This window comes from Heloderma suspectum, chromosome 1, assembly GCF_057233095.1.
Source record: "Heloderma suspectum isolate Gila_16-S chromosome 1, 16-S_ref, whole genome shotgun sequence".
NCBI classification, from domain to species: Eukaryota; Metazoa; Chordata; class Lepidosauria; order Squamata; family Helodermatidae; genus Heloderma; species Heloderma suspectum.
Window position 1 is genome coordinate 157,875,074 of NC_139458.1, and position 72,089 is coordinate 157,947,162.

At 43.3% G+C, this 72,089-nt stretch overlaps 1 protein-coding gene across 2 annotated transcripts; it reads right to left on the reverse strand.

Annotated features, from left to right (window-relative positions):
- Positions 1-17,893: 17,893 nt before the first annotated feature.
- Positions 17,894-45,867, reverse strand: INSIG2 (insulin induced gene 2). 2 transcript variants are annotated; one of them, XM_084808247.1, is made up of 6 exons: positions 45,832-45,867; positions 30,993-31,280; positions 24,013-24,137; positions 22,881-23,047; positions 21,268-21,367; positions 17,894-20,638 (listed from the first exon to the last, which is right to left on the reverse strand). In XM_084808247.1, exons 2-6 carry the CDS (start codon positions 31,258-31,260, stop codon positions 20,597-20,599), a joined length of 702 nt encoding a protein of 233 aa, XP_084664373.1. In that variant the 5' UTR covers positions 31,261-31,280; positions 45,832-45,867; the 3' UTR covers positions 17,894-20,596. The 2 variants fall into 2 exon arrangements, with proteins under 2 accessions (XP_084664373.1, XP_084664366.1); XM_084808240.1 differs by having other exon boundaries at positions 30,993-31,349.
- Positions 45,868-72,089: the final 26,222 nt, after the last annotated feature.

A 72,089-nucleotide genomic window follows, 5' to 3' on the forward strand; every position in this document is an offset into this window, starting at 1 on the left:
TCAGTTGTGATCCTGCATTTAAAACAGAAGCAGAAAGCCCCGTTTTAAATGCAGGATTTTAGTCTGGTGTAGGGATGCCGTAAGGGTACAGTCAGATACCAACCTACCTGGGAGTGAGCCCTATTGAACTTGTACGCTTCCGAAAGGCATCTGGTTGGCCACTGTATGAAAAGAATGTGGGAATAGAAAGGCCTTTCGTCTGATCCAGCAGGGCTCTCTTCTTATGTTTTTAACGTAATGGGCCTTACTTCTGAATAGACACGTATAGGGTCGCACTGTAACGGTGCTATCATGTTGATTAGCTGAAGAACTGGAAAGAGGAAGCACAGTTAAGAGAGGTAATGTTGTGCAGTGGTTAGAGTGTTGGGCTGGGACTCAAGAGATCTGGGTTCTAGTCCCCTCTCTGCCATGAAGCTCACAGGGTGACTTTGGGCCAGTCACTGACTCTCAGCATAACCTACTTCACAGGGTTGTTGTGAGGATAACACAAAGAGGAGGAGGGCCATGTAAACTGCCTTGGGTTCTTTGCAGAAAAAAGGCAGGATATAAATGTAATAATAAACAAAAATTGAGGAGTGCCAATAATGTTAAAAATGGAAATGGGACAAAGACTTGTGGACATATAGAGAGTTTACACATTTTACTGTGTAAAATGGTGGCAATTCTCCAAAGATGCCACATGTATCCCATGGAGGTTGCCAACAACACCACAGATGGGATGTGACACCTAAAGAACCTTCAAAGCAGCAATCACAGCCATCTGATATAGCATGGGAAGTTGCAAGTCTGCAAAGACAGTTCTGGCCAAGAGTATTTTTTTATTTAAGTCTTACAAGTCTCCTCAGCAACACTATTGCCTTGGCATTGAGGCTGCTGTTTTCTGTGCTCTGGACATTTCTGAGGATTTGGCTACTATCACTATATGAGACTTTAATAAGACAGTTTTTTCTCTTGCGACTTGAGCTGATCTTTGTTCCTGCAGCCTCCTGGTGATTTTCACAGATGATAAATGATGCTGTAAACGAAGTGTGCAGAAAAGAGCAACCTTCCTGTTGCAGACAAATTACTTTTTCGCTTCCATAGGCTGCATGCTTGTTATTTTTTCCCTCCAACCTCCCTTTGCAATCTGTATTGAGGGTGAAACGTTACATAATAAGTGATTAAAGATCAATGATGACTAAGAAGGTAAGTGATCAAATATTTCACCGGATAGACACATCCACATCATTTATCTCACTTTTCTTCAGGGAAGAATTTATTCCTAATTCCTCCACTATTAGTCTAAGGTAAATGCAGTCTCAGATTCAATTATGGATTTCCCCTTATCTTAGGAACACATCAGAGCTCAATTTAAGCCAAGATTTACAAATCATCGACCTCAGAACATATTTGCAGTGCTAAGACCCTTTCAAAACATTGGGACTATGTTCCTTCAAGAGTACCTTCAAGCATGTACGAAGTGCTTTTTCTGCCCAACTGAATAGCCAATGTGAATTAGTGTCCTATCCACCTATCTAGAATTAGGGGACAGAGATTTAGGATGCAAAAAAATGTCACATTTGCCTCTGCTATCTAAACTATAGATTACAATTTCTTGTTTGATGGAAGAGCTGAAATCAGATCAAAGCACAAGTACACAGTGGATACACCACCACCACCACCAAAATTATATTAGTGGCCTCCAGAATTTATATTTTTAATGCCAAGGCCCTGATTTTGAATGGCTTGTTCCTTGTTTTTAAAGCTAACTCTAGGGATAACTATCTATCAATAGATCTGTCGCTCAATCTGTAATCTTTGGTCTCACTCACCTATTGTTATAATTAACAATCTAGACTATTATGGTACATCATAACAAAGACAAACTTGAAATGTGCTGTGTAAAACATCCAAGACACCCCAATTATGAGAAAGATCTGTGTACAGGACCATTTTTACTTTCTGCCTTGAAACTTGGGATATGAAGTCTGTCTCACAGGAGCAACCAGCACAGGAGTAAGAAGGTTCAGTCAGATGCGACAGAATGGTTGATCCATAAGAGTTTCAGGTTTTATACACTTCAAGTAGCCTCAAATGTGTAGAAGGGAAAATTTACAGCAGAGAACCCAAGTCTGAAAATGGGACACACTCTGCATAAGTCAGGATAGATGTGGATGTGGAAGTTCCTCTTCCACATATATTTGACAATTGTAGGATTGGAGGACACGCCATTTATAGCAGTGGCAGCCAGGAATGTATCTATGCTTTCAGAATGAAAGCTGTGTCTACTATTATTCAATATATGTTTCACTAAAGTTGGATCTAATTGAAAAAAAATAAATGATTTAGGAAATAAATGATCACCCCAAACTTGAAACAGGCAACCAAGGGAGAAGGAAAGAGGGAATAATGTTGTGGAGGGAGCAATCCTATGGCCACTAGACAGCAGCTAGACGGCCATAGGATATCGTATTATCTGGGAACTGACCCCGGAGCCCACACTCTGAGGTCAGTTCCCAGATAACATGATATCCTATGTCTGGATAACTGACCTCTCCCCACTTCGGCGCTGCCTCCGAGGCAGTGCGGAACAGCTCCGTCCTCCGCGTTCACAAGAGGAGCGTGGAGAGGCCGAAAAGGGGCATGGCTGGAGGCGTTCCAGGGTAGGGAGGGCGGAAATGCCTGTACGACACATCCAATGTGTTGTATAGCAGCCTCCTTCCCCATTCTGCCCTCCTGCAGCTAGACAGCCACAATCGGCTGTCTAGCCAAAAATGCAGGGCAGGAGAAGTGCGGAGGGAACGATCCCCTCTGTGCTTCTCCTGCCCTGCTTTGGATATGCGGTCGCCTCCAAGTTCAGAGATGGCCACCTATCTGGATAGGTTTGCGCTCTAAATGTCTTAAGTTGAAAGCTGGGACTTAAACTTTATAGAAATTATCCCTTCAGATTGAAAAAAAACTTCCTCTTAATGTTAAATGTGCTCTTGGGGATAGTCAGTGCTGAAGGAAATCACTCTGCATATGCTAAAGTCTGGCTTTGTGATATGGTTTCATTTGTTGTGGCATAGAAAACAGGTTTCCAGGATAAGTCCTGGTTATTCAAATGAAACCCTGCACTGGAATGGCGAAAGGAAAATAATATGATTTTTTTTTGCAGAGATCAGCATCACAATTAGTAATCGCTGCAACTTCACATTTTGTGTTGTGCTCAAATTCTACATCCTGGTCAGTTTTTGGTTTATTGTCCTCCCACATTCCTCTTGGAAAGGTAATTAGCACAAAACAAAATCAATTAAATATCAGCACCAGAGCACGTGGATATAGATCGATAGTGATAGTGATGGTGATAGTTATATAGATAGAGCTATACATGGAATAACATCCTATATGTCAATGGGGCGAAAGTTGTGTAGTACCTATGCAAAAACAATGAAAATAAGCACTTTTTCAATCCGTTTACAGTTACTTTTAAGCATCTGCAGATTGTTTTTTCTGTCCCACTGAATAGCCACAGTAAGTCTCTACTCATCTGGGATTAGGACACCAATATTTAGGATCAGAATGCAAGAATGTACCATGTTTTATCCACTAGCAGGTTTAAAACACAAATCATGAAGCTAAAAAGTAAATTTGGGGATGAACTCTGTGGTCCTTGTACAACTAACAAAGTAAAATTTCAGAAAGGTGGAAGATGGAGCTCTTGTGCTTTCGATTTGGTGGGTTCAGCTTCTCCCTCTCTTTGCAGCGCTGCCTGCGACATGACAAGCTGAACCATCAAAGACCCTCTTCAATCTCCCTATGAGATAAGCCTATTTCATCACTGGGAACCACACTTCTGGCTCTGGTTTGAAATATAATCATTAATAAAAGGCTCCCTTAGGCAAGCAAAGCTAAGGAAGACTTCACAAGCTATTTCCAAGCATGAGCAGGCATTTCACAACATTATACAAAAATGCTTCTGTGTGAGGTGGCTGTGCTTTCCCTCAGGCTTGCAGGATATTACAAAACCCAGCAGGTGATCTGACTCACATGCTCTAGTTTCTATTGCACAGTTTCTCCCCTTTCCCCAGGTAGAATGTCCATGTCTGGATCTACTGAAGAGGGAGAGGGCTTTCTCATCCTGAAAGAACCATTTTAGAGTTGCAACACTTATGCATACAGGGCCAGTGTCAAGGGTTGGCATGGTGGGCACTTTCCAAAGGTACACACCCCAGTAAGGGCCCCCCTGACAAGAGCCCCCTGGACCTGCTCATGCCCTTTACCATTGCACCCTGCTTGTTCACTCTGCTCTACCTTTGGTCCAGACAGTGGTGGTGAGGAGGAGGAGCAGGAGGAAGAGAAGGAGCAGGAGAAGTAGATGCCACTGCCTATTTGCTCACTGGATCTCTGCCTGGATGAGGAGCAACAGCAGCTGGTGACCATGGTGGTAAGAAGACAGACTCACTGAAAGAGGGGGACCATTGAGTGTGTCCTACCCAAGTGCCCTCAAAAATATGGACCCAGCACTGGTTTTGGACTTCAACTCCCAGCATTCCTGACCATTGGCCATGCTGGCAGGGACTTCTGGGAGTATCATGCAATAGCAGCTGGTGGCAATGATGGTGAGAAGGTAGACTCACTGAGGGAAGGGGCCCATTAAGGGTGTCTTGCTGAAGGGCTCCCACAAACCTGGAGCCAGCACTGTATGCACAGGTCAGTATTTCTCAACAGTTTGGAATAAGCCCCCTCCTAAACTTACTCTGCCTTCTGAAACTTGCAACCCACTGGCAGCCATGTCTTTGGCACATAGAAATCCTTGCACATTGCTAAGTGTTGTATTCATCCTACTTTGTTCTGTGTGTTTATGGACTGGTGGATTGAAGCACTAATCCAGTGGTAGTGTTAGAAGAGGAGGATTAAAATAGGGTATCTCAGGGCTTTTCTACACAAGGCATCTTTCGTGCACTCATCATTCCAAACTCATGGTTGTTCATGGGTTCTTTAGATGATGACGATGTAACCCTCCAATTTCGCTTCTGTGTGTAACCAGCACTTTCGGCAAGTTCATGGTAAGAAGGAAGGGAGAGGGAATCCTCCAGAAGAAGCTCCCAGAGTTTTTCCCTCGATAAAGACCAAGTGTCGAAGCGCGTTGGGAACTCAACTGGTGCAGCGGTTCCTTTTTTGACTTTGGTAAGCAAGCTGTGGCCCTAGGCAACAGGTGGCCCTTGGCCTAATTTCAAGCAGATGAGTGGAGCTATTGGGAGAGAAGGAGGATGGGAGAGGTGGGAATGGTTCACACCTCTGGCAGGTGTAAGCTGGCTGGGGAGGGAGAGAGAGTGGGGGGAATGACTTCACCCACTTTGGGTACTGGCCCTCCCACCACTGCCTTAAACCCCACCCACTGCCCACATGTGGGCCCTGACACATTACCCCTGAGGAAATGTGGGCTTTGACAGAAAAGAAAACACAATTATCCACCCCTGAGATTGAACTTTCTCTCATTGGTTGAGGACATGATTGTCCCTTCCTGGAGCAAAAAGAGAGCAGAGGTTCCCACGCAATAACTATTTGGCAAACTAACTTATTTGCTGCAGAGCAGACTAATGGGAAGCTGTCTATGGATTGTCACTATCTTGCTGGCCAGTAAGTGCAAAATATCCACACTCTAAACATTCATCTGCTCTGTTAGGCTTTACTGGCACTGTAGTTCCTTAATTTTTATGGATAGGAGGACAATGGAACTTGATCCATATTTCTTTTCAGGACTAATGGATCTGTGATTCCCCACCCCTCGGTATATCTGCAAATGTTGCACTGATTGAGCCCAGAGATCACAGCTGATCTTAAAGGAGCTATCAATATGCCATGTAAGCTACTGGTGTGAATGTGTGAATATCTTGCAAGCATAATGCAATGATATCAGCACCATGTTTAAAGCCCTTCTGGGTATATGTCAGCACTAAAATTTAAAGCTACACAAACAAGCAGTAGCAGGCCACTTTCCAGATGCCTCACATATCTGAATATTGCCTAGAATAACTGCAACAGCTCAAATAATCTCTCTCGAATTTGGTCTAGAGGTTTTGGTAGCAGAGGCCCAGAAGAAAACAAACGAAAAGAAAAAAAAAAAGATGTTGTTCTATGTTGATAAACATTCACAGATCTATTTTTCACTGAAATAGTTCTCCCTGAGGGCCTATACATATGAAAAATTAATAATGCTTTCATGTTATTATAGAGCACCTGAAGTTTCATTATTGCATCTGACAGAATGGCAGGTGTTAACAGCTGGAAAGAACAAGAGTATGGGAAGCTGAAAGGAACCAGATGTGGCACACACTCGGGTTTTGATATTTATTTGAATAGGTCTTCTACGAATGTGTTCAATATTCATGGATCTCATATCAACTTTTGTTGGCTACCTAATGCAGGGCATCAAATTATATCCTTTCCAGCTAATTCTGTTTTTATTGTCTTTCCTCTCGTAAAAAGCACATTTATTAACCTCTTGGGAAACAGCACTTCTTAGATAGCAAACCGGATTCCAGACTGGTTTGCAAACCACCTTTAGCTATTGGTGTAATCAAGAAACCCCAACGTGTAAAAAGGGTGCAGCAGTGCCGCATGCAACGTTGTGATTCGAATACACATTTGCCCTGCATTAAGATGAGGATAACCAGTCTGGGAGGGGCAGCAGTGAAATCCTGTAGGGCTATATATATGGGGAATAGGTATACCTGTACATGTAAGCTCTAGGGTAGCTATATGACCTTCTTTACAGAGAACAATGCTCTATTTGAAGGGCTGTTGAGTCCAAGGGGCCGTCTTCACACGAGCAATTTAGTGCAAGGTCAGTTTGGATTCCTTTGCGACAGGTGACATTGTCACCAATCTGCTGCCAACCAGCCACTTCCCTCTTGAAAAGCTGCATTTCCTGAAACTCCATTTACTCCGACTTTTTTTACTGAAAGCAGCTTCCTGGTGGTTTTGCCACAGTGTGCCATGCCCCCCCCCACACACACACACATTAAATCCTGGGTGTGCCTCTATGTCCTGGCAGTGATGTGGTCATGGGGGTGGGATGCCCCATTCCCTCTTGTTTCCCCAGTGGAAGTAGTTTTTCCCATTGAGAAAATCCCCAGGGGTGCAGCAGCGACCCCTCACATTACTGCAGTAGTGGGGTCACTCAGTCACCTTAGCTAGCCTGCTTTTAATCTTTAACCTATCACCCCCCCCCCTTCTGTGCATGTTCACTCAGAAATAAGAAAGAAATCTCACTCCCCTGCAGTGAAAGGGTTAAAGCCTAACTTCAGTAGCTCGCCCTAAAGTGCTCTTTCACTTCTTCAATGCTTTCTGAAATCGCTATTGCGATGCTATGCTTTTTTGATGTTCTGAAGTTTCGTTTCTCTGTTATGTAAAGTCCCTTCCCTGCTTTACTGCTGTAAGGATATTTTGGGTTTACGGGAGTTTCTCATTGCGAGCAGGGAGAAGACAAAAGGGATAAAGGTGGGGGAGAGGTTGGAAGCAATAACTCTGGGGCAGAGTGCTGGAATGGGGCAAATTGAGGGGCTGAGCTGCTCTCAGCAGTGGGAGGGCCTTCAGATGCTGCACTCAAGGATTGGGGATTTTGGCTTCTTCGGGGAAATCTGCACACATGGGGAAATCAGTTGTTCTCCATTCATAATGTAGTAGCAGCGGGGAGCTTGAACAGGGGCAAGCCTGCCTCTCTCATTGGTTGAGCAGCCCCTGCTAGTTTGATGATGTTCAGTTCTACTCCCCCCACCCCACCTGGAAGTATGTTCCTTTCAAGCTCTGTGTGACATCTGAAAACCAGATTTTAACGGTATGGTACACTTGACTTCTCTTGCTTTGTGTGTCCCTGATGGGGCAAAGCTGATTGCATGAAAATCTGGGTAATATTCTGACATGTTTTTCATTCTATTGTCACGAAGATCCCCCCTGGTCTGGTTTGAAAATAAAGAATGATCAGAAGAGAGAGCAGGGAAGGAACTTGAAGTTTCCCATCCAAGCTAGCACCTAGACAGCAGACTGAACAGGCACCTGGTCACAGTATTTCCCCCAATGGTGAGATGTATTGTATTTCTATTGAAATTCGATAATGATTTGCATCTGTACCTATAAATTAGCCTGTGCACATCTTGTGCAAATCCATGCCTTTGCCTTCTTTTTGGGTGAAGCATTTCCTCTTTTTTGGAGGTGCATAAGTGGCCACCCTAGTAACATCCCTACCATACTTGTAAGGTAATTCTGGGATAACATGCGCATCAGCATCAAGTGATATAGTTGTCTGGTGCAAAAATGTTGGTGATGCTACGTCCACACTAGTAGATTTTCATGGCACAGTTGTTTCATGGCTCTAAGCCAGAATCAGGCTTGAGGATTTAAACAGCAGCCTGATGCAATCATACTCCTTGGATCTGCATGGTTTGAGGCTAATGGCAGTATTTGTGGCCACCAGGATGGCAGAGAAAAGAGGAACGGAAAAGACACCTATAGTAGTGTGACGGACTGATACTACATTCGCTCCTTTTGGCACTGCTACTTGTCTCCATGGGGCAGGTCGCTGAGGGGGCAGCTTTGCCGCCGGGTGTGAGCACTGGAGGGTCCCCTCAAGCCTGGCACCAGCCCTGCATTGATGAAATGCTTCAAAGCCATACAGTGGGAGTACTACAGAACCTCTTTCAGCCTGAGGGCTGGATCCCATTCCAGAAAAGCTCTTGCAGGCTACATTCCAGCAGCAGGAGAGGCCCAAGGCAAAGGGGACAGGCCAGAAACACCAGCCTATTGTAGCTTAAAAGTCTTCCTTAGGAGAGGCATTATATTGTGTTTTAGTCTTTCAAATATTTGTATTCTATTTTATATTTTTAACTGTTCTATGGCATTGTGGTTTTTTAATTGTTTATATTCCGCCCAGTAAATAATACTTATTGGGCAGATTAGAAATGTAATAAATGCATGCATGCATACATACATACATTTCAGCCTTTTAGAATGGGGAAAAACTGCACAAAAGCTGGGAAACTACCCAATGATGGGTGGTTGGGGAAAAGGTCCAAGGGAAGGGGACATGGTGTTCTGGGAAAGCCCTGGAGGGCCAAATTTGGCTCCCAGGTCTGTGGTTCCGCAGCTCTGCTGTACAGCAATCAGCACACACACACACACACCCCGCCGCCCTTCCCAGCCTGCATGTCTGAGACTACTTGAAGTTCCTTGCTGCCTTGTAGCAGCCCCCGTAAAAAGACACAGGAAAAATCGACTTGCAAGTTAGTCAGTTAGCAGCTCATTCTCAGGGCTCCTCGGCTGTGATGGTCCTAAACCTTCCTTCCTGTTTCTCTGTTTCCTTTGTCTTGCTCTACCTTGTTCCTTGCAAAGTTATCTGTCTACTTTGAGTCCTGTCTGGTCTGTTCACATGTTTTATGGACATTCTTAGGTGATCTTGCCTGAGCTTACTTTTGATGCAGTTATGTTACCCATGTCCTGGTCTTCCCCTTGACAGCACAACCCATGTAATCCACAGAGAGGAAGGTGTCATCGTGCATAACTTTGTACGTCCTTTCAGCAGACGCTGCATTGAATCATGGGAAGCTCCTGTGTGGCCATGGCCAGACTGAGAGAGAAAAAGGTGGTATATCATCTCCCCACCTCCACACACACACACACACACACACACCCTTTCCACAGCACTGAATGGGAATAAGCAGACATGGCTCATTTACTTCCACTTTTCTAGAAAGCAAACGATGCCAGCAGATGGTTTGCAATAATTCCACATGTGGGTAAATTCTGGTTGTTTGCTTTCCAAGTTCCTTCTTCTGTGCAAAATTCACAGAAGGTAGCAAAAACCATGTGTGCGTGTGTGAACCTGAACCAGAATTTATGATGAGTGAATGTGGGCATGGTATTTAGGGGGCCACATTGTAGGACACAGATCCTTTAGCAAAAGAAAGAAGTGAGACACAATATGTAGGGTTTCTGCTGTTCAGTTAATTTCCATGAGAAAGTCTTGCTCATAAAGGGAAGACATTCTCCAGGACAGATGGTGCCTGGCTCTCAATATTGCTGCTCAAGAGTGCAATTATCTTTGGTAGTGCAGCAATAAAACTGCTTCTTTATTGTAAACAGAGTAACAGAGATTCTTATTTACAAAATCAATCAGGGCTTATTAAGGTTAGAAACAGCTCCAGATTCTCAGTGTCTTAAAAATGGCAGCTCTTTCACTGACAACGCAGCTGTCCTTTATCTCTTGCAATTTGTGTGGGTCCGACTCAGACTACATTAGGTCTTCACACAATGTTGTTACAATGATCCTAACGCAAGGATGAAGCAACTGGAGTCAACCAGCTTGGGAGTCCTGTGCTTTGAGTGTGCAGGATACAATGGGGATCTTCTACACGTGGGGGGCTCCGCCAGCTATGGTGCATGCTCGGCCCGCTCTGCTGGCCCTGGTGTGTGCGTGGCCCCTTCCACTGGCAGTGACAATGCAGCGCTTCTGGAGCCAAGACCCAAACGAGAGGAAATGCTCGTTTCTGGAAGGGGCAGGTTGCACCCCTTCCAGAAATGAGCATTTCCACTCGTTTGGGGTCTTGTCCCCAGGAGCGCTGCATCGCGGCCACCAGCGGTTTGGGCTGCGCATGCACCAGGACCGGCAGGGGCTGGCCATGTGTGGAAGGCCCCCATTGTGTGTTTCATTTTTATTTCCTTCAACAGTAGAGTTGCCAACTCCTTCACAGACTCTGCTCCTATACTTTAAGAAGCAGCAGCATAACATGGAGAAATCAAGAACTTGAAGCATTTCTAATAGCTGATCTTCAGCATCAGGCTACCAATGGCAGCTTCTTTCCCAGAGCAAACAGAAGTTTGGAGATAGTGGCATTTTCAGTTATTATTCATATATATATATATATACACACACACACACACACACACACAATTAAATGATAGATACACGTAATTAAATTATATGGAATTAAATTTAACAGAAACAGAATCATAAAGTAATGTATTCCAAATAATAAATTATAATTATATTCAGTTCTACCATAGTTTATGCAATATTTTAAATTATTCCCAGTATTGTAAATGGTAATGTCGAATCCTGTATTTTCATATTCAATATGTTATAAAGGTACTCCAGGTTTCTTAGGGGAGGGAGATTTTGTGGGGATTAAGGTTAATGATCGGTTCAAGCACACCACACTCATTGGGAGCTCTCCCCTCAGTCGGGTCACACATTTTTCATACCATTTAGTTTGGCCCTGATTATGATGGGTGGCAGGGCAGAAATCTAGGTCATCCTCATTTTCTCCCCCTGCCCTTTTTTTCTTTTTTGGTTTTCAGATATTGCTATGATTAGAAATGTATAGCACCACCATACTAAAGAGTTAAAGTGCCAGGTTTCCTTAACTTTCTGATTTACCAAACAGAGTTTAGAAATAAAACAATAAATGGGATTTTAAAAGAAAAATGCTTTGGGCCAATGGGAGAAAATCATTTGTCAAGTCTGGGGAATTTTCTTCCTGAACATGTGTTGAAAATTTGTTTTCAGGTGAACATTGGCTGTGACAGAAGCAAGACTATTGTTTAACAGCAGCTGAAATGTCAAACATCAACTGGGCTTGGCATTTTGACAAGATGGTATTGAAAAGAAATCTATACTTTAGGGTTTATCATATAAAGAACAAAACTGCATGATTTTCTTAGAAGGAAGAGAATATCGTGACCTTTGGAGACTTGGTTTACATCATTTACAACCCAAACCACAAATCTATTTAGAGAGCAATCCTATGCCCCCTAAACAGGGTCTGGGAGGACATAGGATTCTTCAGTTTCTGGGATTTGAGGTCAGAATCAGGGCTCCAACCTTGGAGCCCAGAAACCGCCTTCCCTGCGCCCTCCCCTGACCCCTCATAGCCATCGCGGTTCTCTCTGCACCAGCTAAATCCCTGTGCTTGGAAACAGGGCACAGAGACAGGGAAAAGGAGGCAGTCCAGCGGGAGAGGAGGAGAACATGGAAGACACCATTGGATAAACCCATGGATTTTATTTATGTAATATTTATACCCCACCTCTTAGTACCCCCTCCAAAATGGGCTTTGTAGTGACTTATACATGAAATACTTTCAACTTGTTTCGGTTTTTTAAGTTAATGATAAGGTATCAGCATAAGATATATCATGGTTCTTTGTGGAATGTCATCACAGTTAAACCAATTTAAAACTTGTTTAAATCTCCAGTGTAGAAGTGCCAAAAAAATTACCAGATATTTTCAGTACAGACATTCTAAGCCACCTGCTGGCTAAAGGTGTGTTGATACAATTTCAGGTTTTGCATGACATGGGTAGCCAGTCATGGTGGGTAACCATGGGTTGCCCTGTTGTCCAAACCCTGTGTGTTCTCTGCAGGATGGCTTAATTTTCATGAACAAGCCACCCTGAGAACCCATGGCTTGTTATAGGATTGTTCATATCATGGTAGCTTTTTGTGTTGTCCAAATCTGGGAGAGTGATTTTATTGGCAGTTGATGGGATCGGCTACAGACAGAGCCACTTGGCAAGACCAGAAAAAAAACCATACTGCTCTTCACCATCTCGCCCATGCCACCTCCAGACTTCCTTGCCACTTGGCCAAAACAGCGCTTTGGAAGGACCATCACATGTTTGCCACCTTTTAAAAAAATCGTTGACTCAAAACTGTGCAGATGGGGTCGTAATTTTTTTTTCTTTTTGTTGGTCATTTGCAAGTGTGCTAACACACACTTTTGGCTGTCTGATATGCGTAGTCTCACCTGATCAATGTCCTTATATGTTTCAGCAGTCAAAGGGAGCAGTGAAGTGGAGTAGGTAACATACAAGGAAACTGATAAGATGAGGCTACATATAGGGTAATTTGCACACATTTGTGAAGGACTGGGAAAGAAAAACTGTAAGAGAAAGGAGGGACCGAATAGCAGAATTCAGAAGCACTGAAATTGGGCGGGTGGGGGGGGGGTCAATGGAGTAAATGCAGCAAAAAGAGGAGGACAATATATTCCCCTTGGCAATGTGATCCTCTCACTTTGAAGTGTTGAACTGACATTTCTCAGTGTCTTCCACCATTTCAGCACTTCCCCGACTCTCTAGCTAGTCCAGAAATGGGAGTTATTAACTCCCACCCACTCACCCACACACATTTTTTGCAGCTCCTTTTTGGAGCACTTACTGTTGTGGTTACTGCCCTTCAGTGGATGTGTGTAAATCTCCCCGTCAGTTTTTTGTTTTAACCCTGAGAAGGCAGTTGCATGGGATGGAGAGAATGGAGCCCCACTGGGAATGGGGGCAGGTGTTAAGTACTGTGGCATGGGCACCCCATTTGCTCAGTCCCATTCAGCCACCCTCTAAGAGGTTTTTTTAAAAACTGTCAGGAATATTTTCACAAATTTAAAGGCTGGGAAGTAAATTGGGGGGGGGGAATTTGCTCAAATTTAAGGGCTGGAAAGTATATGGTGGGGGTGGGAATTTGCACACCTTCAGTAACTGCAAAAGGAGCAGCAAAAAGGAGGAGAAAATATCTCGCCTTTCTGGACTTGTTGGAGACTTGGGGAAGTGTTGAATGGGAAAAAGACACTGAAAAATCAGTCCGCAAGTCCATGGAGTCCACATGACTCACAAAACCCAGTCTGCTGCAGAATCCACAGGTCAGATTCATAGAAATAGAAACACATTTGAATCCATTGCAGATTTTTCTGACATCCTTACCTGAATTGAGTAGGGCTTTGGACTAGATGGCCTCCAAGGTTCCTTCCAATTCTATAATTCTAGGATCAATGCTATGATTCTTTCCAATGGCTTTTGATAAGAGTTTTGTTTCTTTGCTGAGCTGGAGGCTGAGATGAGAAACAGAGGATCAGCACAGGGACTGCTTACTGCTTTCCCACCCAAGGGGTAAAAGGTATGGGACCCTCTATTTTCCCTTGTGTGGGAAAAAAACAGTTGGCGAGTGTAATTTTGAGCAGTCCAAAAGCAGGAAAAAGAGGTTAAGAGCCCTTCTGCCTCCAACTTCAGTCTCTAATGAATGCAATTAATTTTTTTTAAAGCTGGGAAGAATAATTACAGAGCTGCCTGACCACACAGAATAAGAACTAGTCCACACACCTATATAGTTCTTGAAAGCAAGCAACACTTAGGCAGAAGCTAAGATCTATTATAAGTATCCTTTTATTTTTATTTATTGTTTTACGGGATCTTTGAATATTTTTGTCTCTATGTCACTAGGTAACAGGGCAGCAGAACTGATTAGATGATTAGATTAGCCTATTTGTATATTAATATTTGTAAACTGTGGTGCTGGAGGAACATTCTGAGAGTGCCTTGGACTGCAAGAAGATCAAACCAGTCCATACTCCAGGAAATAAAGCCAGACTGCTCACTTGAGGGAAGGATATTAAAGGCAAAACAGAAGTACTTTGGCCACATAATGAGAAGACAGGATACCCTGGAGAAGATGCTGATGCTAGGGAAAGTGGAAGACAAAAGGAAGAGGGGCCGACCAAGGGCAAGATGGATGGATGATATTCTGGAGGTGACGGACTCGACCTTGGGGGAGCTGGGGGCTGACAGGAAGCTCTGGCATGGGCTGGTCCATGAAGTCACGAAGAGTTGGAAGCGACTGAACGAATAAACAACAAACAACATTTGTATATTTATGTACTTGACAGTTTCCTAAGTTTTAATTTTAAACAAGTATGTTCAGTTTAATAAAAGATATCTTTAGAAATTCTATAATCACTGTCCATACTGTGCGAGCAACAGAGCCGTAACACATCTGAATTATTACTCTTTATTTTTAGACAGCTGTCCTTAAGAATTTTTTCCCTGATAGCAGCATGAAAAATGCCACAGAAACAGAATGTGCTTCAGAGCAAAGTAACACAAAGAAATATTTCTTTGCCCAAAGATACATGCCAGTTTCTTGCATCCCGAGAGAATTTTCTCTTCCTTGACCGTAATTTATTACACACTGTCTCAGACTCTGTAGAAGTTTCATGAGGAAAACTTTTTACCATGAACAGCTACTACCCCTGAGAATTTGCAGACTTTATGGCAGCATTAGGTATCCCTGTCACCAGAATATACTGCTATAGAGGAATACATTTTAAAGATGGCAATATGCCATTCACTACCTATTTAATTCTTTTGGATTCCTAATGGTGCTAATCCCATGGCTCCATTCTACCACAGTCCCCCTTTATAGTTATGGTACTTCAGGGGAGTCAGTGGGTAAGGGTGATGTTAGGATCTCGATCTCTCTCTTTTACAGTAGTATACTTCACTCATGAAGGTTGTTCATGTAGGACAGTTAGTGGAAGAGATGTTTTTAAAAATCAAATATAACGAAGTAGGTTCTATATGCAAATTACTTTATATAGAAATGCAAAAGCCGATTTAAGCAGCATTTGAGAGAACAGCCAAGATCTTTGACTGAAATCGCATCCAAGCTGCCTGGTTAAGTAAGCGTTATTTTTCAGAGAGAATTCACTTCTAGTAAGATATTGTGCAAACACTCACCAGTATGTTATGACAGCAGATGAAGCAATAGCTTCCACTTGGCAATCTCATCGTTATTAAAAGGAACTGTAATCACATCTGCTGTGAGCCGCCTTGGGAGGGCTTTTGCCATTGAAAGGCGGCCAAGAATTTTTTAAAAATACATAAATAAAATACTACCACCAACTTGGTACCGCTACATTTTTTTAAAAGGGGGGAGTGTAAATCACAGAGCAGATCTTTTCTCCAGATTTAAGATGGCAAAAAATGTACGTCACCTCAACTTGCTTCTTTGCTAGCACAGTCATTTTACTGACCTGTTAAAGAAAAAATGGAAACAATTGCAGCTGTTGCCATGTAAGCCTTAAGATAATATGCTCTTCCAGCATATTGCCGAAAGATGGTGTGACACTTTAACTGGTATACTGCAACATGAGCTTCATGGATAACTGTTGGAGAAAGACAAAAGTGGTGTAGTACAACAGCTAAGTGTGGCCTGTGGTGCAAGAAGGCTCGGGTTCAAATGTTGTCTCAGCCATGAATTCATGAGATGGCCCTATCTTTAGGCCTTAGTCATCAGGTCTGCACCAGGCTAGCCCAAGACCTTTTAATGCTTGAGGCGAAGGACAAGAAGTCCCCCTTCCCATACAGAAGCTAACTAGACTGCCAGCATTGAATCCTATTTCAATCCTGGTGATGGGATAGCATCCTCCACCACACCTGAGGGCAGCAGGTGAATTTAGGGTATTGAGAGAGGTCACATGGTACACACAGCTCTGCTCCCCAACAGAGGGGAATAGTGGGGGGGGGGTGCTTAGAAGGAGCAACCAGGGAACTGTTGCTGCTGTGTTCTAGCAGTTGCCTCACTCTGCCTTAATGGGAAGGCCGGCCCTGCCCAAAACTGCGAGAAGGGGTGATAATACCTGTTTTACAGGAGCGAGGCAGTTTATTTGAAGTGCTTGGGCATTCAAAAAGAAATACATGAAATAGTAGATTTGGACTGAGTTGTGTTTTTCAAGATTTGGAAGAGAATTAGTGATCCCCTCACTACAGAAAGTATCTTCCAGTTTCTTTATGCACTGTGTAGCATGCCAGATACAGACCATGGAGGCAGAACAAAACGTGTTGGCAGGGTTCCCACACTTAATAGTGGGGGCAGGTAAGGGTTTGAGTGTCTTCTGACTGGCTTTCCCTTACTCCCAATGCATTTTATTAAGCCTTCAGGCATACCCCACCCAGTCTCATCTGCTGTCTGTAGCCTGGGACAGGGGCTGGACCCCCTCTCTAGGTTTGGGCACTTCCCTGAAGCCTTGACTCACTGCTCTGCTTCTTGTCACCCTGAAAACAAGAGATAAATTCCCCATGCTCTTCCCCCCACCCCCAGCTCTACCTCCTCTTCCTCCCCGACACCTGGAAATTTGCAGCTGGTCTTACCCAGCCATTTCCCAGTACTAGGCAGGCTAATAGCATCCACTTGTGCTGATGCTCACTTCAGGAAGCAGCCACTAAGGGGGTCATCATGGCAGGAGTACATTTTGAATTCTGACATGCTATTTCCACATCTGTTCCTTTATGGAAATCATTTCTTAAAAGCATTCCTACTGAGAAAGATGTTGAATTGGAATGGCAGTGGCCTTCACCGACACAAAAACATTGTCTACTCGGCCAGTGGCTGGTAGTAAGGAGATAAGCAAGCCTTCAGGTTCTACTGAACCAGCATCAGCCACAATGGAAATGTTGCTCCCATTTAGCTGGAGCAGCGAGCAAAGCCAGTTAGTAGTGTGCTTCAAACATCCACACACATGAAGTGCTTTAAGCTAACAGGACTGGTGCATACAACCAATGTGACAGCATGGTAGTAGGCTATTTCTGCCATCAGTCCTTTCTTTTAAGTAAAAGGACGTTTTCCTGAGATACTGAAGTGGTGTGGAGGAGCTGCGCTGATTAGCAGGGCCATGAGCCTTCACTATTTCCATTGTGAAAATACATTAATAGTTTTGCCAGTTATTTTCTATTCTTAAAGGCAGCAGGGCAGTTAATTCTGAACCCGAGCCTTGCTCAGAGAGGACTGTCCTATTGCCTTCAGAAGGGAAAAATGAAAAAAGAATTCCTTTTCTTAGTTTCTATTTTGGCTTTACTCTCTCCACCCCACTGCCCTATCTGTAGATGGAAGATTCAGATCTTAAGAGGCACAGCCATGACAAAATCATTTTGACTCACTGCAACTGCTGATGTATGTGTAATAATAGGTTTGTTTTCTTATAGCATTTTACAGGTGTTCCATAGCCATTATGCTGGCTCAATAGCAAACATTCTAATTTGATCTTTGAAATAGGTTTGCTATATATAATTATGAATATTGCTCCTGGAAAATGAAAGAGAAACCAGTTCAACAAGGTTATAATTATATTTAATACATATTTTGCTTTTAACAGCAATTTGAAGAAGTAAACATCATCAACCTTTACAATTCACAACTAGTGAAGAGTTTATAGTTCTTATAAAGTTGTATCTAAAATATACCTTATTCATCCTCTGTAGAACATTTTGAAGACAGTCTAATATTATAATTACACATTATACAGTAGCTGCCTCTTACCACCACTGTAATTAAGGCATTCCCATTACAAAGCTCTCCTCTCACAATTCCAGTACTGGCTGGTAGATGCATAAAATCAACACAAGTTTCTTAAATAAATAAAAACTACTTAACAGAAAACAGCAGTCCACCAGAATGACTTTGGGATGATAGGCAGACTTTGCATCATTGACTTAAAAATTGAAGAGTCACTCAGAATATTCTAAGTGGCATTTTTAAAACGGCCATGTGTTACCACTGATGCACAGCAAACACAGCTCACAATGATGCCCGGTGAGTAGATAATATACAAAGGTGTCAATCTCCATCTTGAAGTTAATATGCAAAGGCTGAAAGCTATGTCTTCATGTGTTTAAGATTTAGCATGACATTTAAACTGCCTTGGACTTCTTCAGCAAGGTCGATGAAGCCCTTCTTTACAGTTGGGTGCAAAGCTGAAGATGGTATCTTTTATAACTCTGCACACTAGTTCCTTGACAATTCATTTCAAGCCCTACCCATCAATGAGAATGCCTTGGAGGACACAAGCAACGGCCCCAAAATGGCAAGTTAGAGATCTCTAGTACAGCTCCTTTGAAAGCCACACACACCTTTATTTGTCTTGTCGTCCACAGTAGTCCTCTGATTTAATCCCTAGTTTTTTGTATGAGGGCCAAATTGCCAGATACAAGCTTCCAAAATATTGTGCTATGCATTTTATTGAGGGGAAGGACATATCAGGAGATCCACTAATACTTAAGTGATTTCTAATATCCAGTCTGATAATGTTACGACCGTGTTGGAAATGCTGCAGTGCAATGGTGTGATGTTGCAACAGCTGGTGGAAAGTTTGAGCTACCGATATTTTGCATATCATTTGCTTTTCTTTTTTTAAGTCTTATTGATTGCACATTTTCCTTCTAATAGCATTCTGTTCCAAGCTTTCATTGCATATTCTTCATGTATTCATGTGCAAGCCTTAAAAATGTAGCTTAGCTTGCCTGTTCCACTTTTTAATGAATGTAACATACACATTATTAAAACAAAATAAAAGTTTATCTAAACATATCTATTCTTTGGACCAACTTCAGCCTCTTCAAGTGACTGTAGCATATTTTCTAAAACATTTCACAGAATCTCTTATAAAAAGGAAAGATGTTTTAAAAAGAAAAGAAAAGCAGTAGCTGACTTAGGCTAAATGAACACAATGATAGATGCAATGAAACTGGCCAATTTTAGAATAGATTCAACTTATGCTTCTATTTATATCAGCAACTCCTGGGCTTCATCACCAGTAAGGTACTCCCTCCTGCTCAACCCCATGATCCCCCAACCTCAACTGTCAGCTATATAACCGCATGTTGAGGCCATCTCATAATCTGGTCTTAGTTTGTTTGACCAAGCACAATCCATTGAGATCCTCTCTTATTCACTGTGACATAGGGCAATTCTACCAGAACACTCCCTTTCATTCATTTCAGTGGAGCCTATGTAGGAGAACATCACAACAGATTGTGCCTTCTGTCATCAGAATACATGCAAATATACAAGCTTATGTGTATGGGCTAAGAGTGAAACTTGCAACAAACAGCTTGAGGCTTATTTGACCAAACTTGAAAAGTTTGGATTTCCTATTTCCTGAATGAAGCTATATCATCCACAAATGACTTATTTTTAGATAGCATTAGCATTAGCACTTCATTCAGGCTGTATCTGCATTCACAGCTGTATTTACGCTGGTGTAGAATAGAATCCTACAACAGGATTTACCTAAGAGAGGGGCACCACTCTTAACACACTGTAGGCACAGACATTGCAACTGTTGTAGCCGTTTTACCCGTCTACGCTGCAGATGGTGCAAGTTGGTTTTACATCCAATGTGCAACCAACCCATGACACAAGTGTGCCATGACTCTCCAAGCTTGCTGTACCTAATGTGCAACTGACCTGTGGATTTTTTATTTATTTTTTTATCTCGTGCAGTCGCAGTATGGGATTATATATTTCATTTAATTTAGTTCCAGGCCACTTCTGCATCACTCTGGCCTGGGAACTAATAACATGGCGACAATCTAAGAACACCAAATTCCTCAAATTGTCCAAAGTAAATAAAAAGGAATGCAGCCAGATGAGAAGGGTTAGAAAAGTAAGTTTGGTTTGGCACGGGAACATTATGCAAAGAGGAGGATGGCATCAGGCCACCCTAGCTTAGTTCAGAAAGTAAAGGCTCCTATTTATAAACCAGCATCCTGTCCAGCATATTGCATTTTAGTGCAACTACACACTGATCGCATCCAAAGATGCCAGGATTTTCAAGTGACCAACAGATGAAGCAATCACAGATTGCAGTAAACAGTGTGCCTTTTGCAGATGGAGCAGGCCATGGGTTTAGAGGTGAGAGCAGAAGAAGAAACAGGAGAGGGAGATGGCTGTTTGGCAATTTTATAATCAAGTACTCCTTGGTGTGCGCTCTTCCCCGTCTGTCATTTATCTGTGAGAAAAGTATGCTTTGCTCTTTTCAGTCCTGATGAGACTTTTCTGCAGTAACCTTGCATTCATACTACAAAATAAACAGAGAAATATGTGTATTTCAGCATGTTATGCAAACATAAACACAAAACCACAAAATCGTGAAAGAATAATGCAAATAGATGGGCTGAGCAGCTCAGTTTCCATTTTCCAGAGGTCCCACTCTCCACATTATTTCTGTAAACTGCAGGTATCCCAGTAAAACACAGTAAGCAACCTATGTGCAATCTGTACAGCTGGAGTAGGCAGAAGGCAGATCAGATTTTCTAGTAAATTTGCAGTAGATCATCAAGGGTTTCTAATTTGCAGATGTCTAAAACTATTAACAAAAAGGCGCTATCCCACTCTAAAATTAAGCTGATGAAAAGAAGAAAGCTGTGAGGGGCATGCAGGGAACAGATAAGAAATTCCCAGGCCATGGTCTAATGCCACATGCTACAGCCAGTGTGCCACAACTAAGCAAGTTCAGGTCTGGTCAGTATTTGGATGGGAGACTGCAAAGGAGTGGATCTTTGTGTATGAAAGGACACGCTATAGTATGTGCTCAGACTAGCGGCACAATTATCTGAATATGGGCCATGAAGAAAGAGTTGTGAATAACTGAGTCTGTTTTTAAGTCCACAAGTATACAACAACCATAATACTGATAAACTATCTTACCAGTGCCAACTGCCTTCCAATGTTTCCCATAGTTATTCCACCAGCAAAAAATATACAGGGTAACCAGGAACGCACGTAAAGAAAGTCAGGATATGTGTATCTAGGAAAAGAGAAGAATCTTCTTTATTTATTAGGCTTGACACAATGCATAAGAAACGTTCCATACTTTGAGGGCAACATAGGAGAAAGCCCTTTCGTGCATGCCCAACAAACAGGCCTCTGGTGCCCTCAAATGGTGCCCTCAAAAAGACATCTCCTGCAGATTGTAATATCTGATGAGGTTCACAGTAAGTCAGGCGGTCCCTTAGATTATGTGTCCTCTACATTAGAAGGACTTACTCCCATGGACTCGAGATACATGCAAAAGCCTACCTGACTTCTAAGTCACTTCAGCCAATCCTGAAGTGTTCCCACCCCAAGATAGATCAACTGGTTAAACTTTAATTCAGTCAAGTAGCCAGAGGTGTCCTTTCATTATGCAGAGTCAAACTATTGATCCCTTTGTCCTATCCCATCCTGAATCCAGCCTCAAAGCCATTCACCCTTCTGTATACTTTGTTTTGAAGTCTTCAGTCTCAGGCCTTTAATTCATTATCAACAGGTTCATTACAGATGCAAATCCTCGAAGACTCTCAGGCTACAAAGGAATGCTTCCAGGGGATTCAAATGGGAACACCGACATTGCCTGCAGTTTGAAGTGAGGCTTGCTGGCTAGACTAACTTAGGGAGGGATGTCCCGCCCTTCCAGTGATGCTTCCCTACGTCACCTCTCACCGTCACCTCTCACCTCTCACGCATTGCTAACCGGGTCGACCGTCTAAGCTCTGCTCCTGACATTTCCCTCTTATCTCTGCACCGCAGTCTAGCATCTCTTAGGTCACAGCCCCCACTCTCCTCCTCCTCCTTCTCCCAGCTTCTCACAGAGGGGGGCAAAGTGAGGGGGGGCTTCAGGCCCGGCCATCTGGGAGTTAGTAACCTGAGAAGCACGCCTACCCATATATGAACTGGCTTGGGAAAATGCATCCCCCGGTTCTGGCTGTTCCTCTTCTGAATCTGAGCTGCTAACTATCTCCCTGTGCTCAGAATCAGTCTAACACCCTGCTCTCCTCCCCAGCTCCAAGTTTGGAGCTGGAAAGGTAGTGGGGACTCACTGTTTTGTACTGATGCTGCCAAGGCACTCGAGTTCATTAGCAATTTGGCTGCCAAAACAACCACACAGCTTTCTTGCCAAGCTTATTTCCTGGAAGGGAGTGGATATAAGTGTGCAATTGCAAGAACAATCCCCATCCACAAAGCTTCAAGGCTGGGAGCAAAACTGTGGAACCTTGCTTCTGCCATATGGTTTGAACTACTGCCTTCCTCACTTTTTTCTTTTTAAACATAGCCGGAAAGCATAGAAGCATGCAACCTCAAAGGCAACAGACCAACTGATGCAACCTCTTTCCCCCATCTGCATTGCAATCTTACACATACTTAAGTCACGTTCATCCCAGCGGGATGCATACTCACTTCACCATTCTTAGGAAGAGGTCGAGCAGTTTTTATGCATCAGATACTGCTTTCAATACCATATTTAAATTAAAATAATTTTACTCTACAGAAAACACACTTACTGATAAACCCCATTGTAGACCAGAAGCTGAGTCACCAATGTGGCTAGAAATGCAATTCCTATTCCTAGGCCAAAACCACTTCGAGATCTATCGAACGTCCACCACAGCCCAATTGAAAGTGCAGCAAGTGTGAGGGACAACTGGATATTGTTGGCAAAATCCACTTTCTGTGAGCACTGTTAAGGAGCAGTTCCAGAAGATCAGCAAAACACAGAGTTTGGTTTTTTACCTAAAAGAAATGGCCAGCAAGCATCATCCAATGGTGATTTTCAGTACACTTATCAGGTCTCTGTAATTCAGGTTTAACCAATGTCCTCACCTGATCAGCAATTCACAGAACTCTCAGGACTATACCAACAGCATGACATTTCAAATGCTTTTTTTTTTTTTTTAACTGGCTATGCAATTATCCAAGGTTGATGCTTGAATTGTAAAATTGCTTCCCTAGGGACACCCACCTCACTGCAGCTTGTAATGCTTTCAGTCTATTAGTATGAATTCTTGTTTCACAGGCATTTTAATTCTTCATATTTTATTGCTTTGCTGTTGATTTATAGCCAACATGTCCCGGCCTGTGTTACATTTTTACTGTGTTTATTAAGTATTTGTCAGGACAGACAAAAGAAATTACTTCTTCACACAGCACATAGTTACAAGATGAAGTGATGGCTGCCAACTTGTAAATGGGGATTTGATAAATTCATAGAGGATAAGGCTATCAGTGGCTACTAGCCATAATGGCTATATGATACCTCCAGTATCAGAGGCTGTATGCCTGTGTACACCGACTGCTGGGGAACTCGGGCGGGAGAGTGCTATTCGTGCTTCTAATCCTGCTTCTGGGCTTCCCGTGGGCATCTGGTTGGCTGCTGTGGAATGCTGGACTAGTAGGCCTTTACTCCGATCTAGCACAGCTCTTAATTATGTTCTTATTTTAAACACACATTTTTTAAATAGCTGTATACCACCCTGAATTAACAATGGAAGGGCAACTAATACATTTTTCTGCCATATCAGGGAATGTTCCATGTGTGCAATCCCAGTGAAGTGAGTAGGGCAGCTCGGGTTTACCTTTTAACATCCTAGAAATTTCAGATAGTGCTACTAACTTCATTACTGCAGAGAAGGATACAGCACTGGCATGATTTATACCCACAAAGACTGCTACACATCGCATCACACTCGACCATTCCCTTTTAAATTTATGAGGTTCTCCCAGATGTCTATCCATGCAGGGGTACAATAACCCAATCACAGCTGTAAAACAAACAAACAAGAGACATAATTAGAGATCCACAAAATGTGCCATTCAAAATTGCGGCGGCGGGGGGGGGGGGGCACTTGATTAACATTTATTTTCTGTTTATTTGCTATTGTCAGGCTTGGAGAAATCACTTGGGGAAATCTGAAGTTCTTTAGTTTACTAAACTTTCCAGTTTAGATTCTCTTACAGTGCAGTCAAATGCATGTTGACAAGGAAGCTAATTCCACTGACTTTAATGAGACTTATTCCCCCCATCTGCAGTCTTTTGGAGCTCTTCCCCCACCTTCTTTTTTCACTATTACCATTGTCCATTTATTCCTACCCTTTTCTTCTGACTTAATCCTTATTCTACAGCTGTTTAATTAATTTCATTCATGCATGTTCTGGCCACCACTGACATATGGTGACTGCTTCCACTGCACTCAAAGGCACATGAACAGGCCTTTCTGCAGGAAGAGAAAGCAGAAGAAGGAGTGGTGGAACAAAGCTCAAACACAGACACAAGAAAATGTACAGGATGTTCACTTTCCTGGGAGTCGCCTTAGGATACTGTCATTTTTAGGCCAGGCGACAACTATTTTTGCAAGCAGCTTAAGCTGTGCACTGCAATTATAACATTGGTCCATGTGAATTGAAGTATATATTTTTCCTGCAGAAAGTTGTCCATTTCTAAAAATTCAGACTGATAATATTAATTAGCACTGTAATGATGGTTTCCAATACAGTGTCAGTCATACAGGGAGGATTCAAAGTTGTAACTTTATGTTGTATTTTATGTTCATTGCTTTGATACCTTTGTGGAAAGCAGTATATACATTTGAATAAAATAAATAAAAAATTAAAAAATAGAATGGGCAACAGTTTAGGTGTGATAAAATTAGTATGCTAACTGTTTGCAGTGCTTTCATTTCCCTCCTTGAAATTTAAGCAATGTAAGAAAGTGTATGCTATTGAATTGACATATCTTAAAATATTTACAAATATTCAAATAAAAATAATTTCCAAGAAAAACTTTGAATTTCTTTGAAAACAACATTGAAACCACATTAACTGAGCTTTATTGATTTTTTTTCCCTAATCAAATATTCATTGCAACTAATTCTGGCTATTGGGGGGAGGAGGAGGAGATATTTGTACAGTGCATCAAATTCCTATAGATGGTGATACTACTTTTTAAAATACTTTAAAAAAATAAACATTTCTACAAGTTCCCAGTCAATTTATGACACTGGAATTTCCCCCCAGAAAAATGGTGAATTCAAAATTTCTAGAACCTGCATTACTGGGCACAGGACATCTCCCTTTTTCTCTACCTCTCCATGACCTCTGAACATACAGCTATCATAGTGACATCACATAGACAACCATTTGACAGCAGTTATAAGACTGCCACTGTTAACTACTTCTAAGGGTGCATATGTAATCGAGCATCACTGGAGTTAGTAGTTCCTTATTTGGAGGAGATGGTTATTTATTTATTACAATGATATCCCACCTTTCCTCCAAACGGGCTCAAGGTGTCATACATGTTCTCCCTCATTTGTGAGGTAGGTTAGGCTGACAGTGTGTGACTAGCCCAAGGTCATCCAGTGACCTTCATGGCTGGATGGAGATTTGAACCTGGGTCTCCTCAGTCCTAACTAGACACTCTAACCATATGGCTTGCTGAACAGTTTTATTGGGATGAGAGGAGTTCCCCACAATAAAGTTTCTCATACACTTGCATTGGGCAGAAGATCCAAATTCTACCAGGTGCAAACCAAAAACACTTCAGCTCACACGCAGGGAGTGGAGTAGTATTTCCTTCTGGTAGCACCCTTCCAAACCTCATGAGTGCTGCTCTGCAGAGACCCTAGGCTGGGAGGCCATGGGAGGTTGCCATAAAAACCCTCAGCATACAAACAGAACACCACATATGGCAGTTGAGATAATGGCGATAAGCAACAGATTCCTTATAGCAGTCTATAATTCTACAGTATTCTTCTTTGGTTTTATGGTATGAATATTTTTTGCAATATTGTAAATACTTTTAAAAAACTTATATTAAGTAATTTTCATCCAGTTTACAGACCTTAAATTATCATTGTAATATACACATTGGCAGAAGAAGACAACACAGAGACATTTTAACAAAATCATAACACATTGGGCAAAGCAATCTCAAAAGAGTAAACATTTAAATATTTCTTTGTGAGCTTCTTTGATGGTCCCAATTGAGATTATAAAGTGGGATACAATCATTTTTTTTTACAATAGTAGTATTGACTCATGATAGGAAGCGTGTCCACAGCCACTGCTTCCTATTATCAAAGTTGTAATCTTACCATTCTGTGTCAGGTGATGTTCTACAAGAACACAGAAGTTATACAGCTGGTATTTGCTTACCACTGGTCATATACATGGGGCTTTAGCAAAGTAGGAATTTTCTGTACTTTCCTTATGGGTTTTGTTTAAATAATACATTAAAGAAGTGGTGTTTAATAAATAAGCTAAATACATAGCTTTTTTTTTTAAAGAGATGCACGCACAAAACAATCAAATCATGTGAATCTAGACCCCCAAGATGCTTGTGCTAGAATTGCAAATTTAGGCAAAAACTGAAGCAAAGTCAAGATAGCATACTCAAGAAGGACTGGCTACAGAAAAAAAAATTATGATGGAAAGGAAGTTTATAGGTAAAACGAGTCTATAGCTGTGACCAAAATATTCCAAAATATTCCCCATGAGAAAAGAAAAACTAACACATTCGGACAAGTTACTCAGACATTCCTTTCTAATCCAAGACCTCTGTGACATCTGTGGTGTATTAACTCCATAGAAAGGTGCAGAAAGGGAAAGAATTAGATCACAGATCATAGGGTTGGAAGGGGCCTACAAGACCATCGAGTCCAGCCCCCTGCTCACTGCAGGAAGCCTGATTCCCATGTGGTCTCCCATCCAAGTACTAACCAGGGCTGACCCTGCTTAGCTTCTGAGATCAGAAAAGGTCAGGCACAATGCAAAATTTGTTGTTGTTCAGTCGTTCAGTCGTGTCCGACTCTTCGTGACCCCATGGACCATAGCACGCCAGGCCTTCCTGTCCTGCGCTCTCTCCCGGAGTGTGCTCAAGTTCATATTCATTGCATCGGTGATGCTATCTAGCCATCTCATCCTCTGCCGTCCCCTTCTCCTTTTGCCTTCAGTCTTTCCCAGCATCAGGGTCTTTTCCAGAGAGTTTTCTCTTCGCATTAGGTGGCCAAAATATTTCAGCTTCAGCTTCAGTATCTGTGCTTCCAATGAGCAGTCAGGGTTGATTTCCTTTAGGATTGACTGATTTGACCTCCTTGCAGTCCAGGGGACTCATAAGAGTCTTCTCCAGCACCACAGTTCGAAAGCATCAATTCTTCGGCGCTCAGCCTTCCTTATAGTCCAGCTCTCACAGCCATACATTACTACTGGGAAAACCATAGCTTTGATTATGCGGACCTTTGTCGGCAAGGTGATATCTCTGCTTCTTACTATGCTGTCTAGGTTTGCCATAGCTTTCCTCCCAAGCAGCAAGCGTCTTTTAATTTCATGGCTACAGTCACCGTCTGCGGTGATCTTGGAGCCCAAGAAAGTAAAATCTGTCACTGCTTCCATTTCTTCCCCTTCTATATGCCAGGAAGTGATGGGGCCAGATGCCATGATCTTAGTTTTTTTAATGTTGAGTTTCAAACCAGCTTTTGCACTCTCCTCTTTCACCCTCAACAAGAGGCTCTTGAGATCCTCTTCACTTTCTGCCATTAGAGTGGTATCGTCTGCATATCGGAGGTTGTTGATAATTCTCCCAGCAATCTTAATTCCGACCTCTGATTCATCCAACCCGGCATTTCTCATGATGTACTCTGCATATAAGTTAAATAAGCAGGGTGACAATATGCAGCCTTGTCGTACTCCTTTCCCAATTTTGAACCACTCGGTTGTTCCATCTCTGGTTCTTACTGTTGCTTCTTGACCCTCGTACAGGTTTCTCAGGAGACAGGTAAGGTGGTCTGGTACTCCCATCACTTTCAGAATTTGCCACAGTTTGTTGTGATCCACACAATCAAAGGCTTTAGCGTAGTCAATGAAGCAGAAATAGACCTTTTTCTGGAATTCTCTTGCTTTCTCCATGATGCAGCGAATGTTGGCGATTTGATCTCTAGTTCATCTGCCTCTTCGAAACCCAGCTTGTAGTTCCGGTAGTTCTCGGTTCGCATACTGCTGAAGCCTAGCTTGTAGGATTTTGAGCATCACCTTGCTGGCATGTGAAATGAGCGCAATTGTGCGGTAGTTTGAACACTCTTTGGCGTTGCCCTTCTTTGGAATTGGAATGTAAACTGACCTTTTCCAGTCTTCAATGCAAAATACCTAGTCTTAAAGATTATCTATAGTAAAAAATGTTTGCTAGACAATAGATCGGCTTATTGACCTGTATTAGAATCTGATAAGGAAAATATTGCCTTATTATAGGTTTTACTTTCAATAGAATTATCCCTCAGGGATGTTCCCTGAGTCCACTGCCAAGATGTTCCTACTGATAAAAAGTCATATATAGCAACCTAATTAAATAAAGTATTGGCTAAAGCTGCTTTTTTGGTTGGTGGGGCAAAGAGACTGGGCAGACATTAGATAGTGATGTGGGGTTTTCAGAAAATTTTGAATTGGAAGACTTTCCTGTGCAAATTAGGGTAATTAGGTAATGCCCTAGAGAGTGACTGAATTTAGCATGTTTAATTTACTTAGTAAACAAAACTATAAAAAAGTACTCCATGTATTTTTTTGTCCCAAATACACCACAAATATTTGACCTGAAATATTTGAGGGGAAAACATTAAAGCATATTTAAAGTGATTCGAATGTTAGATTATGTAGATATTTTTATTGGAATACTTGTAAAAAAAATGTAAAGACAATAGCATGTACTTCCCTTACATTGTTTAAATTTAAGAAAAGAACAAACAATGGTACTGAAAACTATTGACACACTAATACATTTTAGCAGCTCAAAGAGTAGTGCATGATATGCTGACAACCATCCATCTATTTCAACAGAGTTCAGTTCTCTTCCACTGAGGTTTTGGGGGCACCTTCAGTTTCGCTGTCACCACTTATTAGTTTTACATTAAGACATATGTCTCTTTTCATGACATATGTCTATTCTCTCACATACTTGCTAAGGATAATCCCCTGAAAAATATTAATCACAACTTTGAAACTGCCAAGCATGCCTGATATTGTCTTTGCAACAGGCATCCATTCATTGTTCCTAATGAATTTATGAAATAGAATGTTTTTTCTATGGAAAAATTAAGCACAGGTAAAAAATCCGTTAAAATTTCTGCCCTATATCACTAATGTTAGATTGGGATTTACTAGTAGATCTCTGGGTGGTTTGTAGTAGATCATCAACAATGTCTGACTTTCAGTTGTTTAACAGCAGCAACAACAAAAACATCCCCCCCCGCCACCTTCTAAATTAGGCTGCTGAGTTGGAAGAAACTTGGTGGAAAAAACAAGATTAGATTCTTATGTAACTGGACTGTGATCTCAGTTCTGGTACTGAAAGCCAGTTCCTGGTCTGAGCATGTGCTCAAAGACACCCTTGTTCCTTAATTCTAAGAGTATGTCCCCCTACCCTTCTGAGCATTGTTTTGCATCTGGCTCCAGTTGGTGGACCTTGGGGTTCTAGTTAAAAAAACAAAGTTGAACCTGCAAACCTGATGTTTGCCTGCCCCTAAGCTACTTCACCAAGAAAGCCCACCAACTTATAGCTATTTACCTCAAACAAGAAGAGATTAATCACACCATGCTTCTCACTTATGGAAGGAATGTATCACCCCATTTAGGGATTTGCACCCCATATTTACTACATATCAGATTTAAAAAGGAAGTTGGACCACTGCATGGAAATTGAGTTCATTAATGAAGATTGCTCAGTCTAGCAGAGTCAATCCATCTGTTTTCTGGTTCTTTTCAAGCCTTGCCTAGCAAGGAATATAGCTGGCAATAATCTGTGCTTTTGATGGGACACCTTTCTGTTCAACTATGTATCTGAAAACCAGCGAGAAAGAACTTTCGCTATAGACATACAACAAAAGCACAGGCATTAAAGACCAAATCAGATGTGCCAATTCATGTGACTGGCCCCTTGCTTGTTTTTTCTTTACCAAGTTGCAGCTGCAGGATCTGGATCAAGATGGCATCACAAGCAAAGGGTGCTGGGCCTTTCTGTGACTGCTATTTGGTAAAGAACAACTAAGCATGCGAGGGCTAATCATGTGATTAATGTCATGTCTAGTTGGCCCTATGATTAATTGCGACAACTTAAACATGCCTGGAGATTTTCCCCCTTCCCCTGACAAAATCAGTGCCATAGATTTCCATGGCTCTTAAGGGTTTTTTTTTGGGGGGGGGGCTGGCATAGTGCCACTAATCCAGTCCACCGTGGGTACAAGCATGTGGAGGAATCCCCAGCCCATCTCCAGTGTGCACTTACAAGTTCAAGAACATCAGGCTCTTATGTGGAATGTGAGGTCTCTGCTCATAGTCACCTCACATGTCTGTGTCCAGCTTGGAGTCTCAGTCAAGCTCATGCTCCTTGGCTAAGAGGAGAAAGAGGACTGGGTGATGATACAGGAGGTGCACATAGACCTCACATTCCTCTCCACAACCTGGAATGATGCATGTGCACATACCTTGGAGGGTCTCTCTCTCCCTCTCTCTCACACATACACACACACACAATGAATGGGGACTCTGTGCATAGGCCCTGAAGTCCTTAATGTACTGGATCGAGCCCACAACGTTTTTCCTAATGTTCCCCCAGCCCAGATTTTCTGACATACCTGATGCTGTTCCACAGCCAAGTGGTACCCACCAAGCTGAAGAGAAGATACTTGTAATCACATCAGGTGGAAACAAGGTGACGTTTCTCTGGATCTGTAGCAAGTTTAATACTAATGCGAGGAAGACTCCAATTAAAAAGAGGACTATCCCACGGAGCAACAAGTTCAGGCCATGACTGGTGACCGAAGAAACGTATGGACCACACTTTTTTGGTATGGATGCTTGCACATCATCATCTGCCATGGTCTCATATAATTCCAGCAACATTCAACACAGAGGTTTGGAGCCTAAGGAGGAGGAGGAGCAAGAAGGTTGAAGCAATTCTATTCCTCTGTATTCAGGACATACTCCAAATCCTGTTCGAAAAAGATAAAATAATTACAGACCTCATGTTTTTTCTTTAAAAATGAAGACAAAATCAGCATGGAGGTTCTCATAACTAACTTAAGTCCCACTGCTTACAATGGGTCTGTTCTAAGTACGACTGAGTCTGGATGCAACCCTCTGTTACTATTCACAGTGGGTCATCCACTGCTCAATTCAAAATACGGCCCCTGTTTTATTTGTTTATTTATTTGTGATATTTATATACTGCTAAATATAATAAAATCCCTAAGCAGTTCACGTAGAAATATTAAAATCACATTTCAAATACAATATTAAAAACACAACAGTAAAACAATTCTAATTACAATAAAAGCAATACAGTGAGCAGTAAGATGGAGCAGCCTGATTGAATTGCAGCCCGGGGAAAGCCTGGGTGCACAAGTGTGTTTTCAGGAGGCGTTTGAAAGATGCCACGTTTTCTGCCTCCAGAACTGCCTGGGGGAGGGTTTTCCAAAGGTGCCACTACCAAAAAGGCCTGCCATTGAGGTATTGCGTGGCGACATTCCACTAATTTCAGAATGACCAGCAAGGCCTCCTGATGATCTTAAACGTCACCAGGGTATGTAAAAGGGAAGGCAGTATATTAGGTATACTGGTCCCAAGCTGTTTTATTTTTTTTTTAATGTTGTTGACTTGGAATATATTGCCAACAACCTCATAATCCATGTTCCCACTCACATTCTCACCAAGTCGTAGATCTGGGGTGCCTTCCAGATGTTTTGGAGTACAATTTCCACAATCCCTGACCATTAGCTATGCTGGCTGGAGCTTATGGGAATTGTATCCCAAAACAACTGGCTGGCACCAGGTTGCCTAGTCCTGCCTTAGATAATCCTAGAATGAAGATATAAGGATTATTGCACCACCAACTTAAGACAAGGATAAGTATATATTTATTTGCGGGCAACACACAAGCCTTTAGTTGTGATGCCAAGGATGCCCAACGTTCACTTATTTTAACACAATAAATTTCTAGTCCTGCATTTGCCTGCACACAAGTAGGACTGGAGTAGGGAAGGGACATGGGTACACATGTTAGCCCCATCCCCTACATCTTCATGAGCCAGCTACCTTATTAGAGCTTCAATGTTGGGGGGATAAGAGATATAGAACTTTCACCAGGAGTGGGGAGGAAGAATCCAAGGTCAGTCCCCTCTGAGGGTAGGCCTCTCTCTCCGTCCTCAGAGAGTGATTTCTGATATACCCCATGGCCCTTGGTATGCCCTCCCAGGGGCCAGAGAATAACAGCCTTAACACTGTAAGTTGCTAAAATAAGATTAGGTTTGAAAAGAAAGTAAATATTGTATATATTTCCATTTCCCCTGAAATTTCTTTTTTTTTTTTTCTTCCAGGATTGGGAGTGGGGAATAATTCTGGAAACTTTACATCTCTAACCACATCCAAGAATTTGTGTGCAATTTTACAATGTCTGACAAAAGGAGCCCTCACCTACAAGGGGACAAAAACAGCCAACTCAAGTAACCATTAAAAAAAATAACATAAGGCATAAGAAGACGATCTGTATTTGGCACTTGGGGCACTATGCAAAATAATAAATTACACGCGTGCACACACACACACACACACAAAGTTATGACACATCTTTAAAAAGGAATAGGAGATAATGACCTGCTTCATATGTAATGACAACCCAGCATACAGGTTGCTGTTGAATCGTGGATTGTTGCTGAATTGGGGGTGTGAACCCTGCACTATGGTTTAAAAATGGGTTGTTAACCACAAAAACCCCAGGGGCCAGTTCACACAACATGGTTGGCTCATGCCAGGTGCATGCAGACGCATTTTGAATACATAACCCGAGATCAGGGCAATAGAGGGTCGCACCAGTGGTCAAGTGGGACCAGCCATCATGGGTTCTTCGAGGGTTAAACAATGCTCACATAACCCTACTACTAACTGAGGGTTTTGCAAACGTTGTTTAAGAAGGGTTGTTTAACCCTCAAATAACCCACGAAGGCTAGGTTCACATGACACGGCACAATCTCCAACCGGGGTTTGCATATTGAAAATGGCAGCCACACACACCTGGTGCACACTGCAGCTCATCATGGTTTAAACAATCCATGATGACCTGGCTGTGTTGTGCTAACCAGGTCGGAAAGAGAACCCATGGTTTCTAGTGGGGTTGTGAACTCTGGGTTGTTAGTGATTATCAACCCATAGTTAAACCATAGTGCAGGGTTTGCATGGAATGACAACCCACAATTTAACAACAACCCTAACCCATATTCTGTGTTGTCGTAAATCCCCAAACTATGGGTAACGTGTGACACACACAAGGTGAGGTTCTAGAAGCAGTCTCAAATGTAAATAGGGGCCACGTGCTACAGAACCTTATAAAAGCCAGTAGTACAATTTAAAACTCTATTTGCAGCTTTATATCAAAGAAGCACAATATATCTGTGGTTACCTAGACAATATACATGACTGCTGAACTGTGAAGAAAACTGCAAGTTCTGGGGAACTACTACGGTAAACCTATCCTGAGAGGCAATTGCTATGGCAAGGTAAGTCTGGGCCAAATAAAAACGTAGCCTATGTAACTTGCAAGGGTGGGGATGAGGGGAATCAAGCTTAAAAACACTCATCCAAATGATCACATGATAAGCAATACGTTTAGTATGGCTATACTGTGTACCAAGTTGTCAACAAAGGCCCATTCTACCTTCCAGCTCTCCCTACACACTCCCTTGATCTGAATGGCAGAATCCCCTTCCCAGACACCTCTTTTTCCAACCTGCCAATCAAAACTCTTGTTCTACATGGATTTAGTGTCATATCTGTGTATAACAAATATTTTGACTGACAGCTTAGTCACCTGGAACAGTAAAGGGGGACAATGACCCTAAAACATTGTTCCGTACATTCTGAACCTGCCAATCGTTTGTATCTTTTGGTAGTTCTTATTCATGAGCAAGTGGAAGAGATGTAGCAGCCAGAGACTGCTTGTTTCCCTTACACCACCTCTTATTCAGCAGATGCTCAGTGTACACTGTACTGTCTGCAGCTATGGAGTACTGCTGCTTCTGCAATCAACAGAACTGCAAAATATGCACAGCAAAAAGCAAACAAGCTTGAAGTCACTACTACAAGCTGCTGCAGCCTTCTGCAGGATGTATTTATGTACTTCAGAGATGAGATTTGCTTGTGCTAAGAAGAGCTTCATATAATCTTTAACCCAGCAAGCCTCTGCACAACTTGTCTGGATTTTTTTTTAATCTCTGAACACCAGGTATGTGTTGTGGGAGCTGATAGGTGAAGTGGCATGCGTGTGCGTTGCATTCTTTCAGAACCTGCATGCTAGACAGGCATCAACTGTCAAAACAATTTCAATGGCTTCTTTGGCAGTCCAGCTTTCACTTGAAATATGAAAATCTCACTGGTAAGGTTTTGGAGAGTTTATGGTCAATTGATTGGGAAGGCTTGAGCAAAGAAAGATGGGGATGATGGAGGAAAAAGACTGGAAGAAGGAAGTACAGAAGAAAGAAAAACACAGAAGATGAGTAAGATACATAAAAGCATGTTTTTTGAAGGCTTAGGATTTCGGAATACAAGTTTAAATATTGCGTGGCCATGCTGAGGCTCACATAGCTGATTTCTGCTGCTTTTGAGGACAAAGAAAACAGGTGGTTGGAATTAAGCTTAGAAGCTTTGCAAAAACTGCCAAGAAAGTTTTGGCTGCGTACAACAAACATGATCATTCACAACAAGTCTTGTTTTCTGAAGGGCTGGGAACCATATATCAAGCACAAAAGAGGGATAGTGGTGGTGGCTATTACCTCTGCCACCTTGTTTGTCAGCTTCCTGATGGCATCTGGTTGGCCAACATTGGAAACAGGATGGTAGAAATATCTACACCTTTATTCTGATCCAGGAAGGCAGTTCTTATACTCTACAGAAGTGCTTTTAATACTCTTCTGAGCCTTACAGTGTGTGAGCGTGCACACACACACACACTGAAAGACTTCGTTTCTATTTTACCAGAGGGTACCAGCTCTGGGGCACCAGTTAGACAATTTGATTTTCAAACCTGGTGGTGGTGGCAGCATTTTTTTGCCGGGGGGGGGGGGGGAGGGAAAAACCAAATACCATGGGAGGTTTTCTATGCACATTCTATAGTTTAATGCTATGGTTCAAGAGTAATCTCCAGATGTTTTGGACTACAGCTCCCATAATCTCTGACCACTGGTCATGCTGCATTGCAGCTCAAAACATTTGGGGGGGCACCAGATTGCCTACCCCTGCTATAGTGCTACACGAATGTTCTTACTTCTGGATACTTGCAAACACTATAGTTGAGAGCAACGGACTTCAACTACAGCGTTTGCAAGTATCCAGAAGTAAGAACAGCCGTGTATTTCAAAGCAAGAGATCAAACGGTTTGTATGAGCTCCTGAGGAAGGAAGCACTCTGAAATGCATCGAGTGCAATACATTTTGTTTCTCGAGTATTAGGGCTTGTCTCCCCCTTCATCACAATGATAAAGGGTGGCAGGGGGAGAAAATAACACTTGATAAAAATAATCTCTTTTAGATATACAGTCTGAGCACAAATTATTCATGTATTTATTTCAAATTATCTGCAGTCTAGCTTTAAAGATCTAAATGCTTTAATAGTGTACGGTTGCTGAACACCAGGCCTTTGCCAAGTTGTTCTTCCTACTTCCTTCACTTCTAAACTAGAAACTGGCCTTGAGCCTGCTTGGAAGGTATACTGCGTACCTATGAAGAGATTTGTTATGTGGGCTGAGGAGGAAGAGAAAGAACCTGGAATGGCAACAGCCTTCTGAAGCTTCTCTTCAGGAATATCTATTCCCAGCAGATAGGCTGCTAATCCAAGCCTGCCTGAAAGGTGAGCTCTGAGATAAGAATCTGATGCAGCTGTATTTATTTCAGCTTCTACTCTTCTGTGAGAAAGAGAAAAGGAAAGATCCTTCGGAAGTGACGCTAACTGATGTCTGTTTGTGGCACACTATAATTAGGATCCATTTGGGAATACCATGGAAATCAGAAGCAGGCTGGATCCAAACTATGTTTGTTATGTATCACAGAAGCTCAAGAATCAAGTGTGTAGAAATCCTAACAATTACAACACATTTCTATTCAAAATGCTCATTCTTGACAGAAAGATAGGCCAAATTTTCACCGACACTGCTACATTTCTTATGAGAGCCAAAGCAGATATAACAAGACTGCAATTCACACTTCTGCCCTTTTCACGTACATAATGGGACACAAGTAGACGGGGCAGACAAGAAGGGGAAATGAATCTTTCCTCCCTTGTGCTCCTTAATTAGATGCTCCAGCCTCTTTCCTTCATGCCAGGCCCCAAAGTGACCCAGGAACAGAGGAAAGTGGCTACATCAACAGAGCTGCTATCCCACATGCTTTTACTGTTAAAGTAAGATTTTCCCACCCTTTACTTTACATATGCATAAGGCAAACCCATGAGAAGAAACATGTCTGCTGTCATTATGTCTAGCTGAAAGACAGATTTTTTTTTTTGCCCCAAACATAATGGAATTTCTTTGTACTAGATTTAAAACGAAAAATTAAAGCTTTTGAAACTTTGGCAATGGCTACAGCTTCTTTTAAACTGGACTTCCATGCTGTTGATTTGGCATATTAATATATTGCCTTCTCATAGATCAAACTTCGCTAAAATTCTTTGCAGCTCTTTCAACTGTGCACCTTGGAAAGGTATTACAGCCTTCCTAATGAGAATCTATCAACAATTTCGGAAACTGCTGACCATATCGAGATGCAATTGGTTAAAACTAGGTATGAATAAAGGGCGATTGTAGGTTCTGAATATGATGTATCATTATATTTAAGATTTACCAGATTAGAGTTACAGACATTGTATGGATATACAGAGTTAACCTTACTATAAATAAGCCATATATTTGGTAGCTACCTTGAGTTTTCCTTTTGGGGAAAGGTAGCTTAGAAATTTATTTATTACATTTCTATACTGCCCCAAAGCTCAACATCTCTGAGCTATTCACAACACCTAAAAACATAAAATACTACATGAAATACATTATAAAAGTTTAAAACTACAATATCTAAAAAGGTAAAACCAAGGTAAAACCTAGCACCAGTGCAAAGATTTAAAATACAGTGACAGATTTAAAACAACAGAACTAAAAACTAAAATGCCTGGGAAAATAAAAACCTAGTCTTCACCTAGCACCGAAAAGAGCACAATGTAGGCACCAGGCGAGCCTCTCTGGGACGCTCTTTCCACAACTGGGGTGCCACAGAAGGCCCTCTTCTTGGTAGCCACCCGCCTCACTTCCTTTGGCAGGGGCTCCTGCAGAAGGCCTGCAGAGGATGATCTTAGGGTCAGGCAGGTACATACAGAAGGAGAAGATCCTTCAAGTAACCTGGCCCCAAGCTGTTTAGGGCTTTGAATATTAATACCAGCACTTTGAAACAGACCCGGACATGGACGGGCAGCCAGTGCAGATGGAAAAGTACTAGCATAATAATTGTTGTTGTTGTTCAGTCGTGTCCAACTCTTCGTGACCCCATGGACCATAGCACGCCAGGCCTTCCTGTCCTGCGCTCTCTCATGGAGTGTGCTCAAGTTCATATTCATTGCATCGGTGATGCTATCTAGCCATCTCATCCTCTGCCGTCCCCTTCTCCTTTTGCCTTCAGTCTTTCCCAGCATCAGGGTCTTTTCCAGAGAGTTTTCTCTTTGCATTAGGTGGCCAAAATATTTGAGCTTCAGCTTCAGTATCTGTGCTTCCAATGAGCAGTCAGGGTTGATTTCCTTTAGGATGGACTGATTTGACCTCCTTGCAGTCCACTAGCATAATAATACATGATGGCTAGTCCCCATTAACAATCTTGCTGCCCTATTTTGGACCAGGTGAAGTTTCTGGGTCGCTTTCAAAGGCAGCCCCATACATAACACATTGCAGTAATCCAGAAGTTATCGGAACACTGGTAACTGTAGCTAGGCTATCTCTGTCCAGATAAGGAAGTAGTTGGTATATCAACCTGAGCTGATAAAGGTGCTCTGTGCCACCAAGTCCACCTGTGCCTCAAGTGACAGTTCTATATCCAAGAAAACCCCCAAACTATGAACCTCATAGTTTGTGGGGAGTGAAACGTCCTCCAGAACAGGTTGAACATCACTTAGCCGGGCAGACAAACCAACCACTAACAGTACCTCCGTCTTGTCTGGATTGAGTTTCAGTTTATTGGCCCTCATTCAGTCCATTACTGTGCCCAGGCACTGATTCAGAACAGCCACTGACTCACCTGGATTTGATGAAAAGGAGAGACAAAGCCGGGTGTCATCCACATATTGATAACACCTCAGCCCACACCTCTGAATAGCCTCCCCCAGTGGTTTCATGTAGTATGTTGAATAGCGTAGAAGATAGAAGATGGCCCTGTGGAACCCCACAGCATAGCTGCAAAGGCACAGAGCAATAATTCCCCAGCACCACCTTCTGGAATCGGCCACTTAAGTAGGATTGGAACCACTGCAGCGCAGTGCCTGCAACTCCTAGCCCAGACAACCTATCCAGAAGGACACCATGGTCGATGGTATCAAAAGCTGCTGAGAGGTCCAAGAGAATCAACAGGGTCATGCTCCCCCGTCCCTCTCTTGGCAAAGGTCATTCCACAAGGCGACCAAGGCAGTTTCTGTTCCAAAACCAGGCCTGAAGCCGTACTGGAATGGATCTAGACAATCAAGTTTCATTCAAGAGTGCCTGGAGTTGTCTGGCAACCACCCACTCGGGAACCTTGCTCAGACAGGGGAGGTTGGCTACTGGGCTATAACTGTTAACATCATCCGGGTCCAGGTTACGCTTTTTCACGAGTTGCCTAATTACCGCCTCTTTCAAAGACGCTGGCACCACTTCTTCTCTCAAGGACGAATTTACAACCTCCTGGACCCAGCCAGATATCTCCTCATTAGATGTAGTAAGCCATGAAGGACAAGGGTCAACCACACAGGTGGCCAACCAGACTTGGCCAAGCACCTTGTCCACATCCTCATGTCTCAACAACTGAAACTCACCTAATAAAACTGGACCAGACAGTGCTCTGGGAACTTCTACTAATGGAACTCTATTAATTGTGGTGTCCAGTTCATAACAAATTTGAGTGACTTTATCTTCAAAGTGTCGTGCAAACTCATCACAGCATGCTATTTCTTTCCTGGCCCAGAATGGAGCAGGCCATGAACAGCTTGAAAAAGCTCTGCTGGTCGACACTGAGAAGATGCAATAGTGGTGGAAAAGAACTCCCTTTTCGCCATCCTCACTGCCACAGAGTAGGCTTGATAATGAGCTCTAACTAGGGGTGAACGAAAGTCACTTACCTTTTCTCGCAGCTTTTTCGCGGTGGGGGGGAGCGCTTCGCTGCTCCCCCCGCGAAGTTCAGGCCGGGGGGGGAGGCTTCCCGCCTCGCCCGGCCGAAATTCAGGCCGGGGGGGGAGGCTTCCCGCCTCGCCCGGCCGAAATTCAGGCCGGGGAGGAGGCTTCCCGCCTCGCCCGGCCGCGAAGACGAAAGTAAAAAAAAAAAAAAGTCCCCTGATAGGCTACGTGACGATTCACGTAGCCTATCACGGCTAGATCTGGAAAGTCAGCCGTGATAGGCTACGTGAATCGTCACGTAGCCTATCACGGGTGACTTTAAAAAAAAAAAGCGCGTACGCGAATGGCGGCCCCCATAGGGAGCCGCCATTCGCGTTCCTTATTTAGTTGCTGTAGTCTACGTCAATGTTTACGTAGACTACGGCGAAAATAAGGGCAACGCTATTTGCGTTGCCCTTATTTTCGCCGTAGTCTACGTAAACACTGACGTAGACTACAGCGACCAAATAAGGAAGGGGAATGGCGGCTCCCTATGGGGGCTGCCATTATCCGTACACACTTTTTTTTTTTAAAGTCACCCGTGATAGGCTACGTGACGATTCACGTAGCCTATCACGGCTGACTTTGCAAATCTTGCCGTGATAGGCTACGTCAATCGTCACGTAGCCTATCAGGGGACGTTTTTTTTTTTTTCTTTCATTGCAATGGCGGGGGCGGCAGCCGGTCAAAAGACCGGCTGCCGCTCCCGCCCCGCTCGAACACTGGACGAACCGCCAGCCGGACCCGCCGCCGGGAGGGACATTCAGGGAAGGTAAGTCCCGTCCCGGGGGGGGGGGGGGCGGGGGAGGATTTCTCCCCGAAACTTGTTCGGGGGGCCGAACACGTTGGCGCTCGGCCCCCCGAAGTTTCGGGGAGAAATTCTCCGCCATCCCTACTCTAACCTGGGTTTGGTCAGACCCACCATGAGTTTTCTTCCACCTATGTTCTAGCTGTCTGCCCTCTCCCTTCATTGCCCGCAGCTCAGGTGTATACAAGATGCTGGCCCGGCTCTGCTCAGGGGGAAAAGGCACTTGGCCCCGATCGTGTCACCTGCCCGAGTCATCTTCTCATTTCACAGAGTGACCTGGGCTTTGGCAGAAGGACCAGCCATACCTGCAGGAAAATCCCACAGAGCCTTCTGGAATCCACTAGAATCCATTAGCCTCCAGGGGCAGACCATTTTAATAGGTCCCCTGCCCTTGCAGAAGGGAAAGGCTGCTGAGAGTCTAAACCTTAATAGGAAGTGATCTGACTATGACAATGGGATAGATGTTAATTCCCCCACCATCCCCCTACCCAATCGAGAAAACTAGAACAAGCATGTGTCCTCTTACATACGTTGGGCTGGAGACATGTTGAAAAAGCCCCATGGTTGTCATGGTGGCCATGAAGTCCTGAGCTGCCCTGGATCCAGCAGCCTTGCATGGAAGATGAGATCCCCCAGAACTATCATCCTAGGGCTCCTCAACATCAAATCCAAGACCACCTGGCAGCTCAGGCAGGGAGACTGAAGGGTAACAGGGTGGGTGGTTCGCCAGCGGAATCCCTAATCTGTCCTAAGTACCCATTACAAGGTACAGACCCTCAAGATCAACACGTGAATGGACAGGAAGCCTAGGAAGGGAGATAGAATTCCTATAGACCACAGCAACCCCCCCTCCCTGACTGTCGAGTTGGTGTTGGTGCTGCACCAAGTTCCCAGGAGGGCACAGCTGGGAAAGACCAACCCCTCCTAGTTCCCCCACCCAGGTCTCAGTAGCACATACTGTTGTCCAGTTCTGGGCATCACTCTTTAAGAAGGATGCAGACAAACTGGAGATGGTTCAGAGGAGGGCAACAAAGATGGTCAGGGGACTGGAAACAAAGCCCTATGAAGAGAGATTGAAAGAACTGGGCATGTTTAGCCTTGAGAAGAGAAGACTGAGGGGAGATATGATAGCGCTCTTCAAGTACTTGAAAGGTTGTCAGAGAGAGGAAGGCCAGGATCTCTTCTCCATCATCCCAGAGTGCAGGACATGGAATAATGGGCTCAAGTTACAGGAAGCCAGATTCCGGCTGAACATCAGGAAAAAATTCCTGATTGTTAGAGCAATATGATAATGGAACCAATTACCTAGGGAGGTGGTGGGCTCTCCCACACTGATGGCGTTCAAGATGAGGCTGGACAGCCATCTGTCAGGGATGCTCTGACTTGGATTCCTGCATTGAGCAGGGGGTTGGACTCGATGGCCTTGTAGGCCCCTTCCAACCCTACTATTCTATGATTCTATGATACCAGGTCGGCCCGCTCATCCACAATTAAATCGTGGATGAGGGAGATTTTTTTTTTTTGGACCAGCCTGGCATTCAGCAGCAGCAGACCTGAGGGCAAGCTGGTAAGGCAGCCAGGAACCATCTGGGTGGAGGAAGAATCAGAAGAGGGGATAGGCTTAACGTGTCTAGCCCCTCTTCTCCTCAACTGGCCTGTTAATCCCCCAGTGCCATACCGCCCCCTACGCATGACCACATTAATAGGGGCACCCCCTTGCCCCCCTAGATTATCCAATGACTTTCCCAGGCACACGCTAAAATAATAATATAAAATAGAGAGCCCTGGCCCTCCGTGCAACAGCCGACAAAGAGCAGGTGAATGTCCGCAACTGCTCCTCTGTTCTCCAAGCTCTGCCCTCTGCTGCTGCTGGTTGCTGGTACTGGGGTGTATTGAGCTGAATGGCTGTGTTCCAGATTGCCCAGCATGCTCTCTCCCCAGTGTAGCCACAGACTGAGTGCCAGAGGCTTCAGCTGACGCCTCCAGGAAGCTGCAGGCTTGATCTACAAGCTACCTGCTCTCAGGTTGGCTCCATTCCAAGTCAGGTATCCACTGAAGAAATTAAGTGTATAGTACCTAAACTTTCATTTTTAGTAATCAACATCCAAATACTATTACACAAAATCTACAAACTATTCTGTGTTAGGAAGGTAGGTACTGAGATTAAGGCCCATACAGAGGAACAGGTACCCTCTAAGCCAAGGGAGTGCAACAAGGAGAGTCAAATCCTTTGTGCAATGTATACCAACTGCAACATTTGCATTTTTGCTTCACTGGCAGGGCTAGGACAGCAGAGAGCAAGGACAGCAAACAAATGTCTCTCTCCTGTGTGGCAAAAGAGAGACAGTAGCTGAGAACTTGAATCCTTTGATCAACCAAAACTTATACCATGCCAGAGTCTTAGCAGACACTGCTAGTTCTCATTTCACCCACCTCCATAATCACGAGGATTAGTAAACTTTTTAAAATGGAATCATGGTTTCCTAGGTATCCAAATTACACACTTTTCATTCAAACAATGCCCAACCCAGGTGATGATGGACTTAAGATGATAAAATACTGCTGAAGAGAATACATTTCAGGCCTTGCTACTCTTGGATCTTAACTATTTGTTCAGTGAACCACAGTTAATTCCATACAGCACAGATATTTCTATGTAGAATATAAATGCCAAAGTTAAAAAAAAAAAATGCTGGGAATGATCCTTTGCTTGCTCATGCAGGTCCTTCCCATGTGCCAAGGCCAGTCCACTGGCATCCAATTGAGGTATACCCTCCACCCACATCAGCTGTTAGCCTGGCTTCCTGTTGCTGTGCTAGGTACACTCCCATGCACTGTACCATTCCTGATTATAGGAGACCCTCCTGTACTGCTGGCTGGGGATGCTGACAGCTGGAGTCCTACTTTATAGTGATTCCCTCTGAATGCACATGCAAGGCTCTGTGAACATGGAAGAATGATGCCCATTGCACTGGGTAGACAACCAAAAGGACTGGGACCCCTATGTTCTTTTGCTCTATAACAAGCATTCCCCAACATGGTGCCCTCCAGATTTTTTGGAGTACAACTCCCAGCATAAGCTGGCTAGGCTAATAGGACTTGTAGTCCTAAACATCTAGGGGGTACCAGGTTGGGGAAGGCTGCTCTATAACCTACAAGGAATTTACACTATGACAAATTACTTCACCTGTTCCCATAAAGGAACAAATCCTGGCAGGGATATTGTATCAGAACACATCAGAACTATTCCTATGAGGGTTGCCTGGAAATCAACAGCAAAGTAACATTTGTGTAGAACTGTTATGAAAACATTCTTGCATGTGGATATATGAACTCTAATGTAAGTTTGCATTCTATCCCATTTACATATAAGCAGGGTTACCCCAACTTAAGTAATTCAAACACACACCTTAAAGCATTCATCTGCTTAAAAGGAATACAGAAATCCATAAAGAACATGCGAACTGTATGCTGGTCAAGCTTGCCTAACCCTATATAAATGCATCATTAACCTTTTCCACAGGAGTAGAGTGGCACATGAACATTTGTGAGCCATTCCCTTGGCTGCATGTTACCGTCTGGTAACCAGGAAATCCAAGTAATTAAAATTCATATGCCACTGTGACAGCATGCTTACTAGATATTCTTGACACTGTTCCAAAAGTTCATTACCAAATGAATTTCCATAAGCTATTAACTATTCTTGTACAATGCACTAGTACCATATGTATTGTGGTAGATGGGCAGAGTGAGTAAGGTGAGGAAGAGATCTACTGTGTTAATACAAATATTGTAAGGCTGTCTTGTGAAGTGTACAGTTAGTGGCCTTGAATAAGGAAGGAATTCTCAAAAGAAATGCTCAATTTAAAATGCAAAATTAGAGATGTGAAGGCCTGAAAAAACAGAAAAAAGGGGGGGGGGAGATTTTCCCCCAGGGATTTCTGGAAAACCTGAGAAATGCATGCAGTTTTCCAAATTTGGGGGGGGGGGTTCCTAGTCCCCCCCCCCAAGCTTTCGCATCTCTATGCAGAATGCTTTATTTATAAACGTAGTGACAGTTTCACCAGTGTCTCAGATGACAAAGAACAAGTCTGTGTGAACAGAATGCTGGACAAGATGGACCCTTGGTCTGATCCAGCAGGGCTCGTCTTATGTTCTTACAGACAAATCTGCTGTACATTGTCCTTTTATGGGCGTAATCCTATGCATGTTTAGACAGAAAAAAAGTTCTACAAGTCCCAGCATTCCCCAGTCAGCAAGGCTGGCTGGGGAATGCTGGGAGCCATATGACCGTTTTCCTGTCTAAACATACATAGGATTGTGCCCTAAGCCACTGTTATATGGCCAATGGCTGTCTGAGAAGCATTCCATAAATCCAAAATGGACTTTTTTCAATGCTTAACTGTTCCATGGAAAATTGTCCATTTTGTAAGTTCATTGGTGACAATGAAGGGATGCCAATTGCAAATATAATATTAGGCAAGCTTGGCAGTCTCAAAGTTGCAATTAAAGTTTTTGAGGTGATTATCCCTAGCAAATATATAAGAAAATACACATACGTCACTGAAATACACATATATGTCTCAGTGTAAAATAGAACTAATAAGTACTGACAGCAAAACTGAAGGTGCCTTGACAACCTCAGCGGAAGAGAGCTGGTCTAGCGTTGCAGGTCAGTGGGGAGCGGCAGTTAAAGTGTTGCGCCAGGCCCAGGTCCAAAGCCCTGTCCAGCCATGAAGCTACCTCACAGGGTTGTTATGAGGATAAAGGGGGGGGAGGGAACCAGGTAAGCCACTTTGAGCTCCTTGGAGCAAAGGCAGGATATAAGCACGCTAATACAAAAAGAAGAAGTCATTGTCCTCACGGGAAATGCTGCGGCCGTGCCTCACTGCTGGGAAGCACGGCGCATACATCCTAATGCGCTCGTCTGGACAACGGCATAACGACGCCTAGGAATGTCGTCTGCCCGTTTATCTCGCACACACGCCTCAGGACTCCCGCTGCTCCTTCCACGAACGCCGGGAAAGGAAGGTGGCGCGGGGAAATTCTGCAGTCCCCTGTCATGGAGCCCACAGCCTCATCCCCATCCCAGCTGGGGCGGGATGCCACCCGCCGACGCCGCCCCCTCCCCTGCATGCACTTTGCCAACCCCACTCCCAAACCCCACGACCTCCCCTTTTGCTTCTCTTTCCCATCCCATCCGCGCCGCCCCAAATCGCCCGATTCCCAGGCTCCTACTCACTCAGCCTCCGCCATCTTCTCCCTCCCCTGCCCGCCTGCCAGTCTCCGCCTTCCGCACATCCTCTAACCCGGCAGCGGGCTCGGTTTGCCGACGAGGACACCTGACTCGGGCCAAAGCAGCTTCCGCCGAGCCGCGGAGGCTGCAGGGAAGGTCGGGGGGCCCCGAGAGGCGGCCGTGAGGAGGAGCCGCAGCCTTGGCTCGGCTCGGCTCGGCTCGCAAAGGCGCTGCTGACGAAGTCTGGGACGGGTCGATATCGCCTCGAGTCGGGACAACCCACCTCCTGCCGTCGCCTCCTGCGCTCGCGGAAGGGGGATGATTTCCATGTGGCGACTTCTGCTCTTAATCAGCAGGAAACGCAGCCCCCTCGCCCTCCCGGGTAATGGAATGAACGTCTTCCTCCAGTTTCAAAACTGAGGCCTTCCGAGGGCGGCAAAGAACAACAGCAACTATGCTTAGAAATAGGAAAGAGTGGTCCGTATATCTATGCATGTGTGTATAATACATCCATACACAGTACTTTGTATGTGACATACAAAATACTATGTGTGGATGTATTATACCCACATGCATCGATATACGCCCACACTGCAAACTGAAATAACTGCACAGAAAAGTCAGCTACAGCTGGGATTGGAAATAAGTCCTACTGATGAACAGGGTTCACGATGACTTCAACAAGTGAGCTTTCGCCCCCATCCCTAACCCTCTTTTTGTATCATCTTGCCAGATGAAGAGATCTGGAAATCTTGCACATTTTTGTGACCTTTTGCTTGGCCTAATAAAGGTATTCCACTAATGGAGGGTGTTTTTTTTAACGCTTATGTCCAGCGTGGCTATCTTTGCTTTTCGTGTGACTCTTTTGGAAATGACTCAGCCTCCATCAATTATCCTAAGTAGAACATTACTAGATGCCCATAATGCGTCTTCATGGTTTCACTGAGCCACTTGATGCCCCACAACAGTGTATTGTCAGACCACCTATGTCTGCCAAATTAAAAATTGGCAATTTTTATTTTTTTTTAAATGCCTGGGCAACGTTTGTAGAATGAGGACTTAAATGGAGCAGGAATGGGCATATAAATGCCTAACCCAGCTAAATCAGTGTGAAAATATCCATTAATTCATTAACTTCTTGTTCTTGTAGTTAGAGAGACTTACAAAAAGGAGGGAAACCATACCATTAAGATAAATATATGATTTTTTTTAAAGCATTAAAAGCAAACAACCGTGAAAAGCAGCAATTAAAACAATAGTTTAAAAAATAGACACGCAAAACCAAGGCAACTGAATGTATGCTGTCTTTTTTAAGAAGTTCAAAATAACTAAGCAGGAGGGAAATACCTATATTTAATTATGCAATCATCCCATTGAACTCAGTGGCAAACTTCTGTTGAGTTTAATGGCTCTGTTGCACTCAAAGCTTATAATATGGTTGTTGCCAAGTTTTTTTTCTTTGGCAGATCCTCTGAGAAATATGACAAATAAAAATCTAAAAGGGAGCTTTTCCCATAACATCATTTCTGCTAGCCATCATGCAGTTGTTAAATACCTAAGGGTCCTGCCATAAAGAACATAAAATGGGAACCCTAAAATGTAGAAATATTCAAAGAAAGCTATAGGATGTTCCACAAAGCTGTATTATGCTATATTTTAAATCCATCAAAATATACTAACCACTAATTGGGGAACTATTATTCATCACTTATTTCATAATTCTTATTCATCACTTATTCATCACCCTTTAAACATGTGAAACAAGCTATGTCTTATTCTTCACAATATATTCCCTTCTCAAACACCAAGTATTTGATATTCCCATCTCTTTTTAAGGCTGTAGACAGAGGGAGCAATCCTATGCCCTCAAACAGCATAGGATAGTTCAGTTTCCTGGCTCCAACTTCGGATGCTGTGGGTAATCCACATAGGATTACACTCTTAATTGATTTAGTTAGTAGATTGATCAATTTTTTTAAAAAGGTACTATTTAAAAAATGTGTGTTTGCAGTAGATGCCTGCAATAGTGGAGGTTTAGCATTTATGATTCTGCTTACCATTTTGAGCTACTGTTTGTAGATTTATTGCAGGATAAGAAAGTTCCTTTCATAAAGTGATGTGACCTTTTCTGGTGAAGATAAGCTTTCTTGGACATCAGTCCTCCCTGAGGCTAGGCACTGTCACACATACGATAATTGAATCTCAGAAGCTTGCGCAGATCTTGTGAATTAATCTGCCAAGTACTGGTACTGTTCAATCACTTAACTCTGGTGTTATGGGGGATCAGTGCTCGTCTCAAAGCCAGTTCATATGTAGTCACAACAAGGTTGGGTCTACTTCCCAGCTGTGTGATCCTCCACAATTCTAGGGAAGTGTATCTGAAGGAACTGTGTGGGCAGGGCCAGCAAAAACTTCCTTCCCAGGCAAAAGTTGTCTCTCCCCACTGCCCCCCAGTAATGTTTATGCAGGAAGAAACCAGAATATTGGCTCTGCCAGTATAGTTCATAACACTGCATGGATGGCACCAGGGGAGTTGGCTCTCATGTCACAGCAACTACATGTGACTCTGTCACAGGCAACACGGTGTATAGCAGGGGTGGTGAACTTCAGGACTTGAGGCCAAATCCAGCCTTCCTGATGTATCCCAGAGGGCCACACCCCATTTTCCCAACTGCCAATTGTGGTTTCCCGCCTTTGGTACAGTCTTTCCCCATTCTAAAGGGTTGACATGCCTCTCCCAAGGCTTAGCTACTGGCAGGAAGAGCTTTAAGCTAAAGTACTCTGGCATTTCTGTATTTTTGGCCCTACCCATTTTGCCTTTGGCTCCGTTGCATTTGGCCATCTATAGAGCTCCCAAAAATGAATTTGGCCCTCAGGCTGAAAGAGGTCCCCCACCCCTAGCGTATAGTGTCACTATCTTTTTTCCCCTGACTGAGGCTCTTTGCTTTTAACAGCTGTATCACAGGCAGAAACCAACAAGTTTATGCCAGATTTTGATGGCTCATAATATAGACCACACTGTGCCACAACTGGAAAGCAGGTTACCACAACAATGGCAAAATGATAAATAGCTCAAGATAACCCAAGCAAAAGAGCCAAGCCATATGCTACACTGGACTACACGTTTGCCTTTGGCACCTGAGAATGGCACAGCATGCAATAAATTGGCTACTTGTGTATGCACGCACAGAATGGCTGAATAAGCATTTCTGTCCATCCCTCACTACTTACTTCTGTCAGAACAAATCCCTGCAACATGGCTTCCAGGCACTCTTGCCCAGGCACTGAACAAGCATTGCAGATCTGTCACCTGTGGGTAACCTGACACACGTATATGTTTTTAGAGGGTGCACAGTATGAAAACAGTGGTTATCACTGTGCTTGTCTGAATGGATGCCAGATTTGTTCCATGAGGCAGAATGCTATCAGAGACAGTTGAAGGAACAGAAAGTGAATATATAAGAAAAATTAATAAATAACCAGGGCTGCTATCCAAAGAAACAATTTGAGACGGAGGGGGGCGGGGGGGGGGGAAGACGAGAAATGAATGGGACCAGCCATATCCACAGGAATCTTAGGTAGGTAATCATCTGACAATGACAAAAGTCTAATTTGAAGGTCTTTTGATCCCAAATGGTTTTCCAGTTATTCAAAGGACTTGGTAAATATTCATGCATTTTGCCGTGTAAGCTCTACATGTGGGGAGGGGCAGCAGAAATTAGCACACTCCCTCCCTCCCTGTTCTGCATGTGGAGGGTGACTGTCTGCAGTGGAAAGATGCTGCCGCCTCTGTCTGTGGAGTCTCTCCCCAGGACTTTAGAATTCTGATTTTCAGGGGTCTCCAAATCTTGGGGAGAGCTCCACGGACAGAGGAGACTGTCTTCTGCGGACAGTCACCCTCCATGTGCAGGGGGCCATGAGAACAGCAAGGGAGGGTGGTGGAGTGAGTGTACTTGTCCCCGCTCCCTTCTTTTGTATAGAGCTTACTTGCCTTTGCTTTGTGGGTCCTTTAAGAAGGCCATGTAAAATAAGGAAAAGAGATATGGTTGGGGTGGTAGCGGTGGGGGGAAATATGCAAAAAAAATATGCGAACCCCAAACCTGTAGCTGAGCTTGAGTGTGGACAAAGGAGATAGCAATGCACTAATTGTGCGAGACTGTATTACTGCCAATGAAACTGCGTGGGAAGCTTGATACATAGTACAGGTTGTCTCTTTACACAGGTCACAAAATGAATAATAGCAATACAGGCTAGACTGGATTTAGTCCTAAGAAATAAGTGCATTGCTGAGTAAAGTAAATAAGATATATTAGATTGAACAAGAGGAATTTCCTGTTCTATATCTGCAGGAACATCAGAGGCCTGATGTTTGGGATCCACCGAAGCAGGGCTTTCTAGGGGGGTTGGCAGCAGACCAGTGCCTAACAGATGATGATCCAGGGCTGCTTCCACTCCAGGAGATCAGCAGTGCCCCCAGAATTCTTCTAAGGACCCCAGTCTGGCAGGACACGAGTGCGTTCTGGATGGCTCCTCCTACACCTCCCCCCACCCCACCTCCGCTCCCCCCGCCCCCCACCTCAGCAGGTTGTCAGTTCCTTTGCAAGTGAATTAACTTGACATTTACAAACCCAGGAAACTTGTTTGCCAGCTTAGTGACCTTGCATCTTAGCCTCACACAGTCATTAATTCAGCAGTTGGCATGGAGGGGAACAGGGTTACGCCTGGTGTCCTGGCTCCTAGCCTCCACATGTTCAGTGGGACATTTGCAAAGAGCCTCATGCACAACTGGGTACGTTGAAGGCTCTCTCCGACACTTAGGGATCCTGGGCAACTAGGGTCTCAATAGCACACAGAACACCCTAAGCCTGTATAGCTGTACACATATGGCCCTACACGGGTGTAGGCGAACTGTCTTTCTGTTGGTGGTCGCATTCCCTCTGTGGTGATCTCTCAGGGAGGATCATTCTGGCAGTGGGTGGGCCAAAGCCAATGGTGGGAGAGAGTAGAGCTAAAAGTGGGTGGGGCCAGCACTTTTCTCTGTCGCCCACTTCTCTGTCACTCCCTCCCCAATAACTCAGGGAAGCCTAGCTCTGGATTTGCAGAGTATGCCATTCATATTGATAGTACTGTGGCCTTGAACACTATTTTTAGTGGAAAGGAAGAATATAAATTCAATATATATTTATATCTTTTGAATAATATACTGCCTATCGAACCTAAAAAGCTTCCCCAAGTCTGCTTAGAACATTAGGATGACATTACAATTAAAGAGACTTAAAACAAATCAACAGAGAGATAAGAAAGTACAGCAAAAGCTCAGCATGAAAAAAAAAGGTCTTACCATGTAATCCTACACATGTCAACTCAGAGTTCAATGGGAGTTACTTCTTGGTAAGTATTATAGGCTTGCAGCCTTAACCAACTGCCTAAAAGACATCAGTGAAGAGACCAATCTAATCTTGGGAGCAGATATATGTCTTATTGGATCGGCTCTGCAGGATGGGAGTTGGGGGCACTGTGCTACAGTTGTTCCACTCCTACCTCTAAGGCCAATTTTCCAGAGAGTGGTATTGGGGGATTCCTGTTCTACCCCATGGTTATTAAGCTGTGGGGTGCCACAGGGTTCTGTTCTATCCCCCATGCTGTTCAACATGTATATGAAGCTGTTGGGAGAGGTCATTAGGAATTTTGGGGTGGGGTGTCACCAGTACGCTGATGATACTCAGTTCTATTTCTCCTTGTTGTTGGCTGAGGCTGTGAAGGTGCTGGACCAGTGCCTGGAGGCTATAATGGGCTGGATGAGGGCCAATAAACTGAAGCTAAATCCTGACAAGATGGAAGCTCTGAGGATTGGTGGTTCCTGAGTCTGGGAATTAGGTAAGCGACCTGTCCAGGATGGGGTTGCACTCCCCCTGAAGGAGCAGGTGTGTAGCTTGGTAGTACTCCTAGATCTATCCCTGTCACCAGAGTCCCAGGTGGACTCCATGGCCAGCTTTGGCTGGTCCGCTAGCTACGGCCTTTCCTGTACAGGGATAACCTAGCCCAGTAGTACACGTGCTGGTAACTTCCTGATTAGACTATTGCAATACACTTTCCGTGGGGCTGCCCTTGAAGACGACTCAGAAGTTGCAGCTAGTGCACAATGCAGCAGCTAGACTGCTGACCGTAACACCTCATCAAAATCATATAACACCAGTTTTAAACGAATTGCACTGGCTGCCAATACGCTTCTGGTCAGAATTCAAGGTTTTGGTGATGACATTTAAAGCCCTAAGCAGCTTGGGACCTCGATATTTAAGGGAGCGCCTCTCCCTATATATGCCTGCCCAAGAACTGAGATCTGTTGGAGGGGCCCTCCTCTGCATCCCACCAGTATGAGACATACGCTATGGTGGGACATGGGAAAGGGCCTTCTCTGCAATGGCACCCCAGTTGTGGAATGCCCTCCCCTTGGAGGCCCGATTGGCGCAGACATTTGTCTCTTTTTGGCGCCAAGTAATAGACATGGCTTTTTACCAAAGCCTTTGATGGCTAAATGTCAAACCCTATCACATTGTTTTAACCGTTTTATTGTTTTAGATTTTAACTGGTTTTAGCTTGTTTAATAGTTTAATATGTTTTTAGATGTTTAAATTATTCATTGTTTTATACTGTTTAAGACCCTGAGATCTTAATGATATAGGATGGGATAGAAATGTTTTAAATAAATAAATAAATAAATAAATAATATCTGAACAGTTTTGCTTTTAGCTTATAATTAGAGATATGATCCAAAAGCATGCAAATAGTAAAATACGTACCTTGGTTCTTTGGCTTCACTTTGAGCCGTGAGAGAGGACACAAAAGTTTGGAAGGAGCATATGACCTTCCCATTTGGGTTTTAAGAAGTTGGCATGTAACAAAAAATGCAGTCTTTGCTTACTTAAACATATGTCACATGCATGTACACCTCCTGTACCTGGACTGAATTCCTTGATCGACGTATGGTGTATTAAGCTTCACTTGTCTGGTGTTGGTTTTCAGGCCTTCCATTACCTTTGTAACCTGACCATTAACCTCTCTAATTGCTGCCAAATTTTAAGTAAACCATAAATGAGATGGGATAGCTGCTGCAAACAGCATGCAAAAGGGCCATGATCAAAGATCTGATGTACAATGTCTAGAAACATTGTTGTACATAAAGGGTGACAGCACACAGCTAACATTTCTAGCCTCTTGGAGAGTACAACTTACAAGAGATAAGTCATATAAAATTGGTTTTTCAACAAGGTTGACATGTTGGAGAGTACAGATAAAGAAACAGCTGCAGCATCAAATCATCAGCTCACATCACTGGCTATAGAGGCAGAATACACAATTTGAGTTGCATTGACTTATTTTATCATTTATGAAAGATTACCTGATAGTCAGCTGGAAAGACTAAAGTTCTTTATTTGTCTCCTGCACATCTCACCCTTTGCTGCTCATGCAGACTGTATTTAATTTGGTATTCTAAATCTTCTCAAATCCTTCCCCCACCCACCTTTTCAACATATATATCCTGCCTTTTAAAAGAAAATAATCAAGGTGGCAAACATAAATACAAAATGTAAAACAATAGTTAAAATTTAATTGTAGTAAACCTACAATTAACAGAGCAATCCTGTGAATCTTTATGCAGAAGCCCCACTGTGCTCAAAGGGCTTATTCCCTAGTAAGTGTGTTTAGGATTGCAGCTTAAAAATAAAAATAAAACAGAATAGCAAGCAAAATTAGATTCATGAAACCATTGTTTTAAAAGCCTGCTGAAGTAGACAAGTCTTGAGTGCTCATCAAAAGGTGAGCAGGCAAGGCAAGGCAAATGTCTTTGGGCAGTATGTTCCACTGCCTTAGTGCCACCACAGAAAAGACCCAGTGCTTTGTGCTCATCCACTGCACCTTAAGAATTGGGCAGATTTGTACTGGTAGAGGTGATCCTAGAGCATTTTGGTTGGAAAGTCCTACAACTCCCAACATGCCCCAGCCAGCATGTTAGTGCTTGCACCGTGTTGATACTATCCCTTATCTTTTGATGTCTGTACTACAAACACATGATAAGTTTAGTTCTGAAAACATAATTTGGAGCACAATCCTATGCATATTTAGACAGAAAAACATCCTACAACTCCCAGCATTCCCCAGCGTCATCCTGCCTGGGGCATGCTGGAAGTTGTAGGATGTTTTTGTGTCTAAACCTGCATAGGATTGCGCCCTTATAGCATTGGATGAACACTAATGGTATGGGACAGGACAGGATGCAGTGGAAGTAGAACTGATGTTGAAAACAGCAACCTGACATCCTTCTTTGCCACTGTTGTTTAATAAAGTCAAGACATCTCATTATGCCACACACACGCCCCCGCCCCAGCATCAGCCAATGTTGTGGAACAGGAATGGAGAAACATACAATGTGATGATGTCACATGATATATTTCCTTTACTAAACATTAAACTGTAATTGGGGTGCAGGGTTCACATGATATGTGTGACATCAAGTTACGCCCTGAAAAGAGTTTGTGTCATGTCAAACACATATTAAACAAAGTGCACATTTTCATATTAAAAACTTTGAAGTGAAAATTTTCAAAATTTGAACCAAAGTACAGGTTTTGAATTTGCTGAAATCTGCTAAAATCTGCTGAAACTGAAACCAGTAATTAAAAAATGAATCAATGTGATTAAGGGAGTAATCCTATGGCTGCTAGTCAGCGGCTAGACAGCCATAGGATGTGTCAGTTTCTGCAAACTGACCTCGGAGCCTCTGAGGCTGGTTCCCTGAGAACTGACCTTCCCTCGCGTGCTACCTCGTAGGCAGTGCAGAATGGCCCTGCGCTCTGAGCTCAGAAGAGGAGCATGGAGCAGCCAAAATGGGGTGTTCCTGGGGGTGTTCTGGGGCAGGGAAGGCAGAAATGCCGGTACGACACATCCTATGTGACATCTGGCAGCCGCTTCCCCTGCTCCGCCTTTCCGCGGCTAGACAGCTGAAATCGGCTGTCTAGCCACAAATGCAGGGCGGCTGAAGCACGGAGGAGACAATCCCCTCCACGTTTCTCCTGCTCTGCATTGGATAGGTGGTCGCCTCCGAGTTTGGAAGCGGCTGCCTATCCCGAAAGGATTGCACCCTAAGTTGCTTAAATGTGTCAAATGTGTCAAGGATTTGCCCTGGCATGAATGCTATTGCAACTCGGGTATCTCAGCCTTCATGCACACTCAAATTATAGCTTTCCTTGAATTTCTTAGAATAAATTATGGAAGTTTATCTTGGTTGATCTTATTACAGCTGGTAGGTTACCATTCTTTGTGAAGCTAATTGCTTGCTGAGGCCAGGGATGACCAGCTGATATTCCAGGACAGATCCTTAAAGGACTGGAATCTTTCTCCAGCCTTGGGAATGCGACATGCTTCATCTAGTGCAAGAGTGGGCAACTTGTGGCCTTCCAGATGTTTTGGCCTAGAACTCTCATCAGCCCTAGCGAGCATAGCCAATGGTGAGGGCTGGTGGGAGTTGTAGGCCAGAACATCTGGGGGGCCCAGGTTTCCCACGCCTGAGCTAGTGAGAGGGGTAGAGAAATGGTGCTGCAGGTATACAGTTTGAATTTGGAGCAGAGATTGAGAGAGCTACATTTTTAGCTAGAGTTGGCTAAACTGAGGCACTCTTGGGGTACAGTTACTTTCTTTGGAAACCTGATGAAGGACAGCTCATAAACATGCACATGTCTGGTTTGGCCCTTAGCTGTCCTTTGTTGTTGTTGTTGAGTCGTTCAGTCGTGTCCGACTCTTCGTGACCCCATGGACCATATAGCCCACTTACCAATAAAGCTGGGGAGAGGACTACTTTTAATTTAAAAATGAGTTGGGAGTAAAAGCTGCTTCCTCCCACCACCTTACCTTGCTCCATGCAGAAAATGCCTCCTAGGGTTTCTCCACACAGGGCTTATACTGCGCAATCAAGATTGGTTACTCATGGAAGTTTGTGGGTCCTTTACATGACATTGTCAACCTCTAGGGCTCCTCCCGCAGTTTATGACCTTTATCCTGCCTTTGAAAAGCGTGGGGAAAAGTCCAATTTTTCTCTAGAAAGCACTATGAAGTGCTTTACTTGCTGGGTGTACAGCAAGTAACAGCAGCTCCATTTAGTGGCTATAAAATGAAACATAGAACTTGCTGAGAAAGAAAAAGAGCATGTGTTAGCCTGTGCAAAGGATAATCTTGCCAAGAATCCAGAAGCAAAAGCCCTGGTAAGGATGTCAGATTTTAGTCTTGTGTGGTGAAGCCCCTAACCTAGCTCAGCTCTGGTATCAGAGCTGGGCAGCAGGAAAAGAATTTAAAGCACAGAAAGGTAAGGTGAAGGAGGGTGTCTCTCACTCCCCTTCATTGTCCATTCTCCCACACTGACTTTGTATGTAAAGGGATAACACATGTTTAATAAATACATGCCTGTTTGGTTTGGCCCTTACAGAGATGTCTGGTGTTCCTGTGACTGCCACTACTGTCCTCAGAGGCCTGTGGTACCCAGAGTAAATAGTCCTGGGAAATTTTAATTGGTGGGCCTGAAGCTGAGGGGCACTCTTGTTTATTTTTTGTCAAAGCCATTTTGTCTCTAATTTATTAGGAAAGAAAAAATAAACAAAAAATAAAGATGTCTTTCCTTCTAACAATAAATGGTCATTTTTGTTTATTAAATGGCAAGGTATCCCACACTTCCTTGATCTTTTTGAGGATACTGGGAACAATGGAATCGCTTCTGTACAGAGTTTTGTAAAACTCTTACTCTTTTTACTGCTAGCCCGGTAGTGCCTGCTACTGTACATCTGCATTCAGGCTTCAAATTCAATGCTAGAATTAGGCACACTGATGCCCACTGTATTCTGTGGGTTTTTAGGTGTTCCTAACTTTGAACAGGGTCAGGCTGCATGTCTTCTGCAATCACAACTTTTTAAAAAATCCAGCAAATGGTGCAAAAGGTCAATTTGTGCTTCTAAAAGCCTCTCTTTCTAGGTTCAGCTGTGTCACAGCTGCCCAATTTAATTTTAATTAATCAATTCTGATTAATTGAACCAAGGAAGACAGAACTATCTGAAAGAAAATAACATATTAGGTGGTGCTCTTGAAAAACTATTCATTGAAGTGAAGGTCCTGGTGGATTGTGCCTTTTGTTTTCTAGAGAAAAGCCTCACTTTTACAAATGGAAATAATTGAGAGATTATTTCATCAAAATTATTTCTTACCATCAAAAGAGAGATCTTGTGTGTGTGTGTGGGGGGGTTGATATTAGCAGCAGCAGCAGCAGCATCTAGGATATTCTGTAAAGAATGAAATGTATATATTATATGCTTAAAATTCAAGGGCATTAAAGCCACGCTTATCTAAAATCCCTACCAGGTTTCAGCTTGGGAGCAATCACTGAAAAGGCACAAATTAATAAATGGAGATAAATGTAGGGTTCTAGGCAAATGTCATGTCATAGATTTACCTACCAACAAGACACTGGCAAGGTTTAGGTCAGGGGTTAATGAAAGACATCCAAAGGTCATTTGGTGATTATATGAGAGCATGAGTTTAATAGGGTACTGAGACGACAGACACTGACAGAAGATTTATACCAGAGGTGATGACACTACTACGGATACCGCTGATAAAAAGAGCCCCAGTATTGGACTGAACAGCATGATGAATGGCATGGATGTCTATTCACACTTCTCATTATAAGCTCTTTCACTCTTGGTGGCACTTAGCTGCATTTATTTACTGTGGTTTGAAGGTGCAGGGCAATAGCCCAGTATATCTAATGTGTTTAAATGGAGACTTGCCATAAAAAAATGAAACTAGAGATAAGATTAGACCATTGAATAATTGCACAGCTTTCCTGCAGAGATTATATTCACTAGCGCTAACATTATTTTTTCCCCCTCCTAATGTCCTGAGTGTGAGGAAAGCTCAAGTGAATTAATTTTCTACGGCAGAAGGTCAAAGGAAAATAAACTGATAAGCATTATGCCTGCTATAGAATATGACTTTACAATATTCCCTCACCCTCATTTGTCAGTAAAACAAATGATACAGTAAAAGTATATATATATATAAGCATATTTTTCACCACGCTGTATGTGTGATTTTGTTTGTCCTTGATGCTCTTTTTCTTTGTGTACATCGGCAAGGGGAAGATCAAGGAAGCTGCTAAAAATGTCAAATAATAATAATAAAAATAATAAAACAACTTTGCGAACTGATCGGGATGGGGTGGGGGAATCTAAGACCTGATGAATAACATGCAATGTCCCAAGAAACTCCTTTTCAAGTTGTTATGTATTTATCAAACTGCTGGAGTGTGTCGTCTGTGAATAAGACCTTTCAGCTTTCTAGGAACAGGCACACTAGTAAGAGTCGTAAGTACTGTAGATGACCAGTGTTACAAAAAGATTCCTTATTTCATTTATATAGTGAATTGAATTTCTACCTTGCCGGCTCAAGGCAGATAACACAACACTACAATCAACGTTCAATAAAGCCAGTAAATTAAAACTTAAGGGTTGGAGCCAGAATTAGTCATACTTAGGGCAGTATAACTTAAATCCCATCAAAGTATAACTGTGGTTGGACCCAACCCTAACGGCACAATCCTATGCATGTTTAGACAGACATAAGTCCTACAACTCCCAGCATTCCCCAGGCAGCATGACTTGCTGGGGGATGCTGGGAATGGTAGGACTTCTTTCTGCCTAAATATGCATAGGATTGTGCCCGAAATTATGTTTTCAGAATTAAACTTATCATGTACCTGTTAAGTCCAGACATCAAAAGATAGGGGACAGTATCAACGGGGTGCACTAACATAAATTACACTGCGCTAGTGTAAACTATGTCTAGTGCAACAGCAATAGCGTTAGTTGGTGCACTGAGTTTTCTGGGGAAATACGCACTCCAGCTAACAGTATTGCCATTGTGCTAGATGTAGTTTACGCTAGTGCAACATAATTTATCTTAGTGGTTGTACCTCATTGGATACTGCCCTATGCTTCCTCAAAATAGATAGGCACTATAATGAATGGCAAGGAAGGGTAATCCCACAGTCGTGAACAACCAAGAAAAACTTATGTTTCCGGCTGACAGATAACCTTGTGTTCGTGTTTTTCAGAAAGCTGAAGCAGACATAGTTACTCATGGTGGTTACACTCAAGTTACTGTCATCTCTGGCTAACAGGTTTTGCCTGTTTGATAAGAGGCAGCTATGGGATAAAGAAATTAATAAACTATGCACAGTACAGGCAATGGTATTCTGTCATACATCCTTTAGGGTGCAATCCTATGGCCACTAGACAGCAGCTAGATGTCCATAGGATACTTCAGTTTCTGAGAACCGACCTCCCCCCACCCCGCACTGCCTTGTAGGAAGTGTGGAAAGGGCCCCGCACTCCGTGCTCGGAAGAGGAGCGCGGAGCAGCAAAAACAGGACGTTCCAGGGTGGGGAAGGCGGAAATGCCGGTATGACACATCCAATGTGTTGTCCGGCAGCTGCTTCCCCTGCTCTGTCTTCCCTCAGCTAGACAGCTGAAATCCGCTGTCTAGCCGCAAATGCAGGGTGGCTGAAGCGCAGAGGGAACGATCCCCTCCGCACTTCTCCTGCCCTGCATTGGATAGGCAGTCACCTCCGAGTTTCCAGGCGGCCGCCTATCATGGTAGGATTGCCCCCTTAACTGTCTTAAAAACTACTGTTCATTTTCAGGGCTGTTATTATAAAGGCTTAATACAAGGTGACATAGGGCTTTTCCACATCAGGTTTTTTATCCCGCAACTTTACTGGGGCTTTTGCTTCTGGATCCTTTGAGAGATTAAGATAGGTTCCTTCACACACACTTCCTGAGGGGTTTTGGAGGATTGATTTATCTGCAAGTTCTATATGTTTCATTGTACAGCCACCAGATAGCGCTGTTGTTAGAGTGTCACTTCCTCTTTACATTGATAAATTCAAACCACTTTAAGCCACTTCTTTTTATTACCTCATTTTTTCCATTTCAAATAAAACTGCGGAAATGATTGGAAAGCATGGGAGTGGTGCTGGAGGTTGACGACATCATGTAGAGGACTCGTAAACTTCCGTGAGTAACCAATCTCAATTGCAGGATAAAAGCCCCACGTGGAAAAGCCATAATCAAAAAGGCATCCTTGGCTAAGCTTAAAGATAATAAGAAGCTGTATTATACCACTCCATCTAGCCAAGTATTGTCTGCTCTGACCAGCAGCAAGTCTCCAGGGTCTCAAGCAAAGGTCTTTCCCATGCTACCTGATTCTTTTACTTGGAAATTCCACAAACTGAACCTGGTATCTTCTCTATACAAAGCAGGTGCCCTACCACTGAACGGTGGTAACACCCCAACAGATAATAGGACTCTTGCCTTCACCATGCAGCCGTTTTAGCAAGGTGTGGCTTGGAATCGGTCCTGGGTGAGCTCAAACCACCACCCTTTTGGTTAACATCCAGACTCGCTGGCTGATTGGGCTATGGAGATCATAACAGATGAGGAGGAAGAAGGTGGTCTCTAAGGGCAGAATCCAACAGGGTGCTTACACTCCCGCTGATTCTCTTATGCCCCACCAATTGCATTGCACAAGCGGCCCCCACTGCTTGCGCAACAGTGCTTCCGGGCTTCCAGGGCAACCCGAAACAAGTCGAAATGCTCATTTTGAGAAGGAGGCAGGTCAGCGGAGCTCCCATAAGGGAGCTCCTCCAACCTGCCTCCTTCCCAAAATTCTGCTCGTTTCGGGGCTTCCTGTAGGAAGTGCTAAATCTCCCTTGCTTGAGAGGTGGCTCCTGCTTGTGCAACGGGATTGGCAGGACCCACAGCTTGTGGAAGGGAATTGGCAGGATGGAAAAGAATTGGTGGGGGTATAAGCTTGAATTCTGCCCTAAGGTATGTATGGTTGAGGATGTTTAGAGCATTATAAGGCAATCTTAGCCCCTTGAATTATGCCTGGAGTTCAACAGGGAGTGAGGGCAAGTATTGGATCACTGCTGTAATATATTTTCTTAACAATCCACCTCCACTGCATTCTTCATTGGTTACCAAATAATTAGCAAGGGTAACCACTTGCAGCTGGAAATTCATACATTATTCTGCTTGCAGATTCAGCCAGTGGCGGAACAGGGTTTGCGAGATATTGGACATGTGTTCACATTGGAAAAAAGTGCATTCTGTTGATTAAACCTACATTTAAAGAGCATTTCTACATGGGGCTTTTATTACATGCTCGTGATTGGTCACTCGCAGAAGCTTGCGGGTCCTTTACATGACATCGTCAACCTTCAGAGCATCTCCTGTGCTTTTTGAGCTTTATCCTGTTTTTTAAAAAAAGATTAGAGATAACCCAATAACAAACGTTAATGCAAGATATAGTGTGTACTGACGGTGTTGCACTATAATACAGCCGCTAGATGGTGTTGTATAATGAAACATATAGAACACTGCTGAGAAAGGAAGTTTGACATTCAAATCATGTGTCCCCCATGTAAAGGAGCCCATTGTTACCCTGCAAAGAAACCAGAAAGCCCCAGTAATGATGCTGGATTTCAGCTTTGTGTGATGAACCTCAACATGTTTTTAAAAAGCAAAGAACTGTGTGTTAGTCCTTGACAAGAAAAAAAAATCAAAACCCATAGCCGGGCAATACCTTTATGAGGACTAACCACAATTTCACAAGAATGTGCAAGGCAAGGACAAAAAAGCTTGCACATTTTTGTGTAATTTTGGTTGGTCCTCATAAAGGTATTGTCCAACTGTGGATTTTGGATTCAAAATGATTTAACCAATTAAGGCTGCCAAATATTCTGTTTAATTTCAGATTTGTACAACCGTGGGATATAGTGGATTTCAAAACATTGCTCTTTATTGACTCCCATGGAACAAACACAGGCAGGTATAGCTGCACCACACACATACATACTGCGAAGCCTACAAGCAAAGTGACGCAGCTGTCAAGAGTTGGACAAATTGTGCCCACCCTGGCTGAATGAAGCTCTAGGCATGGCCCCTGGCATAGTGCACTCCTATATTGCCTTGAGGAAGAGGTCTGTCAACTCCATTCCGCTGAGGGGGCTGCCCTACAGCAGGGGGAGGGGCAGCCTTATAACTCAGACTACCCCTCCACACCCCAGCTTCAAACTGTATTGCAAGCTGTGTGCTGGTTAGGGAGGTCTGCCACCTAGTGACCAAAGATGGTACTGCAGCCTTCAAACCCACAGACACATTTTAATTAACTACAATTAATTAATGCATTGTAAAACCAAACTACCCTGATGTGCACTCCCCTAGGGTCCTCTTCATATGCACACCAAGTTTCAGGTGCCTAGGTTTCATGGTCTTGGAGCTACGGAGCTGACAGACACACACTTCCTCCTGTATTATTATAGAAAAATGACTGCTTTAGGGCAGGGTGCAAAAAGTGTGGTCCGTAGGCTGCAGGTGGTTCCCCAAGCCCTGTCTGGCAGCCTTCCCAGGTCACCAGAAAAATCTTAGCGGGTAAAAGAAAAAATGCTTTTGGGCACAGTGGTTCCTGCCATAGAAGCCTTGTATGTAGAACATTCCCAGGGCATCCCAGGAAGCAGTGTGCCAAGGCTTTTCCCTGTCTTCTAGGTTTTTCTAGGAACAGGGCTTCTATGGCAGGAACCATAGAGGCGCTTCGTAGAGAGTTTTCCTCCTATTTTGTTGGGGGGGGGGTCCAGAAAAAAGGGAGGTAACAGGGTTTGGGATGTCAGGATCCTTCAGTAAGAGAATGGATTAGAGGAGGAAGAACAGCTAGCATTCCTGGATGGCCGGGTGGTTTGAGAACTGAGGTTTCTGGGAAGAGGAGTGTTGGTTTCACTTGATCAAAGTAAGTGACATATCTCTGTAATGCTCGTGGGAAGGAGGTGAATTTGAGTGAGTGACTGGTGCATGTGTGTGTGAGAGAGAGACTTGTATATTGCACATGACACCTGATCCGGTCCTTGGGACCAAAAAGGTTGCACATCCCTGCTTTAGAGGGTGGAAGCGGGAAACAAAATTGTAGCACAACCATAGTGTGGAGGTCACCTTGTCAGGGGCTACTGGGATAAGAACTGGGAACCCCAAAGATATATGTAATAAACCACTAACCACTGGAGCTTTGGGCCAGGGTGTTATGTGGGCTGTGAAGTGTTCACTGGCTCTGGAGTGTCTCCACTCACCCAAACCAGCTGTTGACTTCCCCTGACATAGGCTGAATCTACACATAGCCGTTTTGCCGTTATCATACTGCAATTATAACTATTGGTACACATGACACCAATGGGCACCCATAGTTATCACTGTAGTATGATAACGGTAAAAATGCTATGTGTAGATTCAGCCCTAGAAGGCCTATAGAGGCAGTCAGGTCGGGACTTTGTTTAGGCAATAATATATTATTGTGTTTAATGCTCAGCTCTGGCTCCTGGCTTGTGATTCTTGGCTTCTGATTCCTGGCTCCCACTCAGTGCCCAGCACGGCCAGTAATTAAGGTTGTCAGATGATTAACATTTTAGCTTTTAGCCAATTAAACAGCTTGTTAACTGACTGATATAGATGTTGCACTATATCAATGCAGGTGATATTTTGAGGATATTTTAATTAAGAGTTCTCTTGACTAAATAACATGCTCGAATAATTTGTTGCTGGGCAAATCATCTCACACGCAGTTTTGACTGAATCAAAACTGTATATGCATTGTTTTCAAGGATGCCAGTAAATCTCATAGCTCTGGTTTAGAACTGTTTTAAAAAATCCACATTATAAAACCAGCAGTTCATGACTTTGTAGGTATGTTATACTGGTGCATTCTTCCCTAAAACTACATGTGCTGGAGCTTTGATCTGCTTTGAAGTGAACGCTTTTGTTTCCCTTCTGAAAGACCTATCGATTGTTCTACCCATGCATTTGCTGTGTGATCACTCAGTGATGAGGAGATAGCTGATAGTGATATAAAGCTGCCTTATACCGTGTCAGACCATTGGTCCATCTAGCCCAGTATTGCCTTTTCTGACTGGCAGTGGCTCTCTACAGTATCAGGGAGGGGTCTTCTCTATAACTTGCTACCTGGTACTTTAACTAGAATGCCAAGGATGGAACCTAGGTTATTCTGTATGCAAAGCATGTGCCGTACTACTGAGCCCTGGTTTCTTCCATGAACTCTCTTGCATGTGCTCAGAAATACTTCATATGTATGCAAATTAAGACCTGGCATAGAAATCAGGCTCCAAAACTAAAATGTAGCTCAAAAGGCCTGAGTCACACTAACCAACTGATTGGTGATTTCAGCCTGACTGCAGATTTTCTTAGAAAAACGTAGAGCTTGTTATGAGTTTGAAAACAAAGAGAGAATTCGACACAAGCAAAATTTGCCTTCAGTTATACAAAATGGTGGCGGTGAGGGTTTTCTCTGTAATAGTTGCTGGTGATTCTAGCTAGACGGTGTGCCAACAATACTGCACCAAATTTTTTAGCTTTTCTAAGGGGGGCGTTTCCAGCTGCAGTCGGGAGAGCTGGATAATTTATAGGTTAACATTTTCTTTTTATGCGAATAGCATTTTTTCTCATTTATAGTTAATTAGGTTAAGCATGCATGGGGAGCGAGGGAGGAAAGGCTTTCAGATAGGATCTAAATGATTAGTAATTTGAATAAAGTAAAAGAAACCTCGAAAAGATGTCACTCTTGCATATATTAAATATGTTCTTTAACTAGCATGGGCATCAGATAGGAATTTTAAAAGGCTCCATGTTCATTATAGTACTCACATAAGATACATGGCACATTTTTTATTGATTTTGCCAATTCTTTTTTTTTTTTTTAAAGCAAGGAATGATTAGACTTTACTAAACAGTAATATATTACTCTATATATCTTTGGATGATACCTTTCACATACATTTCCAGCCTCCAGAAAGTAATTGATACACATAGGATAACTACACACAGGCAGGAATCACATTGAGATTTTGATTTTCACCCAGATTCAGCTTGGATGGCACCACTGTCGTGCTGATTACATACCATGTGTATTTGGCGCAGCTAGGTGATTTTAGACCCTGAACTTAATGGTCTTATTGGGCCCCTCGAGATAGCCATATGTATTACTTCACTTGGGAAGCGCACAATCAACAGCTCTCTTCTCCACTCCCCGCCACTCCATCATTCACAACCGCATCTACGTTCCCAATACATTAGAGCAAAGAAACAAAACAAAACTGTTTGCCAACCCTGATGAAAAAGGAATACTTTGAGCATGTGCCTTTTCACACATAATTCATGGCACCATCATGGTTACAGGAATAAAATGGAGTTTGTTTCTGCTATCTTGGTGCTAAACACATGTACTTGGGAATAAGCGCTGCTTTGTTGTAGAAAAGGATAATATATTTTTGAAGTAAAAATAACAAAGAGAGCAATCCTAGTCAGAGTCTGGGGGGGCCATAGGATACTTCGGATCCGTGGATCCGAGGTCAGAGGCAGCACTCCGAACTTGGACCCAGGAGTCCGACGTCCCTGTCCCTCTTGCACCTTTTTCAGGCGAGATGGAGATAACTGCACTGGAGACCTTGGAGATGACAGAAAGAGGACGTTAGTGTGGGCAGGGAGGGGACTGGGGAGGTGGGGATATGAGCTGTCCCCAGCCTCCTTCCCTCCCCCTCCCCAACGCATCAGCTAGATGGGTGAAACGCCTGTCTACCTAAAATGCAGACTGGGGGGACTGCATCACCTCTACCGCTCCTCCCGCTCTGACTTGGATGGCTGTAAGCCTCCGAGTTTGGAGGGTTACGGCCATCCCCATAGGATTGCGCCCAAAGTAACTATTTCTAACCATGTACATGCCCAGTCAGCTGCCCCCTAACCCTAATATGTTTTTAAAAATAAGGTTGTTGTGGCAAGCATTAGTCCTGGTGGGCCGCTTCATGCCCATGCTGGCCCAGATGCTGACAGAAGACCTGTTTGCCTCTTCCTCTATTACCTGCCACACTGTGGAGGGTCATTTCCCCTGCCAAGGTCCAGCCCTAGCTGCACCACTATTTATTAACTAATACATAGGCCCAACCCAAGACAATTTGCTGCCTGAAGCAAAGGACAAGATGGTGCCCTCACCCCATTCCATGTACAGAAGCAGACTGAACTGGCTTTTCAATCCTGCTTCAACACTGGCAATAGGAAAACATCCTCTATTGCAGCCAAGGGCAGTGTAGGGTAGGCCACGTGGTGCACAGGCGAGGGCAGGCACACATTTCGATACTGCCCAATAGGAGAAGCTCTCCAGCAGCCGTGGAAAGCCTTCTCCTCCAGAAATGTGTCTAATCCTTTCTTAAAGCCATCCAAGTTGGCGGCCATCACTACAACTTGTGTCAGCAAATTCCACAGTTTAACTATGTGCTTTGTGAACAAATCCTTCCTCTCTAAAGTCTCTTCTAATGTCAGTGTTGTATTTGTGCCTCAATCCACAGAATCTTGCTTGAACTCTGCAACAGCAGGCTGGATGCCAGGATTTGCACAATTTCTCCTATGAAATAGATGGCTTCGTTAGGGTGGCGGGGTCAGATACAGTGCTGAGGCAGATAGATTGAGTTTAGAAGAATGGCCAAGCTTTCACATTATTTATTTTATTAATTTATATTCTGCCTCAAAGCAGCTAACAACAAAATCCAGATTAAAACAAAATCTCGTTTAAAAGGAACGAGAAGCACTGTCAGGGTGCAGATATCCTGGATTTATTATTTTTTTTGAAAGCCTGCTTTTTGCTGAACTACATAAAGGTTACAAAAAACAAAAACACAATTCCATCCAATGTCTTATATTCAGATGTGGCCATTTCTGATGTTTTGAGAGAGGGTCGGGGGAGATAGATGAGAAACGAAGAACAGACATTTAGCAGTATGGGAAGTCTAGCGTGGATTTTTCAGACTTCAGTAGGTGACCATTGAGATATCAAACTTGTCTTAGAATTATTTCTGAAACTTCGGCACTTTGAGGCCTTGAGGTGTTTGGCAGCTGAAAGTGTCTAGGATGAAAAAAGAAAAAAGGAGACAGGCAACCACACAGTGACAGAGACAGCCAGCAACACTATGGCATCAGGGTCCCACTTTTGACATTAAGGGCACAATCCTATGCATGTTTATACAGTAAAAAGTCCTACAACTTTCAGAACTCCTCAGCCACCAGGCTGGAGAATGTTGGGACTTGAAGGAATTTTTTCTGTCTAAACATGCATAGGATTGCATCCTATATCTTCCTCTCTGTGGAAGAACCTAAAACTGTCAGTGTCTTAAACATGTAAAAAAGGCAGTTCTTTCTCGTTCTTTCTTAGAGGTGAGTCAGTTGCTACGAGTTCCTTTCTTTCTATGGAAGCTGGATGGTGAAAAGTTGTGAAAGGTAGATGTTATTCCGCAATTTGCAAACAATTTTTCCTCTCGCCTTCTTTCCTTTGAGCAGGTGGTCTGGTAGAACGGCAGCTGATCTCTCTTCCCTGCCCTTCCCCCAACCTTTTTTTCAAATTTAATTTTAATTGAACGCACTGCTGAGGATGCCTTAAATTGACTCTTTGGGTTTAAATTTCCTAGGGGAGTCTGCCCCAAGATCTCTATCCTAGTGATAACTTATTCTGGCCCACATACCCAGTCCATGTTTACTGTATTGCTTTCGGGGGCGGGTGGGAGAGCCCCTCCAACATGGGCTTCCATGAACATTGCAGTTGTTGATGCCTGGGAAATTACTCAACTGTGAAGTGTTTCAGTGTCTGTCACTTTCCTCATTAGGCTAGTGGAGAGGAAAAGGAGAAAGAAATACACCTATGACCCTGTCTTCAAATCCTCATTAAAGCCTAGCTGTGCAGTGGGCTAATTTCCTCTTTTAAAGATGTCCGCATAAAACTGGTTGTTTACCAGAGTTGCCTTGAATAGAATGGCTTCTATGTTACAAAAGCAGCTTCTGCTTATTGCATCCCAGAAATAATGTTTATTTGCATCATCTGACTCATGTAATTATCTCTGGCAGGAAGGTTTGTAAGCAGATAAGAAGAATGCAAGAAGATGCACGAGTTCATTTCTTATGCCAAACCGATCCAAACTTAGATACTGGCAGTGACAAGTTGTTACCCAACTGTAGATGGATACAGACATCTGCCCCATGGGGACTACTAGGGTTGCCAACTGACCAGAAAACAATGGCATGGCCTACTCTTATGCCTTTAACAGCAATCTGGTGCGCAGGTGAAATTTTTCAATGTGAAGGTGAACACAATCACCAACCCGTCAAGCTGCTATTCAAGACATGGCTGCAAAGGCCAGCTGAAAAGTTGGCAACCCTAGTGGCAGCTGCTAAAATCACTTGGGGCAACTTCAGTCACGTGGGCCGCCATAGCATCTGGCCACACCATGGGGCAAAATTTACCACACCTCACTATGCCAGTACATATTGCTCCACATTTATGGCTGGTTACAAGGGCATTATAAAATTCACCTTGCCACACAGCAGGATGTTACAGATAGTTTATAGTCAGCAACAACCACAGGGCCAGTCAGTGTTCATTTGTACTGAACCATAATGATGACATCTAGCCAATGCCTGTGTAAGAGACAATTTATTGTGTAATCAGAAAGCAAAACCGAAAGAAAGAAAGAAAGAAAGAAAGAAAGAAAGAAAGAAAAACACTTCTTAGACTCAATGTCCCTGTGCAATCTCCCTCATCTGGTCTAACTATTTGATTTGTGGGTCTAGTTCTCCCAGATCCTGCTGTCAGACCAGACTTTGGACTTACTGAGATACAGCAGAGGTCCTAAATGGATCTAGGTTGGGCCAGGGCTTGTGTAAACTGAAGAAAACATTGGCATCCCCATGGTTTACCCCTCGAACTTCACTGTCACCCCTTTCCCGGCCCCACCCCTATCCCGGCTGATCCCACAGCGTGGTTCGGAAGGCCTGATCTTTCAAGACCTGCTCTGGGAACACCTTCATAAGAAATGCATGGTAGCTGAGCTTGGGATATCCAGATGCTCATTATCAGAGGAAGGCTACATAGCCATCCACGTATGCATTACAATAAGTCTCAAGGTCTACCATTGCAGTTATATTCTGTGCTGAACTTTGTGTTGCCACATCTGGATAAAATAACCGAAAAATTCAAGATCAAGAGACCAGATTTACCAGAGATGCCTTGAATAGAATGGCTTCTATGTTGCAAAAGCAGCCTCTGCTTATTGCATCCCAACTGGAGTAGCATCCTGTCTTGCACAGAGGTCCGTGGTCAGTACTAGATGGTACTGAGGTCTACAAGAACAATAATGCTATATTCCACTCTCAGTTGTTCACTACCAGATCCTCACCCTTTGAGGATACCCTCTGGCCCTGGGATATCCATGAGGATACATCCAGTGGAAGAGTGCATGTTTTGCATATGGAAGATTCCACATTCAGTCCCTGTCACCTCCTGTTAAAAGTGGATGTCAGGGAGCATGACCAGGAAAGACCTTTGCCTGAGACCTTAGAGAGTCGCTGCCTGCCAAAGGTGACAATACTGGACTAGAGACAGACTCAAGGTAAGGCAGCTTCCTATGAGGCCGGTGCTTCTCAGAACAATGGGCTGTTGCAGCATCACGGAATGGTCGGCTGCATGTAAAGAATATTAACCTACCATAAGCGATATTATTCTGCATACTGATTGTGTGTGTGGTTTATAGGTGCATGCACGCTTATGTGATTTTCGTTTGTAATGTACTTCCCCTTGGGATTCCCTCCCTTTCCTAATTTTTATTCATGAGAAGCGGGGAGGAGAAGTAATAGACATTGCATAACGCAGGCACTGAATCTTCATGAGAATGTGTAGGGCAATTTTGAGTTGCCACATCTGACTTGTAGTGTTTATGATCCATTTTTGTTCTGCCACATAAACGTTCCCCCATTAGAGCACAGTACTGGAGATAGAATGTGGCTGATTAGGTTCAAAGCAGATGTGTTTCCCCTAGAGAAGAGAGGATGATAAATCTTATTGCTCTTTCTGTTACTTAAAGCTGATATTAGATCCAAAATTAAATTGGAGAATCAAATACTTGACTTGTTCTGCATACACCCTGTCTAATCCTTTCTACATATGATTCTTCTAATTATCTGCATTTACGCATTCAAAGGCAATTAGCCCTGAAATTGCTAGAAGTGCAGAAAAAGAAATGCTGTTCTCTGGGAAGTATGAGGACCTTGTTTCTTTCTTAGTTTAAGCTGAAATTTAATAAACTGAAAGCTAATGCAAAGCAGAATGGCTCGTAAGACTATCACTGGCTTAGCATAGACCCTTATTTATCTGGATATCTTGATAACAGAAAAATGCTTATATCGTTCTTATAGCCAGGAGGCATACATAACATGAGTCCTTTTTCCCTGGGATCTTGTTAAAATATGGTACACATGAAATAGCCATTTTGTAGACAGGGTTGGCCCAATACATTTTGCTACCTGAGACAAAGGACAAGATGGCTCCTGCCTCCCATTCCATGCAGAGGAGCAAGCTATACTGGCAGTTAAATCTAACTTCAACATTGGTGATGGGGCAGTGTTCTCCATGGTACCTGAGGACACCAGGCTGGCTTAGGAGATGCAGGGCAGGCCACATGGCATGCACAACTCTGTCCTCCCAACATGCCACCCCCCCAAAAAATTTGTTTCTTGAGGTAGCTGCCTCACTCTACCTAATGGTAGGACTGGCCCTGTTTGCAATTGTTTCTCATGGACATTGCTTCTATCATGGGCATTGGGAGATTTTCTCTATGCTAATAATATTGCTAACTTTCAAACCAAACATTTTTCTCATCAGTGGTTCACTGCTCAGTGGAAACTGCCATGGAGAGTGATGGATATCAGTCTCTACCACACAATGGCTACGGACCCCTTTTCTGGCTGTAAAAGGGAAGGGTGGTGGTGGAAAATGATTGCAAATAACCAGGAAAAATGATAGCCAATGTTTGGTGAATGAGCTTTACTTAGTCTCTGCTGCATAACCAAACATAAATTCATAGTCCTTCAGAAGTCATAGAATAGTAGGGTTGGAATGGGCCTACAAGACCATCAAGTCCAACCCCCTGTTCAATGCAGGAAGTCAATAGGCTAAGGCCTACAGAATTGGGTTCATTCATTGTTGTAACTTCAGCATCTAGGCTGCTGTTCAGCTTCAAGGTTTGTTTTGATAGTTTAAATGAAATGAATCTGTAACTTCAGTCTAGCTTGGTGTGGGCATTCACACACTGCAAGATTTCTAAAATGTTTGAGGCCAATGAGCCATTGTGAACTTTCAACATTTGTCAGGGATCTTGCATTCATCATTAGTGGTCCAGGCTACAGGTCATCCAAAACTGGTCTCACCAGAAGGAATAAAGTGAAAAAAATGTGAGAATGGTTCTTAAATGAAACAAAGGGTTTTATAGCCAAGAGGAATTGCTTATAAAATATACTGTATACCCTTCTCCAGTAAGATAAAATTTGTCCACAGCACTGAAAGACCAGGGAGAGATAGAACAATCCTCCCATTTGGCCCCTGAAGCAGGTCAGGTTTTATATGATCGTAATGGTTCTCTCGTTTAGCCTATGCTACCAGATGAGCTTGGCCCATACTGAGTACAGTGCGTTTGTAATTATATTATGGACCATTTCTTTATGCTCCAAAATTTGCTAAAGAACATTCTGTTGCTGCTGCATCTGCTGTGCCTTCTTGTGAAGAAAGATCAAGGTGCCAGTTTGAATCCAGCAGAGTGACCACAAGTCCTTGTTCATGCCCAAGCTCTGTTGTGTATAAAAAAGAAGCCTATGAGATGTAAAGCTGATCGCGTCTGCTGTTTCTTCCCAAATAGCTGTTTGAGGAACAAACAGGAATACAAAGCTAGAGACTCATCAAAGGATTTATCAGTAGCCAGAGAGGTGTGATGATTACTTTTTGATGCCACATCTGGACCATTCCAAGAATTTCCAAGCATGTCGGTCTTTTTTCATATTCATTTTTCTTTTTAAAAGAGTTAGAAAAATTGGCTTGTTAGCATGCATAATCTATGCAGTGCCTTCCACGATTATTAAAGTAAATAACTTTACGTTCTGTAAAACACATCTTGAACCGAGTTTCGACTAATGTGTATATAACCTGCTTTATAGAACTATAGCTTTAGTAGACTAAGCGGTTAATTGTTATTGATTGGCTCTGCCCACTGTTCCAATATCTATCATTATTGAAATCATCTC

Excerpts from the sequence above, each read along its gene's own strand:
- INSIG2 (XM_084808247.1), bottom strand. The coding sequence starts at position 31,260 with ATGTTGCTGGAATTATATGAGACCATGGCAGATGATGATGTGCAAGCA. Across the intron at positions 23,048-24,012 it reads GTATAAATCATGCCAGTGCT|AAAGTGGATTTTGCCAACAA; the intron begins GTATCCTTCTCT and ends CAGTGCTCACAG. Across the intron at positions 20,639-21,267 it reads TTGGAAGGCAGTTGGCACTG|TATGAATGCAAGGTTACTGC; the intron begins GTAAGATAGTTT and ends TTTATTTTGTAG.